The 71,854-nt window shown below is 44.4% G+C and overlaps 2 protein-coding genes and 1 long non-coding RNA gene across 3 annotated transcripts; 1 reads left to right on the forward strand and 2 right to left on the reverse strand.

Moving 5' to 3' along the window:
* The first annotated feature begins 29,585 nt into the window (after positions 1-29,585).
* gtf3ab (general transcription factor IIIA, b) lies at positions 29,586-45,608 on the forward strand. Its single transcript, XM_043685783.2, has 9 exons — positions 29,586-30,140; positions 34,380-34,480; positions 35,831-35,927; positions 38,161-38,249; positions 38,330-38,403; positions 41,180-41,263; positions 42,848-43,074; positions 43,688-43,741; positions 44,716-45,608. The coding sequence occupies exons 1-9, from the start codon at positions 29,586-29,588 to the stop codon at positions 44,884-44,886; spliced, it is 1,452 nt and encodes a 483-aa protein (XP_043541718.2). The 3' UTR covers positions 44,887-45,608.
* A 3,481-nt stretch (positions 45,609-49,089) lies between these two features.
* mtif3 (mitochondrial translational initiation factor 3) lies at positions 49,090-52,077 on the reverse strand. Its single transcript, XM_043685784.2, has 2 exons — positions 51,678-52,077; positions 49,090-49,265 (listed from the first exon to the last, which is right to left on the reverse strand). The coding sequence occupies exons 1-2, from the start codon at positions 52,075-52,077 to the stop codon at positions 49,090-49,092; spliced, it is 576 nt and encodes a 191-aa protein (XP_043541719.2).
* Positions 52,078-53,642: 1,565 nt separating this feature from the next.
* On the reverse strand, positions 53,643-57,297 carry LOC122551151 (uncharacterized). The gene is made up of 3 exons (XR_006312035.2): positions 56,949-57,297; positions 55,851-55,932; positions 53,643-53,818 (listed from the first exon to the last, which is right to left on the reverse strand). It is a non-coding gene; the product is annotated as an uncharacterized LOC122551151 (long non-coding RNA).
* Positions 57,298-71,854: the final 14,557 nt, after the last annotated feature.

A 71,854-nucleotide genomic window follows, 5' to 3' on the forward strand; every position in this document is an offset into this window, starting at 1 on the left:
GGGAGATACTCCTGCAGTACTCTTGGGAATCCTGTCTATTTCCGGATCCATAATACAATTAAAGTCTCCCCCTATAATTATATGACGGGCATCAAAAGCCATCAATTTTGAGAAGGCTTCTGTTATAAATTTAAAGGGGTGTGCCGGGGGGCAGTACAAATTTAAAATCCCATATTCCTCTACATTTATGAGAGCTTTAATCAAGATATATCGTCCAGATTCGTCTTTTATCTGCTTTAGGATTTTGAAAGGGAAATTCTTCCGAACAAGAATAACAACTCCCCTGCTTTTTGAGCTAAAAGAAGAAAAAAAGGCCTGATCAAATCCGCCCTGTCGTAATTTCAAGTGTTCTTTATCTGACAGATGCGTCTCCTGTAGGAGAGCTATATCAACTCTTTCCTTCTTAAGATTTGATAATATTTTCTTCCTTTTAAGTGGCGAATTACTCCCTTTGACATTCCAGGTGCACCACTTAACCGATTGATCAACCATAATCCTCTGGGCCAATCCGAGACCCCTCGGGAGGGGGAACCCTATCCAGAACATCCCGAGCATGGAACATGTAAAATTTACAAAAATAAACCCTCTTTAATACACCCACAACAATACAGTAAAAAACTATTTCTAAATAAAAAAAATATAAAACATATCTAAGTGGAGACTTTCCCCCTTGTTCCCAGGGGGCATCACTTCCTCTCCAAAAATCCCTCATATCCTCTCCCAACCAATGCCCCACCCTTGACCCAGGCACTCCTCAATAAAGTGAGGAAAATTCAAATATAATACAAAGCTAGAGTTAACAGTGAGCACCCCACCCCCACCCCTACCAACACCTGGGTATATTTGGTAATGTTAATACCATATATAAACATATAACTATAAAATTACCAGTTCAACAAATAATAATTAAATATGATAATACAAAATAACGAAGGGAAAAACAACCCCGCTCCTAAAGACAGAGGTAAAATCGAATAAGGTAACCACCTCCCCCCACCAACATTAACCAAATCCCCCAACTTATATATACATATATATACATACACATACACATATATATATATATATATATACATACATACACACACATATACATACACCCCTCATATATACATAAAATAATAACAGAAAACAACTCCAAGAGGGGGGGGGGGGAGAAAATCAAATCCCTCTCCCCACCCCCCATAATAATATTAAGCAATAAGGTAAGAAAAAAAAGGGAGGGGATATAAACCAAAACGGGGGGGGAAGGCAGACCAACATCCATTATGTCCTACAGTTTATCTAAGAGAGTCCAAGAATTCCTTAGCCTTTTCTGGTGATCCAAAGTTATATACAGATCCTTCATGGTTAAAGCGTAACATCGCTGGGTAGCGTAAGGAGTACTGTACATTTAAGTCCCTTAAACGCTTCTTCGCCTCGTCGAATGCTTTCCTCTTTCGAACCAGAGCCGGGGAAAAGTCCTGAAATAGCATGATCTTGGATCCTTTGTAGATCATAGCTTGGGGGTCTTTTCCGAGATTTCTAGAGGCTTCTAGGAGTATCTGCCTCTCCCTGTAGCTCTGCAGCCGGAACAGGGCGGCACGGTGGCCCAGTGGTTAGCACTGCTGCCTCACAGCGCCTGTAGACCCGGGTTCAATTCCCGACTCAGGCGACTGACTGTGTGGAGTTTGCACATTCTCCCCGTGTCTACGTGGGTTTCCTCCGGGTGCTCCGGTTTCCTCCCACAGTCCAAAGATGTGCGGGTCAGGTGAATTGGCCATGCTAAATTGCCCGTAGTGTTAGGTTAAAGGGGTAAAGGTAGGGGTATGGGTGGGTTGCGCTTCGGCGGGTCGGTGTGGACTTGTTGGGCCGAAGGGCCTGTTTCCACACTGTAAGTAATCTAATCTAATCTAATCTAAAGGACCGGGCGTGGGCGCTGGTTCGAGCCAGGCCCGCGTATTGCTACCCGGTAGGCCCATTCCACCCTTACCTGGCCTGATCCAGCTTGCAGATTTAAAAGTTGTGGCAGCCACTGCTCCAGGAATGCTGTAAGCTGGCCTTCCTCTTCCTGCTCGGGAAGGCCCAGCAAACGAATATTTTTTCGACGACCTCGATTATCGAGGTCGTCAATATGATTTTCCAAGGTCCGGACTCGCTGCTCGAGAGTCCGGACCTGATCCACGGCCGATTGAGCGGTTGTCTCCGAGGTCGCGGCCTTTAGCTCCGCCCCTCCGACTCGGCGTTGAATTTCTTCAATTTCACGGTCGTGCTTCTTCAGCGCGGCCGACAACGACTCCCAACGGTTCCTGGATTCGACGATAAAGGCATCGATCTTCGAGTCAAGCTTGGAAATCATTTCTGCAAGGCTTGTTACTGTAGGTAAGTCCCCCGGGGCGGCTGTGGACGCCTCTGCTGCAGCTGGAGAGTGTGGGGGAGGGGTTGCTGCTTGCTGAGAGCTGCGGGCTCCCTTCCCTTTAGTCATTTTAACTTAGGATAAAGTTGCTTAAATGTAGCTTAAATGTAATATTAAACCACTAATTCAGTTACTAAACTATTATAAATGATTTATAGATGATTTGGTGAGCTTGGTAGGGGGTAGGTGACCCACTGTGCCCAAGTCTTGGGAGGAGCACTATAGACTCAGTCTTACTGGGTCGCCGCCATCTTGGATCCCCCGCCAAAAACATTTTAAAGAGTGAAGTAATAGTAAAGCCAAAACCTTGTGAAAGGTCTAATCACCTGAAAAGCTGTCCATCCATTGAGGGCAGTAGAAACCCTACCAGTGCTCACTAGCCCCATACTGGGAGTAGCACAAACTCACTTATCTATGTTTCTTACCAAATGCTGCCAGCTTCTGGTACCTGATGAAGGACTGTTCAGCGGGAGTGTAAACAAGGCAATACAACAGCAAGAAATTGGTATAGCATTATTTTCCTCAAATTGGTATCTGTGGTATAGCAACATAAAAGTGGCAGCCTGGGACAGTGACACTTCTAAATGATAACATTGCACATGATCCAACTCAGTGTCAGAACCTGTAAAATGAAAATGGTTTTTTGTTACAGGTGCAGTCTGTGCTTGCTGCTGGAGGTGTCTTGTGAGCTCCAGCCCTGCTCCACAGCACCAACTGCATTCATACAGGATGCAGTACTGCTTATATGTCGAATAGGAGCTGAACTTGGCTACTGGAAGCAAATTTCGGTCATAGGACAACCAATCAGAAACTTACATGCAGTGAATGGATCCTAAATTTGCCATCCCCCTAGAGGAGTTGATTCAATGCAGACTTTGGATAGGACTTGGAACATTCTTGGCTTCCACAATTCAATTCCCACAGTGCGTTTAAACACTATTATCAGAGGATGCAGGTTCATACCCTGGCCTGTGCATATTGCAGACAAATGGTAGTCAGGACATCTTGTGGTTTGCTGGGTTGAGGGGAATGAATTGAGGAGAGATTGACCCATGAGTTTTGCTTTTTCTTACACCCACCTTCCAAGAGAGATGTGAAGACAGACATTGTGTACACTGCAGGATTAATGTAATGCCTACTTTCCCACGCACTTAAAATGCCTGCACATACTACCTAAGCTTATCAATGACGTCAGAAATTCAGATAACTGCTGATGGGTATGGAACTATATTTAAAGGCAGCATCTACTTTTATGCAGATGAGAAAACGAATGAAACGTAGAAACTAAGAAAAAGAGATTTAAATATGAAATACTTGAAAACAGAATAGAACATGTAATTCTCAATAACAGACTATGCTTTCTTGTTCTATTCTGGAAAGAACTATTGTTTTTATTCAAAACATGATCCAAGGATGTCCATTCTGCAGAATGTGTTGCAAATGAGTATTAATATTATAGAACATGTTTTAAAATGTTAATCAAGAGCATTGCATGACAGTATTATTATAAAACTAGATGTAACTAAGTATTCATAGAGTCAGAGAGTCATAGAGATGTACAGCACAGAAACAGACCCTTCGGTCCAACTCGTCCACGCCGACCAGATATCCCAACCCAATCTAGTCCCACTTGCCAGCACCTGGCCCATATTCATATACCCATCTAAATGCCTTTTAAATGTTGCAATTGTACTAGCCTCCACCACTTCCTCTGGCAGCTCATTCCATTCCCGTACCACCCTCTGCATGAAAAGGTTGCCCCTTAGGTCTCTTTTATATCTTTCCCCTCTCACCTTAAACCTATGCTCTCTACTTCTGAATTCAACCACCTCAGGGAAAAGAATTTGTTTGTTTATCCTATCCATACCCCTCATGATTTTATAAACTTCCATGAGGTCAGCCTCCGGTGCTCCAGGGAAAACAGCCCTAGCCTATTCAACCTCTCCCCATAGCTCAAATCCTCCAACCCTGGCAACATCCTTGTAAATCTTTTCCGAACCTTTTCAAGTTTCACAACATCTTTCCAATAGGAAGGAGACCAGAATTGCACGCAATATTCCAAAAGTGGCCTAACCAATGTCCTATACAGCCGTAACACGACCTCCCAATTTCTGTACTCAATACTCTGACGAATAAAGGAAAGAATACCTTCTTCCTTAAAGAGCAAAATTCCAGAGTACAGCTATCAATGAATAAGTAGCAAAGCGTATGTGTAAGTATAGACAACAGAATATTAAGAACAATAATCACTGAATTTTGATGAAGTATTGCATCAGAAGTGCTAAAGTTTCTCAGATACTGCATGATTTTCATTTTCGATTTTATTTTCAAATTCTAGTTTTAAAAATCTAAATGTAAGTTATTGTGAATCACTTGTTAAACATGGCTCAGATGGGAAGGAATTAGCAACATTGAACCAGGCATAGACCGTACTACAAGACTGTTCACCTGTTCGCTTAGAACATGTTTGATCTATATCTTACCTCTATTTACCCAACTTTGTTCCCTAAATCTTGATACTTTCAATTCACACTTATCCACCTTATACTTGAAGATTTTAATTGACCCAGAATGAACAACCACTTAAGAAAGTTTTTATATTTCCATTATGCATGGTGTAAAAAATTAATAAGTTGATTTCTTTGTAGCAAATGGAATATTGTATAATTTAGCAAGTGCAACAGTGTAAACACACCAAACCAGGTTGCCATTAACTTGAAGAGGTTATGGTCTCTAAGGGTTGCTAGAGTTGCGAGAGATAATAAAAGTTTCCACTGTTTTGGAGTTGCTTAAGAAGTTACTTTTATCACATGTTCCCACATGTAATGTAGTCACTGACTGATGACAGCACCAAAAGGTCCACATCCATACCCATCTACATGCCTGTAATCTTCCACTTATTCTATTTGTGTTCACAGCTAATAAATACAGAATTGGTTTATTGTAAGACTATGACTCTATAGTTAAACTGTACTTGCCATTAGTTCAACATAAAAAATGAAATTAGCCACACAGATCAGTATGAGAACTGCTGCAAAGTCTGTTTTTTTTTCAGACAGTTAAGTTAACTACATCAATTAAATCCACTAATAAAACAAGTTTTAACAGTCTTTTGTGTTGTCTTACTTTATGGGGTTTTAAAAGAAACATACAGGGGTGCAAAAAACAATTTTATGCATAAAAACTGCAATTAGGCTATTTAATGTTCTCAACTCACTATTATAAGTAACTTGTTAATAATGTTATAAATCACCCAAACCACTGAATCTACAACAAATCTTTGCTAATTCTGACCAGCAGATGGCTGTGTTTGTTAATTTTTCGAACATGTTATCTAGTAAAGGTAAGAGTATTATTTTGAACTGTATCCAAATCTCCATGGAACAGAGATGTCTGACAATCATTCTTAACTGGCAGAAACTATTTTGTGTTTGTTAACCACATGTCGATATTTAAAGAGTATCATAATCTTTTTGAAATCTTGTACTTTTGCTAATAATTTTAAAAATAATTTTTCATGTTTACTTAAGATCCTAGATTGAAATAGAAGCTAATTAATTGCCAGGATTGATGTATATTACAGGACATTTCTAAAAGGATTCTATCAGAAGCTGATCTAATAGATTTATAAAGATGCATTGATCTATAGATCACATCTTCAATTTTTAAAATGAAATTACAGAGAAGGTAATAGTGATTGGTGAAAACTGTACCATTTTATTGGACCAAACCTTCTAAAATATCGACTAACATGATTGATGTGCAAAGTGATCATCTCCTTTGCTGACATGCATGTCATTGCTCTGTATTTGTATGTGTTATGATTGCTCTATATTAGTCTGGACTTTTGCAAACTATATTATTTATACATAGGAACATGTGAATTAGGAATAGGAGTAGGCCTCTCAGTTCCTTGAGCCTGCTGCGGCGTTCAATAAGATCATGGCTAATCTGACTAGGCCATATTCTCCCCATCACCAATTATCTTTCACCCCTTTACTTATCAAGATTTTATCCATCTGTCCCATAAAAATATTCAAAGGCTCTGCTCCTACTTTGTTCTTCTCTGGTCCCAGATACATATTCCAGGTGAAGCAGTGATTGACCTGGACTTCACTGAATCTAGTGAACTGTACTTATTGCTCACAATACAGTCCCCTCTGCAGTGGGGAGACAAAAAACTGACTGGGTGACTGTTTTGCAGAACAGCTATGCCCTGTCTGTAATAATGACCCCAAGCTTCCAGCTGCCTGCTATTTCTACACACCACCATGTTCAACATGCCAACATTTCTGTCTCAGACCTTCTGCAGTGCTGCAGCAAGACTCAGCGCAGGCTGGAAGACTGACACCTCAGCTTCTGCCAAGGTACCTTACTACCTTCAGTCCTCAACATTGAGTCAGAATGTTAACACCCTCTTCCTTGTTTCTTACCTTCTCCCAAACGCCTTGGTCCTGTTGTGTATGGTCAAGAGTGTGGTGCCGATGAAGGGTTTTTGCCCGAAATGTCGATTTTCCTGCTCTTTGGATGCTGCCAGACCTGCTGTGCTTTTCCAACACCACATTCTTGACTCTAATCTCCTGCATCTGCAGTCCTCACTTTCGCCCTGTTGTGTATGGGCTGTTCCCAGCAAAGCCATCCCATTTTCCACAATTTCCACTTCTCATTCATCTTCCGAGCATTTATCTGTCTCTCAGCTTCTCATCAGCTATCTCTTTATTTGCCTATCCCTTTTCTCTCTGTCTCTCTCTGGCACTGTATCCATGTACTCTATTCTTCCCCCCTCACCCCCAAACCCCATCCCTGTCATCAACATAAAAGCCACCAATCTCCAGCTATTTTCAGTTTTGTCAAAGGGTCACTGTACCCAAATCATAAACTCTGCTTTTCTCTGTGCAGATGCTGCCAGACCTGCTGAGGTTCTCCAGTACATTTATTGTTTGTGTTTCAGATTCAAGTACCTGCAGTTTTTTGTTTTTATTAATCTAGTCAAGCTCCTCTGATTCTAACACATTCCCCTCTGACAGAAGTGAAGCTAACTGACCTGTAGTTTCCAGTCTTCTGCCCCCTCTCTTCTTGAAATGTGGTTAATATTGCTGCTTTCTAGTCTGTTCAAACATTCCCTGTATTGAGGAAATTTTGGAAAATGAATTTCAATATATCTACTATATCATTAGCCACTTCTTTTAAAACACTAAGGTGAAGCCCACCTGAGCATGAGGATTTGTCAGGCTGCAGCTCCATCTGTTTGTTCATTAACTCTTCCCTCATGATTGTAAAATCACTAAGTTCCTCTCTCCTTTTCACTTCCCAGTTTGCAACCATTACTGGAATGCTTTTTGTATCCAATGCAATGAGGACAAAAGCAAAATACTTGTTCATTTCATCCACCATTTCTTTATTTTCTACAGTAAACTCCCCATTCTCAGTCCAATAGATGACCAACTCGCTTTCCCTTTTCAAATATCTGTAAAATCCTTGCCATCTCTTTTTTTCTCATTCCTGACCAGCTTCCTGTCATTCTCTAATGTTTTCCTAATTATGGCATGCTTCATTGTAATAAGAGGCACTTTGAAGTAGAAGCTGACTCCACAGTTATGTTTTCAATGAATCACACCAACGTCTTTGTCAAAGTTTGTTGTAATTAACTCCATGGCCAAGATGATCTGGTGAACAGACCTCCTGAGGCAAGCGCAAGCCCATTGCAATTTCCAAAGTTAACACAATTGTTCAACACTAGGTGGCAGTATTGAAACACAAATTGGAACATTACAACACCGTGGACAAATGAAACAAATTCCATGTCTATTCTGACTTACATTTTGCAATCAGAATGAACAAACCCTTTACAACCACTTATTGCATGCATTGTGTCAATTTGACCCGCCTGATTATAACTGGTAATACAATACCTGCCTATCAGTTTCTCATAGTGTAATGATCATGTTCTCCCCTAGTATAATAAATCTTGGCTATAAATTTAAGTTGTGTGCAGACAATCTTCAACAGTTTCATTATAGTAAAACCTGGCAGTTCTTTGGTACTTTTTGAACCATGGAGCAGTACTGACTGGGAAAGAATGCATCCACAACATTGATGCCACCTGCCCTCATTCACCCTGCACACCAGGGCCCACCTTGTCACCAGGTAACCCCCATGTCCCTCACAGAGCCTCGATGTCTGCTGTTATCCCAACAGTCCATTTTGATCCATCATAACCTCCCTCACACACACCCATCAACATTCTTGTCCCCACTCCTATAAACGCCTCTGCAGTCTCTGTAAGGCCAACATGCTTCACCAACCCACCGCCACACCTCCGACGCCATTCATGTGTCTTTGAGATGGCATGGGCATTGATGAACCTTTGGCAGAATTGTTCCTAACAGTCTTAAGGGAAGTCCTAAAGGCCAGTCTGATTAAAAAGACTGCAGATGCTGGAATCCAAGGTAGAGAAGCAGAAGGCTGGAAGAACACAGCAAGAAGGATTACTCCTGAAATGTTGACTTCTCCACCTCCTGATGCTGCCTGGCTTGTTGTATTCTTCCAGCCTGCTGCTTGTCTACCCAGGCTGATTAGCTTATTGAGTAAACTCACAGCAGTGTCTATTTTCGCTCCCTTCGGCGGAGTTAAAGTTATAATCCATTCCATGGCCTTTTGCTTCTGAGTTTCATTTTTAGATCCATTCTTACGGAGTCTAATCAATCTCATAGGTTTTCCTCTCAGCTTCCAGCATTTTTATGAATGTGCCCCATTTTGTTACAACAGAAAGGCCTCAGTTTCAAAATTTCACTACCACTCCCAATACTTTCTCTTCTGATCTGATCTGTAATTTGATTCTTACTATTTGTTACCAGAAATTCCCCAAATGAAACAAGTGGATTTAATCCATTTGAAATAATATATGGTTATGAGATTAGAGATCCATTAAAATTGATTAGGGAGAGGTTCTTGAAGCAAAAAGATGAATCCTCAATGTTGGATTAAGTGTCTATGTTTTTGGCGAGAGACAGACATTGTCATTTGAAGTTACATGGGAACATTTAAAGGTTTTACAGGAAAAGATGAAAGAATGGACAGATAAATATTGAGCAGCAGTTGAAGCAGGAGATGACTTACTGGTATAATTGCCTTTACAAGGTCAACCTCTGAAAGCAAAATTCAATGGTTCATGCAAAGTAATTCGAACCGTTAGTAAAGTGACTTCTCTGACAAGTACTCCTGATTATATGAACAATCAGTTATGTCCCATGAATATGTTGAAAAGGTACTATTGCAGGGAAGAGGATAAGGATGAGCAAGTGTGTCAGGTGGTAAGACAAGTTGAAAATGATGGCGATAACGAGAGTGAGGTAGAAAGAGAGGTAGACGGTTCTCAAATTGAAACTCCTACCATTCAATGACTAACGCAGAAATACTGGAATAATGAGACACTGTATTCTCACATTCAGAGAAAGAACAATCAGAAGATCTTGTAAAACTCCTGAGAAAGTATGTGGTAATCTGTAGAGAGACACATGGATGTAATACATTAGGCAGACATGTCGTAAATGTAAGAGAGAGAATCAGGACTGGCAAAACCATATCCTTATCAGCTGAGCCCTGTCAACAAACTTAGGCAGAAAGAGTGATTCAATACCAATTAATTTATTCAAAGTCGACCTTTCATAAGTGAATCAGCCACCCTGTACCTCTTGCAAACCAGGGAAAAGCCTCCAGATAAGGAAAGCTGAGAAGCAATATATTGACCTGCGCAAAAATCTCAACAAATCTGCAAATAGGATCCATTGAACTGTCTCCCCACTCTTTCCCTTCATCCATAACACCCACATTTTTTCCATGTGTGAGCATGTGTGTGGAAGGGGAATTTATAAGGACATTAGAGTTTTAATTAATAGCTATATACCAACAGTTTATGCTTGTTTACCAGCATCTAGAACCTAATTACTCTTAATAAGTAGTATTTATTGTTAATTATAGAAACCTGCTCTGTACTTTCTGACAATCTGAATCTGAAATTTGGAATATTGGGGAATCTTTGTGTACATTTTAGGATATTTAACTTTTGTAATGACTCTGGGAATAGTAGGTCTTGATTTCCAGTGCACTACTCTGTGAAACATTATAAAAGGGGTGGCACGGTGGCTCAGTGGTTAGTGCTGCTGCCTCTCAGCTCCAGGGACCCAGGTTCAATTCTAGCCTTGGGCAACTGGGTGTGTGGAGTTTGCACATTCTCCCTGTGTTTATGCGGGTTTCCTCCGGGTGCTCCGGTTTCCTCCCACAGTCCAAAGATGTGCAGGTTAGGCGAATTGGCCATACTAAATTGCCCATAGTATTCAGGGATATGTAGATTAATTGCATATGTCAGGGGTAAATGTAGAGTATTAGGGTAGGGGAATGAGTCCAGGTGTGTTACTCTTTGGAGGGTTGGTGTGGACTTGGTGGGCCAAATGGCATGTTTCCACACTGTAGGGATTCTATGAAAAAGCTACAACTAATGTAAAGTTCTGAAACCATGGGCAACAGACAAAGAGAGGTGCAGTGGGGATGCACAAACAAATCCAGCTCCAAGGGGGTGAGACTGCAGTCCATTCTCTCATCAAGTGCGAGCCTCAGAATGCTTATTTTTTAAAAATAGGTTATCGCTGATAGCCTCCTGAAACAAATCATTTCTCAGTCAGACAAGTGGGTAAAAATGGCCATCAATGTGCTTATCACCTTGAGATGTTACAATTAGGATCTCTGCCTTTCTCTGAAGTTTGGTGCTGTCTTCTGCATGGAGAGAACTTATGGAGCTATGAGTGTCAGGGATGGTTTGCATAGATAAAAGAGAAGGACATGGTAAATGGAAAAGCCCTGGGGAAAATTGATGTACAGAAAGATCTAGGTGTTCAGGTCCATTGTACCCTGAAGGTGGCAATGCAGGTGGATAGAGTGGTCAAGAAAGCATACTGGGACTCGGCAAGATGGTGGCGCTTCTGTAGAACTGCCGTGGATGGCTCTGCCTAACAGCCAAGGCATATTGGTGTTAAACAGACAAAGTGCCCTCTTATTAACCTGTTGTTCATGGATAAGATGAGGACAGTTATGGACCACTGCCCCATTGTTATTGGTACAGTCATGGCATGGAAGGCAATATGTCAGAGTGAGGGGTTTCTTATCCGAGAATTCGCCTCTTACGCCTATAGTTGGTATGCCAGGGTTTGGACCGGGGTGATGGACTCAGAGTTCGAACTATGGCCAGTGAGAGGAGTTTCCTGTTTGGGAGACTTGTTTGAGGGGTAGATTATGATGTCTTTCAAGCAAGTGAGCTGCAAATACACGTTGCCCAGCAGAGATCTTTTCTATTATTTTTCAAGTTAGGGATTTCATCCAGAAGAAGACTACGCTTCTCACTAAGCCCTATAAGCTCGATACAGAGAGGATGTTGCTACATTCCCCAAGCACTCTTTCGGTTAGTGCCCTCTATCGCTTGCTGGGTGGCAGTGCCTGGCAGGATATTAACTGGTTATGTGCGGTCTGGGATCAAGATCTAGGAGTGGAGAGCTCTTCTGAAATATGGGAGAACATATGGGAGAACACGCGAAAGATCTCAATCTGTAATAGGACATGTGCTATGTAGTTAAAAGTTCTGCACAGGGTTCATCTGGCACCGGACCATCTGGCGAAGTTTAAAAAAGGGGTGTGTGTCCTAAATATAAAATAAGTGTAGGTACTTTTACCCATTACTTCTGGACATGCCACAGGCTCCGTGTTTATTGGAGCACTTTGGCGGGAGAGATAGGGAGGGTATTGAGGACTGAAGTTAACGTAGACCTGATATCGCTCCTCTTAGGTCTACCAAATTTATCATCATTAGATGGACATGGGAATAAACTATTTAATATTCTTGCATACTGTGCACGGAAGAATATTCTGATGAACTGGGTGTCTGAGAACCTGCCGGGCTTGCTGGGATGGCAGAAATTAATTATGGAGCACATTCCCTTGGACTTTTTTACAAACATGGTGCACCACACAACAGCCCATTTTTATAAGAAATGGCAGCCCTATTTGAGTTATTTGGATATAGATTTGTTGGCTATCTTAACTAGGGCATTTGTTTAATCAGGATGGTTAGGTTTGTTGAGCCCTGGGCTCTGGAGGGGAACACCTGAGTTAATACATGTATATATACAACGCTCCCATTCTTTTATTTGGGAGCTTTGTGCTGAGCATAGCTATTTTGTGTTTTTTTGTATTTTCTTTTGCTTTTCTTTCTTTTTTTGATTTATTAGTCACTTATTTATTGGTGTTGTTTTACACAGTATTAGGTTTTGTTTGTATTGTTGGGTAGGTTAGTAGTCAGTAGACAGTAGTTGTATTGTAATTGGTGGTTTTTTTCTCTTTATTATACTGGTATTTGTTAATTGTTGTATTTTCAATAATGTTACATTTTTGTAAAGTCAAAGAAGGCATACTGCATGCTTTTCCTTATCGGATGGGGTATTGAGTACAAGAGTTGGCAGGTCATGTTACAATTGTATAAGACTTTGGTTCAGCGACATTGGAATACTGCATTTAATTCTGGTTAGCACATTACCAAAGGATGTGGATGCTTTGGAGAAAGTGCAGAGGAGGTTCACCAGGATGTTGCCTGGTATGAAGGGTGCTAACTATGAAGAGAGTTTGAGTAAACTAGGATTATTTTTATTAGGAAGACGGAGGTTGAGGGGGGACCTGATTGAGGTCCACGAAATCATGAGAGGTATAGACAGGGTGGATAGCAAGAAGCTTTTTCCCCAGAATGGGTACTCAATTACTAGGGGTCACGAGTTCAGGGTGAGAGGGGAAAAGCTTAAGGGGAATATACATGGAAAGTTCTTTACGCAGAGGTAGTGGGTGTGTGGAATACATTGCCAGCAGAGGTGGTAGAGGCAGGCACGATAGTATCATTTAAGATGTATCTAGGCAGGGCAGGGAGCAAAGGGATACAGATCCTTAGAAAATACGTTACAGGTTTAGATAGAGGTTCTGGATCAGCGCAGGCTTGGAGGGCCAAAGGGCCTGTTCCTACGTTGTAATTTTCTTTGTTCTTTGTTTATTTGTTCTGACACTATTCATGGCGAGTGACTACAAGATATTGGTGTGAGTGAGCATTTCTTTTAGTTCACTCACAGAAGGTGAGTGTCACTGACTAGACCACCATTTATTAGTGTAAATGACGTTGCACTGAATGGCTTGCTCAGCCATTTCAGAGGACAGTTCAGAATCGACCAAATTGCTGTGGGTCTCAAGTCACACATAGACGTGATCAGGTGAGGATGGCAGATTTCTATTTCTAAAGGCAAGTAATGAACCAGGTTTAAAAACATATATATTCATGGTTACCATTAAGGTGAGCGTTTAATTCTGGATTTTCATTGAATTCCATCTGCTGTGATGGGATTGAAAACCATGCCCCCAGACATTGGCCTGGTGTTCAGAATTAATAGCCCAGTGGCATTAGCTGCATCATCAGCCCCCCAGTAGAAAGAAAAGTGATTGCTGTTGAGATGCTGATGTGAGGAAGTGACTGAAGAGATGGGAATGAGTGCAGATGCTTAGCGTGTTCATTTCCTCTGTAATCCTCATTGTACTGATGTCAAAATTCTTCTTCATAATCAATAAAAGTCCTGATATACAGAACAGTTGTCATCACGACACACTTGTAATGCAGTGAGTCCTGGGCTGTGTTTCTATTGGTGACACATAAAAGCACACAAGAAATTCCAGCAGCATATTGGACTCAATGGGAAGACTGTTCAACAATGATTAGTTTCCTTCCTGAAGCCAGCTCCACAAACATTCAGGCAGAAGGGTGGAAGAATACAGCAAGCCAGGCAGCATCAGGAGGTGGAGAAGTCAACATTCTGGGTCAACATCATACCCAAAATGTTGACTCCTCCACCTCCTGATGCAGCCTGGCTTGCTGTGTTCTTCCAGCCTTTTGCTTGTTTACTTTGGATTCCAGCATCTGCAGTTTTTTTGTCTCCCACAAACATTCAGGGGAAACTCCTGCAAAACTCGACTCCAATGGACTGGACATTGCGTACGGACAGTTGGAAAGCATCTCCACAAAACACCTCTAACAAGTTGCTAGCAAGAGAGTTAATAACACAGAATTAACTAGACATTTAATGGGACCAGATCATTTGCTGCCAGTTTTTGGCACTCAGACAATCTGAATGAAACTCTGCTCGGCATAACTTCAGGATTTTCTTCATATCTCTCTCAGCTGGGTCAATGTTGTGCTGTTTAAAATGACAAAAAAGGTTACTGAGAAAATTAAGATTGACTCAAATTTTCAGCAAAAAATTAAGCAGAATTTTAAGATCTGTAATCACTGGCTCTCCATTGATTTTGAGGATGATGTTTACTCAGAGTTGGGAGTTTCTACATGGATATTCATTTGACTTCAACAGACTGAGTCGCCACCAAATCCTGTTTTCTCAACTCGCAGATGGGTGGTGTTCTAGGAGAGGACAAAGAACATGCTACTGAGACATCTTGAAGCTTTCCTTGAAGTATGGCAGTGGGCATAAGTATGGCAATCAATGAGTGGAAGGAGCTTGCTGCCAAACATTCAAAATGGCGATAACCTGTCTATCATGCTTTGAGTTGAAATACCTTAATGATGAAGCAGAGATGGAAAGAAAAGGAAGTAAATGCTATGTTTCGAATCCTAATATCTTTTGGGACTTCTTGCCCATGTGCCTAAAGGTCAGAAAGTGGAGCATCAGTCTGTTCAATCAAATGAATATCTCTGGCAGGAAATCCTGTGCACTTGAGCTTAAATTTATTTTCAGTAATCTTTTCAGGATTTTTTCTCAAACATCTGGTCTGGAACTAACTCTAACTCTTTAAAGTAATTGAGTTTACTATATTGTTCCTTTCTCAGGAGCACTGGTCTATATAGCATCTTCAAAGACTTCACAGGACCATTTATAACCACAGTAATACTGAAAAAAAAACCTGTCTTTTCAATCTAAGCAATGGGTGCATTCCTTAAGCTTAAATAAAAGCCCTCGACTGACCTTAATAACTGGAGCTTGCTTATTTTGGTTTTACAACTAAAAACTCTATCACTGTACACACAGAACTATTGACTCCAAAGCTAGGCCTCAAAAACTGTTTTGAAAGAAATCACCAAGGCTACAGAAATAGGGTGGCACGGTGGCACAGTGGTTAGCACTGCTGCCTCACAGCGCCAGAGACCCGGGTTCAATTCCCGACTCAGGCGACTGACTGTGTGGAGTTTGCACATTCTCCCCGTGTCTGCGTGGGTTTCCTCCGGGTGCTCCGGTTTCCTCCCACAGTCCAAAGATGTGCGGGTCAGGTGAATTGGCCATGCTAAATTGCCCATAGTGTTAGGTTAAAGGGGTAAATGTAGGGGTATGGGTGGGTTGCGCTTCGGCGGGTCGGTGTGGACTTGTTGGGCCGAAGGGCCTGTTTCCACACTGTAAGTAATCTAATCTAATCTAATCTACTCACGATTATTAGCTTCAGACTCCCTGCTGTGTACCATGGTTTGGATACAACGCTTGAATATTTTTTGATTCAAAGCAGAAAAGCTATTATTAGCTTCAGATACACATAAAATCAACTTGTTAAGAACCAAAAAACTAAGAACCCAAACATGCAATAAATGATATTGAAATTATGCATATAAATTGAGCAGTCTCCATCACTCATTTTTTTTTACTATTTTGTAAACACAAAGTATCCCTGCTGGTGCACTCTGAGGTTTATAAATGAGAGCAGGCAAAAATTACTTGAGTTTTTCTGTTACCATTATCTTTATGTAACTAATATATATTTTATCAGAATAAATCATGCCTCATGGTGTTCTACAGAGATCTAAGATTGGAGCATTATCACCACTTAAATCTGATCATCACCAGATATGACTTTCTGAACTGCTTTCTCAACACACACAACTACCACTGTGCTGACTGTAATCTGGATCACTCCCTGCTGTGTACCATGGTTTGGATACAACGCTTGAATATTTTTTGATTCAAAGCAGAAAAGCTATTCTCGTATTAACACCAGCCTACCCAAATCAAAATTGACATTGTTTGACTTGATTGAAATATCGACCCTCCAGAATTCATGCAGAAGTGAAATGGTACATGCTTCAGGACATCATCCACATGACTGCCCTCTCAACATATGGGAAGCAAGGATAAAAACTGCTGTCTATTCAAACCTAACATCATTGATAGAACTTGTCATTGAAGCCAAGTGAGCTTTCTGATTAATTACAAGAGAGATCCCAATAATAAGTGTGAATGCAGTAAGAGCTGCTTGAAGTAAAATTCAACAGATTACTAAGTGGTACATCAGGAATTACTGGCTACAATTCTACCAGGTGGTGGTGTTTCCATGCTGCTTTTAACTTTCCAGGAAGTAAAAATCACAGGAAATGTTAACTAAGACAGTGGACAACAAAGAAGGTTATCTAAGATTACAACAGGATCTTGGCCAGATGTGTCAATGGGCTGAGAGTGGCAGATGGAGTTTAATTCAGATAAATGTGAGGTGCTGCATTTTGGCAAAGCAAATCTTAGCAGGACTTATGCACTTAATGGTAAGGTCCTAGGGAGTGTTGCTGAACAAAGAGACCTTGGAGTGCAGGTTCATAGCTCCTTGAAAGTAGAGTCGCAGGTAGATAGGATAGTGAAGAAGGCGTTTGGTATGCTTTCCTTTATCGGTCAGAGTATTGAGTACAGGAGTTGGGAGGTCATTTTGCGGCTGTACAGGACATTGGTTAGACCACTGTTGGAATATTGCATGCAATTCTGGTCTCCTTCCTATCAGAAAGATGTTGTGAAATTTGAAGGGGTTTAGAAAAGACTTACAAGGATGTTACCAGGGTTGGACGATTTGAGCTATAGGGAGAGGCTGAACAGGCTGGGGCTGTTTTCCCTGGAGCAGTGGAGGCTGAGGGGTGACCTTATAGAGGTTTACAAAATTATGAAGGGCATGGATAGGGTAAATAGACAAAGTCTTTTCCCTGGGGTCGGGGAGTCCAGAACTAGAGGGCATAAGTTTAGGGTGAGAAGGGAAATATATAAAAGAGACTTAAGAGGTAACTTTTTCACACAGAGGGTGGTACGTGTATGGAATGAGCTGCCAAAGGAAGTGGTGGAGGCTGGTACAATTGCAACATTTAAAAGGCATCTGGATGTGTATATGAAAAGGAAAGGTTTGGAGGGATATGGGCCGGGTGCTGGCAGGTGGGACTAGATTGCATTGGGATATCTGGTTGGCATGGACGAGTTGGACCGAAGGGTCTGTTTCTGTGCTGTACATCTCTATGACTCTAAGAAGGCAATTACAATCAGAAATGAAACACACAATGACCACAAGTGGTGAAGGGAGTGAATATTAAATATGGTAGATGGGGGCTCAAATAAGCAAGCTGCTTTATATTTAAGCATATTCCACAACCACCTGGTGAAAGAGCAGTGCTCCAAAAGCTAGTGCTTCCAAATAAACCTGTTGGACTATATCCTCATGTTGTGTGATTTTTAACTTTGTACACCCCAGTCCAACACTGGCACCTCCAAATTGTGCTTTATCTTTAACAATGTCAAGCTTCATGAATGTTGTTGGAGCTACGTTCCACAACATCTAGATAAGTGGAATGCATTCCACCACACTCTTGACTTTTGCCTTGAAGATGGTTAATGGGGAGTCTAGAGGTGAATAATTTGCCACACTTACCCAGTTTCTGACCTGTTGGCATAATATTTATATGACTGGATCAGTTTTTGTCAACAGCAACCTCAAGGTTTTTAAGGTAGGAAATTCAGATAAAGTATTTTTACCTGTCACTTATCATTTGAAACCTAAATGTTGTTCAGGTCTTGCTGTATATAAAAATTGACCATTTCATTTATCTGAGCAACCACAAATGGTCCCCACTCTGACTTTATGATTGAGAGAAAATCATTAATGAAAGAGCTGAAGATGTTTGGGCCTAGAATACAATCCTGAGGATCTCCTGCAGTGATGTTCTGGGGCTGGGATGATTGATCTTCAATGACCACAATGATTTTCCTTTGTACTAGGTACAACTCCAACTAGTGTAACTTTTTTTTCCTTGAATCCCATTGACTTCAGTTTTACTGCGCTCATTGACACCACATTTGATCAAATGTTATCTTTAGGCTAAGAGTTGTCAGTTTTACCTCATTGATGGAATTTAGCTTGGAGCAAGGCAATGAGAGTTGAAGTTCAATGATTCTGGCAAAGTGCAAATTGAACATCAGTGAGAAGGCTATTAGTGAATACTTGCTATTGGAAAGCATTATGAACAACACTTTCCACTTCGATGATTGAGAATAGTCTGAAAGGACATTAATTGGCTTACTCTTGCTTTTTGTCAACCAGGGCCATACCTGGAGAATGTCTATATTGCTGGTTTGATGCCAGTGTTGAAGCAATACTGAAACAAATTGGTTTGTGGAGTAGCTAGTTCTAAAGTGCACATCTTGAATATTACTACCAGAACGTTGTCAGCTTTTGTTGTATCCAATGCCCTCATCCATTTCTTTTATATCATGTGGAGTGAATTAACTTGGCTCAAGATGACCTTTTGTTCTGGTGGTGCCTACAGTAGGTGGCTCAGGTGGAGCCCCTTAGGTCCCTTTTAAATCTTGCCCCTCTCACCCTAAACCTATGCCCTTTAGTTCTGGACTCCCCCAACCTGGAGAAAAGACCTTGGTTAGTCACCTTATCCATGCCCCTCATGATTTTATAAATCTCTATAAGGGCACCCCTCAGCCTCTGACCCTTTACAGAAAATAGCCCCAGCTTATTCAGCCTCTCCATAAAGCTCAAACCTTCCAACCATGGCAACATCCTTGTAAATCTTTTCTGAACTCTTTCAAGTTTCACAACATCTTTCCGAAAGGAAGGAGACCAGAATTGTACACAGTATTCCATAAGTGGCTTCATTAATATCCAGTATGACCTCCCAACTCTGATACTCAATGCACTGACAAGTAAAGGTAAGCATACTAAATACCACCTTCACTATCCTATCTACTTGGGACTCCACTTTCAAGGAACCATGAACTTGTAATCCAAAGTCTCTTTGTTCTGCAACACTCCCCAGGACCTTACCAGTCGGTGCATATATCCTGCCCTGATTTGCCTTTCCAAAATGTAGTACTTCTCATTAATCTAAATTGAACTCCATCTGCCACTTCCTGTCCCATTGGCCCATCTAATTATGGTCCCATTGTACTCTGAGGTAACCTTCTTTGCTGTCCACTACACCTCCAATTTTGGGGTCATCTGCAAACTTACTAACCATACCTCCTATGTTCACATCCAAATCATTTGTATAAATGATGAAAAGTAGTGGACCCAGCACTGATCCTTGTGGCACACTGCTGGTCTCAGGCCTCCAATCTGAAAAGCAACCCTCCACCATCACCCTCTGCCTTCTACATTTGAGCCAGTTCTGTATCCAAATTGCTAGTTCTCCCCGTATTCCAAGTGATCTAATCTTGCTAACCAGTCTACCACGAGGAACCACGTCCTAGTTGAGATAACTGATAAATCTATATCCAAATAACTCAAGTAGGGCTGCCATGTCTTATAAAAATTGTCTGTTGTGTGGTGCACCATGTTTGTGAAAAAGTCCAAGGGAATGTGCTCCGTAATTAATTTCTGCCATCCCAGCAAGCCAGATGGGTTCTCAGACACCCAGTTCATCAGAATATTCTTCCGTGCACAGTGTGCAAGAATATTAAATAGTTTATTCCCATGCCCGCCTAAAGATGGTAAATTTGGTAGACCTAAGAGGAGAGATATCGGGTCTACTTTGACTTCAGTCCTCAATACCCTCCCTATCTCTCCCACCACAGCGCTCCAATAAACACAGAGCCTGTGGCATGTCCAGAAGCAATGGGTAAGAGTACCTACACTTATTTTACATTTGGGGCACACTGAAGATGCCACTTTTTTTAAACTTTGCCAGACGGTCTGGTGCCAGATGAGCCCTGTGCAGAACTTTTAACTGCATAGCACATGTCTAATTACAGATTGAGATCTTTCGAGTATTCTCCCATATGTTCTCCCATGTTTCAGAAGAAATCTCCACTCCCAGCTCTTGCTCGCAGACTTCACATAACCAGTTAATATCCTGCCAGGCCCTGCCATGCAGCAGGCGATAGAGGGCACTAACTGAAAGGGTGCTTGTGGACCGTAGCAACAACCTCTCTGTATCGGTCTTATAGGGCTTAGTGAGAAGCATAGTCTTCTTCTGGATGAAATTCCTAACCTGAAAAAAATGGAAAAGGTCTCTGCTGGGCAACCCGTATTTGCGGCTCAGTTGCTAAAAAGACATCATAACCTCCCCCTCAAACAAGTCTCCCAAACTAGAAACTCCTCTCGCTGCCCATAGTTTGAACCCTGAGTCCATCATCCCTGGTCGGAACCCTGGCACGCCAAATACAGGTGTGAGTGGTGAAGTCTTGGATAAACAACTCTCACTCTGACGCATCGCCCTCCATGCCTTGACTGTACTAATGACAATGGGGTTCCGGCAGTGGTCCATAACTGTCCTCATCTTATCCATGAACAACAGATTAATAAGAGGGCACTTTGCCTGGGAGGCCTCAATATCCAGCCATATTGAGTTTGGATCATTACCAACCCAATCACAGACAACGGACAGCAGGGAACTCAATTGATACCTCCTGATGTCTGGGAAATCAACTCCTCCCCTCCATGAGGCAACTGCAATTTAGTAAGTTTGATGAGGGGCCGCCCATGATGCCAGACAAAGGAACCAAACCACCCCATAAGCTTCCGCAGCGTTGACCTGGGAAACATTATAGGGAGCATACCCAGGGGATAAAGCAAACGAGGAAGAACATTCATCTTAATGAGAGATATTCGGCCCAGCCATGAAATTGGAAGAGCCTCCCATCTCTGGAGATCTCGCCTAATATTGTCGAGCAAATGAGCAAAGTTAGTCCGAAATAACAAATCAAACTTGGGTGTAATAAAAATGCCTAGGTACTGGAACCCTGCCCGTGACCACTTAAAAGGGAACTTAGAGCCACCTTCAACTTCTGGCACATCCTTAAGGTTCCCCAAAGACATAGCCTCCGATTTTGCAAAGTTAATCTTATATCCTGAAATAGCCCCAAATGAATTGATACATTGTATCAAATGGGGTACGGAGGTGATAGGGTTCGATAAAAATAGAAGGACATCATCCGCATACAATATAATCTTGTGTGCCCTCGATCCCACTTCCGGAGCGGTTATGTGGATGTACTGACGAATGACCTCTGCCAGCGGCTCTATCACCAACGTAAACAACAATGGTGAGAGGGGGCAGCCTTGCCAACTACCCCTACCAATTGTAAAATTCCCAGACTTCACCACGATGGTGGTGACCGTGGCCAGAGGGTGGCAATATAAAACCTCTACCCACCTAGCAAAGACCTCACCCAACCCAAACTGTTCTAAGACATAAAAAAGATACGGCCATTCCACCCGGTCAAATGCTTTCTCTGCATCTAAGGAAATCACCAACCCCTGAATCGATCGTTGCTGACAAACTTGGACCATATTCAGCAGCCTTCTAATATTATTAGAGGACCTACGGCCCCTTATAAAGCCTGTCTGGTCCTCTTTAATAATATGGGGCAACACCCTTTCCAATCTCAGCACCAGGATCTTGGACAGAATCTTGAAGTTTGAATTTAATAGAGAGATGGGCCTGTATGAGGCACAATCCTCAGGAACCTTCCCCTTCTTAAGAATGAAGGTAATATTAGCTTCTCTCAAAGGTGGTGGTAGGCATTCATGCATATAGGAGTGATTGTACATCTCCAACATCAGCCCTGACAGAATTCCTATAAACTCCTATAAAACTCACCCGGAAGACCATCAGGGCCAGGCGCCTTCCCACTGTGAAGTTGCCTAGCTGCCTCCTGTATTTCCTGAACTCAAGGGGGCATTAAGGAGAGAGGCCTGTTCCAAGGTTATCCCGGGAGGTCTGGGTTCTTAAAAAAGGTCTCCATTTTAGCACTCCTGTCTTCGCAACCTTAAGACCGATACAATTCAGACTAAAAGCTCCGAAAAGCCTTATCAATCTTTTTAGCATCATATGTAAGGACCCCAGCTCTGTCTCTGATTGCAGTAACGGATTGGGGAGCATGCTTTTTCCTCGTCAGGTATGCTAAATACTACCCTGGCCTATCCCCATATTCGAACAGCCTCTGTCTAGCAAAAACAAGTTATTTCTTTGCGTTTTGTGTCAGTATTGAATTCAAGGCAGCCCGAAGGGCTGTGATCCACTGTAGCTTAGTCACCGAAGGCCGCGCAAAATGTGCTGCCTCCGCGGCTTTCAACTGCGTCTCAAGTAGACGCTGCTGTTCCACCTTCTGTTGTTTCCAGCTAGCCGAATAGGAAATAGCTAATCCCCTAGCAAAGGCCTTAGCAGTCTCCCATAGTATGGACGGACTACTAGCCGTGCCTGAGTTGACAGTCAAGAATTCCTGAAACTCCTTCAAAAAATATTCCACAAATTTGGAATCCTTAAGGAGAAAGGGGTCCAAACGCCAGTGCCGCAAACCTAGCCCTTCGCTCTTGGCCTTAATCTCCAAATATACTGCCGCATGATCAGAGATGGCTATATTGGCCAGAAAGAGGCCAATCCTCGTGTGACATTTATGTGGGTTTGAAAAAAAGGTGAAGTCCTTCCCGGTAGGGTGAAGACATCTCCAAATATCCACCAGCCCCAACTACTCGCATAAGTCAACCACCTGCTTGGCCTGCAAAGAAATAGTTGGGGGCCCACAAGGCAACCTGTCCACTGTCGGATCCAAAAGACAATTAAAATCCCCCACTATAATAATGTATTGTGTTCCAAAAGCACTCAACTTAGAGAAAGCGCTAATCAAAAATTTGAGGGGATGCGCCGGAGGACAGTAGACGTTTAAAATGACATATTCCTCCCCATGTATCAGGGCTTTAAGTATCACAAACCATCGCTGCTCATCTTTCACTAGCTCTAATAATGTGAACGGAAGATTTTTCTGGATAAGTACCGCCACTCCCCTACTCTTAGTAGTAAAGGATGAAAAGAATACCCGGTCATAACCCCCTGTTGTAATTTCAGGTGCTCCCCATCATCAAGATGGGTTTCCTGCAACAAAGCGATATCAACCCTTTCCCTCTTAAGACTAGAAAGCACTTTTTTCCTTTTAACAGGCAAATGACTTCCCTTAATGTTCCAGGTGCACCATTTAATAAGACACTTAGCCATATCCCCTTTCAGACACTCTTGAACCCCTCGGAGGGAGAACCCTGCTTACAAAGCGCCGAGCATAAATAAATAAAGACTCATAGAATCGAAAAACTATATATACAAAAACTACTCTATCATAACTATAAACAACTATTACTACCAAAAAACTACAAAGAAAACCAACTATAAAACCTTGAATAGAAGACTCTTCCCCCTGCCCATAGGGGGCACTCACCCTACCCATCCCCTCCTTCACAGCTCCTTCAAACCTGGACTGTGCCCCAGCCTTAGGCCAGAAAAAAAACAAGGAGTTGATCCTTAAATCAAAAGACAAAGTCAGGACGAGCACTCCACCCATCCCTAGCTTCATGATATCCCTATTTGTGACTAAAAGAGAAGCAGAACAAACAAAAAAGGGAGAGAGACAACAAAGAACATCCACAAAATTTCCCATCAGAAAATCCAGTTATTAAAAAAATAGGAACAACTTATTCCAAAGTCTTTTCCCCCCTTTCCAAAAAGGAAATTAATAGGGAGAAAGAAAGGAATAAAAAAAAGGAAGGGAAAACATGGGGAAAAATAGAAAAGAGAACAAACATTAACCATACTCTTCAGGCCAATCCGTCTATTTTAAAGTGTCCACAAAGTTTTTAGCCTTATCCGCCGAGTCAAATGTATAAACTGAGTCCTTGTGGCTGAAACGAAGTACTGCAGCGTATCTCATAGAGTACTGGCTGCCCAGGTTCCTCAGCCTCTTTTTAACTTCATCGAAGGACTTCCTCTTTAACATTACAGCTGCTGAAAAATCCTGGAAAAACATGATTTTTTACCCCTTGTACAGCAGCAGGGATCTGGAAGCTACTATGACTTTTTGCTTGCCCTTATATGAGTGGGAGTGCAATAGGACCGAGCAGGGGTGCTGCACTGGGCCTGACCTGTGCACTGTAACCCGATACGCCCTTTCAATCTGAAGCCTGCTAGACTCTATGTAAAGGCCCAAAAACTTTGGTAGCCAGTTTTCAAAGAAACTGACTGGCTGCTCACCTTCAGGGAGCCCGAAAATTCAGAGATTTATCCTCTGACCTCGATTTTCGAGGTCGTCGATATAGTTTTGCAAGGCCCGCAGCTCTCGCTCCAGCACCTGGATCCGGACTGGATGAGGACTCCATTGCAGCTTCCGAGGCCTTAGTTTGACCCTCCACCTCCTCCAGCCTCTCCCTGAGGCCTTGTATCTCCTGCTCGTGCTTCTGCAGCATGGATGCAATAGGTTGCACCTGGACACGAATCTCCCCATGGATTTCCTCAATCGCAGCCGCAACTTTCAAGGTAAGTCTCTCCATCGCCGCAGCCAATTCCTGAGAGTCTGTCAGGTCCCCGGGGGGCTCAGGAGAGGCTGCTGCTGCTGCTGCTTCTGCAGTCTCTTTTGTGGTAGGTGCTGCAGGGAGTGTCCTCCCTACTGCTGTTTGCTCAATCCTTTTCCCTTTGGCATCTTTCCCACTCCCAAATATTAACAAATATGTGTTCTGTAAGGTTTTAAACTAATACTTCCACCACATAAGTTGGCCAGGGATGGCAAAAAACACCAGAATGCCTTGGCTGTTAGGCAGAGCTGTCCACAGTGGTTCTACAGAATCGCTGCAATCTTGCCGAGTCCATGTTTTCGGTTATTAAACAAACATTGGAGTTTGGTTTGTTTGTTGGACAGAGTCAGAGGCATCTCCTACTTGTGGAAGATTAAATTTACATGCATTGAGACACTGGAGGGTCCAATAACTGAATGGAGCCCCATTTAACTACAGTAGAAAGACCCCAGACAGTGGTCTTTTTCCAATGCACCATGGTGGCAGGTGTCCCGAGCTTTCGTGCATCCCTCAGCACATTAGTCTGAACCTTGGAATGTGCCAGTCTGCAACATTTGGTCAGGGTTACCTCCTTGTTCTGGAAGACCAACAAGTTTCAGGCAGAGCAAAGAGCATCTTTCACTGATTTGATGGTTCTCCAGGCGCAGTTGATGTTTGTCTCAGTGTGCGTCCTGGGGAACAGACTGTATAGCACAGAGTCCTGCGTCACGGAGCTCCTTGGAACTAATCTCGACAAAAACCTCTGCATCTTTTGCAGACTTCCCTTGCAAAGACACATTCCAGCAAGAGGTGTGTGACAGTCTCCACCCTGACCCCCGCTCAGCGTGCATTGGCCCAGACAGACCAGACATACAAGAAGGATCTCACAGATAGTGCCCTTCTCATCACCAGCCAAGCAATGTCTCGATGCTTGTAAAGAAGTTCTGGTAATGAGGCATACTGCCAAATTACTGACAGGGAACCATGCAACACTATCCACCCTCTCCTTTTCCTGCATGGTCTCAAAGATGCTACATGTTGACCACTTCCTGATGGACTTGTGGTCAAAAGTGTTTCTCTTTACAAATTTCTCCACAAAGGTCAGGTGCTACAGAACGGTCCAACTATAATGTGAGGGAGTGTGTTCCTAATGTGAAGATGGCACTCTTAACAGGATTGTTCAATTGTCACTCCGACCAACCTGTTAGATTATAACTTGGTATTGGCGCTGGAAAAGTACAGCCAGTCAGGCAGCATCCAAGGAGCAGGAGAATCGACATTTCAAGCATAAGCTCTTCATTGGGATTGAGGCTTCTGGGCCAAGCTGGATGAGATATAAATGGGGGGATGTTGATGGTTGGACTGGGGAGAAGGTAGCTGAGAATGCCATAGGTAGATGGAGGTGGGGGTGAAGATGATAGGTCGGAAAGGAGGGTGGAGTGGATAGGTGGGAAGGAAAATGGACAGGTAGGACAGATCGAGGGAGAGGTGCTGAGTTGGAAGTTGGATCTGGGATAAGGTGAGGGGAGAGGAAATGAGGAAAACTGATGAAATCCACATTGATCCCATGTGGTTGGAGGGTCCCAAGGCGGAAGATGAGGCATTCTTCCTCCAGGAGTCGGGTGGTAAGGGTTTGCCGATGGAGGAGGCTCAGGACCTGTATGTCCTCGGGGGAGTTAAAATGTTCAGCCACGAAATATAACCACCGCCCAGTGGCTGAACACTTTAGCTCCCTGTCCCACTGCCTCAAGGACATGCAGATCCTGCCTGACTGGCTGTGCTTTTCCAACACCACACTCTCGACTTTGATCTCCAGCATCTGCAGTCCTCACTTTCTCCCAGTTGATTATCACCTAGTATTGTATGACTTCTGACTTTGTCCACCACAGTCCAACACTAACATCTCCACATCAATGGGGCAGCATGGTGGCTCAGTGGTTAGCACTGCAGCCTCACAGCACCAGGAACCCGGGTTTGATTCCAGCCTCGGGCGACTGTCTGTGTGGAGTTTGCACATTTTCCCCATGTCTGCATGGGTTTCCTCCGGGTGCTCCAGTTTCCTTCCACAGTCCAAAGATATGCAGGTTAGGTGAATTGGCCATGCTAAATTGTTCGTAATGTTAGGTGCATTAGTCAGAGGGAAATGGGTCTGGGTGGGTTACTCTTCGGAGGATCGGTGTGTACTTGTTGGGCCGAAGGGCCTGTTTCCACACTGTAGGGAATCTAATCTAAGAAAAAATCTAATGCTTCCACAGACAATAAAAACTGAAAGAACTGCAAACGCTGTAAATCAGAAACATTGTCAGTCTGTCTGATAGTTAGGTTGTTGGGGATCAGGTCATGTAGGTTTTTTTCTGTTGTGTTGGTTTCTTCATGATCACCTGATTGCACACTGTGAATAGTCTGCATGGTCCATGGTAACTGTACAGGATTTATTGGGATCAATGAAGCAGACTAAGAGTATATTAGTGCAGATGCTGGAATTTGTACTGAAAACAACAAATGCTGCAGATCACAGAGGGCCAGACAGCATCTATGGAGAGAGAGCAAGCTAACATTTTGAGTTTAGATTACTCTTCATCAGAGCTGACATTAAGTGTGGAGGGGACAGCATTTATGCTATACAGAGGATTATCTGGCAATCGATTAACTGAATTTTGAATTATCCGAACAAGATTGCAAGGTCCTGACGCTTGGCTAACTATGTTTTCTGGCATTCAATTAACCGAGTGAAACACTCCCGGTCCGTGTCCTTCGGATAATCGAGGTTCCTCTGTAGTGAGGTTGGGAGGTGTGCAGGGGTGGCAGGGTATAAAGTGCTGGTGGAAATAAGATGTTGTTAGTTCAGATTAGTGTTTGGAATGTGAGAATGGAAGAACAATGGTGTTCCTGATGAGGGGCTCTTGCCCGAAATGTTGACTCTCCTGCTCCTCGGATGTTGCCTGACCTGATGTGCTTTTCCAGCACCACACTCTTGTCTCTGATCTCCAGCATCTGCAGTTCTCACTTTCTCCTAGAACAATAGTCAGTCTAACTGCCCGATTTGAAAGAGCTGACAGTGCCACTAAGGTGGGTGAGGGGGGGGGGGGGGAAGAGAATATGGTGACAAAGAATGTAACAAGCTAAAAAGAAAGGGTAGAAATCGGCGTTGGTTCACAATGTGAAGGTGTTGAACTCAATATTAAGTCCAGAAAGCTGTAAAGTGCTTAGTCTGAAGAGGAAATGTTGTTCCTCCAGTTTGTGCTGTGATTCACTGGAGCATTGCAGCATCGGAGGACAGACAAGTGGACATGTGAGCAGGATGCTGCACTAAAATGACTGGCTATGGGAAGGTCATAATCATGCTTGCGCACAGACCAGGGATGTCCAGCCCACTCATCTTCCCGTTTAACTGCAGAAGATGCAAGACCTACCTCTTAACCTCCTACCTGCTCACCATCCAAGTGCCCGAACAGTCTTTCCAGGTGATGCAGCATTTCACCTGTACCTCCTCCAATCTTGTGTATTGTCTTCGCTGCACCCAATGTGGCCTACTCTACATTGGAGAAACCACAGACTAGGTGCTCTTTTAAGTCTGGCAATTAGACACACTTCATTTCAGTTCTGTTGAGGAGTCACCTAGACTTGAAACATTAGCTTGCAAATTGAACAAGATCCCTTTGTAATTTTAGAAAATGTTCTTCACAGTCAACTATGCCACCAATTTTAGCGCCATCCACAAACTTACTGACCATGTCTCCTAAATTCTCACCCCGTGCATTGTTTATATAAATGACAAACAAAAGTGGACCCAGCATTGATCCCTGCTGGTCACTGGCCTCCAGGTGGAAAAACAATCCTCCACCACTCGACACCTACCTTTAAATCACTTCCATATCCAGTTGCAAGCTCTCCCTGAATCCCTTGTCATCTAACTTTATTAATTAGTCTACCTTGTGTAACTTTATCAAAGGCTTTACTAAAATTTGTTATACTTTTTGAACAGCATTCTGTTGCTCATGACTTCATACTGATAAAAACATAAACAAACACTACAGAAACTGTAGGGATATTAAATCGTCTCAAATTAAGCATTAATTTGCACAGGTCTCCACACTGTTAATCAGTTCCTCCTTCTCCTATGCTGATGACTTAATCTGAACTATGAACATTTTTTTCTCCACTCGCACTTCACCCCCTCCCCAACTACAGTATACAGTAAAGGCTACCCCCTCCACAGGCTCTCAGCGCTGCACATGGGGGACAGAGCCATGTGAGCCGGTTCCTGGGTACGAGATCGCCGCTATGTGATGTCATCGGGCTGGTCCAAGTGAATGCGGGGGAGATTTAAGGAAAAATAAAGAGATTTTTACAGACACACAGTTCCATAATGAGACAAATTTAGGATATTTTTAATTTTCTAAATAAATTTAATTTATACCCGAAGTACACTGTTAGATGTACTGTTGTATCTTGTATTTCATATGTATAAAGGTAAAACAAAACACCCAGTTACTCCAGGCAAGGTAGAAGATCTCCAGACCCTGTGCATTGTGACGGCAGGGAGATGGAACTTGGGCAGCGGCCGGAGCAGGGACCGTGCCCGGGGAGAGGGCAGCAGCCGGGGGAGAGCGCGGGCCCGGGGCGACAGGATCAGCCGGGGGAGAGCGCGGGCCCGGGGCGACAGGATCAGCCGGGGGAGAGCGCGGGCCCGGGGCGACAGGATCAGCCGGGGGAGAGCGCGGGCCCGGGGCGACAGGATCAGCCGGGGGAGAGCGCGGGCCCGGGGCGACAGGATCAGCCGGGGGAGAGCGCGGGCCCGGGGAGCGGGCAGCAGCCGGGGGAGAGCGCGGGCCCGGGGAGCGGGCAGCAGCCGGGGGAGAGCGCGGGCCCGGGGAGCGGGCAGCAGCCGGGGGAGAGAGCGGGCCCAAGGCGAGAGGATCAGCCGGGGGAGAGAGCGGGCCCGAGGCGAGAGGATCAGCCGGGGGAGAGAGCACTCGAGGAGCGAGTGTCGGAGCCGGACAGACTCTCCCGGAATCTCTTCATTTGCTCTTTCGGTTGTGGAGCGACCTTCTCTAAGAACTGGCGGCTACTCGCTCACCTGTGCAGGCACACGGGACAGGTAAGAGAGGCCGGAGCTCCGGCCTGAGGGGGCACTGCCAGGAACTGCTCCCGGGCATGTCCTACACGGAGTCACATCAAATCAAGCCTGAGTCCCACTGCCCTAACACTGAATCATTTAAAAATGTGAGCCAGAAGGAACTGATCGGAAGTGTGTATACTAATGTTTAATTTGAGGCGCTTTAATATTCTTACAACATCTGTAGTGTTTTGTTTTTGAATGATTGTGAACTTCAGCAACAGAATACTGTTTAAAAATTATCTTATTTTAACAAAACCTTTGATAAGATTACTCATGATAGACTAATTAATAAAGTTAGATCACATGGGAGAGCTTGCCAATTGGATATGGAATTGGCTTAAAGATAGTGATGGTGCGATTTTTCTACCTGGAGACCTGAGACCTGCAGTGATCAATGCTGGGGCTGCTTTGGTCATTTATACAAACACTTTGGATTAGAATTTAGGAGGCAATGTTAGTCAGTTTGTGGATGCTAAAATTGGTGGTATAGTTGGTTGTGTTCTTAAATAACCTTCTTCACTAAGGGATCTTGATCAGTTGGGCCAATGGGCTGAGAAGTGGCAGGTGGAGTTAATTTGAATAAATGAGGTATTGTATTTTGGTAAAACAAACAAGAGCAGGGCTTACCCAAGCTCCTACCATTAAATACCACAGTTAATGGATGTAGGTTTGCTCGCTGAGGTGGAAGTTTCATTTTCAGTCATATCGTCACCAAAGAAGGTAACATCTTCAGTGAGCCTCGGACGCAGCACTGCTAGTGTTTCCTGTTTTCTATTTATATATTTGGATTTCTTTGGGTTGGTGATGTCATTTCCTATGGTATCATTTCATGTTCTTTTTCTCAGGGGGTGGTAAATGGGATCCAAGTCAATGTGTTTGTTGATAGAGTTCCAGTTGGAATGTCCTGCTTCTAGGAATTCTCGTGCATGTCTCTTTAGCTTGTCCTAGGAATGGATGTGTTGTTCCAGTCGAAGTGGTGTTTGCAAATTAGTTTTTGCAAAGCAAAATGTCAAAACTAATGTCATTTACAAAATACTGTGCAAGAACTGTAACAAACACTACATTGGACAAACAGGCAGAAAACTAACCACCAGGATACATGAACATCACCTAGCCCCAAAACGACATGACCCTCTCTCACTAGAACCCTTACATACAGATAAGGAAGGACACCACTTTGACTGGGACAACACATCCATCCTAGGACAAGCCAAACAGACATGCACGAGAATTCCTAGAAGCATGGCATTCCAACCGGAACTCTATCAACAAACATATTGACTTGGATCCCATTTACCACCCTGTGAGGAAAAAGTACAGGAAATGACATCACCATAGAAAATGATGTCACCAACCCAAGGAAATCCAAACATCGAAAGCTTTGTCTGGAGGCTCACTGAAGATGTTACGTAGTATGGTGACAAAATGTCTGAAAATGAACCTTCCTTCCAGCTCAGCGAGCAAACCTACCTCCAGAACCTGAAGCCTGAGCTACAAATCTTCTCGTAACTTGCTACCGCATTTAACGGTAGGACCGTGGGTATTGTTGAACCAAGATGTAGGAGTTCAGGAACATAGCTCTTTAAATGTTATCACAGCTAGATAAGATGGTTAAATTGTTTAGCATGCTTGTCTTCAATTGTTCAGACCATTGAGTGTAGGACTAAGAAGGTCATGTTGTGTGGTTGTAGGAAAGTTGATGAGGCTGCATCTGGAGTATTGTTCAAGTTGCTATACTATAGGAAGGATAATATTAAATTGGAGAGGGTTCAGAAAGGATTTACCATGATGCTGGGACTGAAGGGTTTGAGTTATAAGGATTCGCTTTTCATTGGATTGTAGGAGATTGAGGGGTGACCGTAGAGATTTATACAATCAGTGGGGCATCGATAAGGTGAATAGCAAAGATCTTTTCTGTAGGATTGGGAAGTTCAAAACTATGGTACATATTTTTAAGATGAGATGGGAAAGATTTAAAAGGGACCTGAGGGGTAATATTTGCAGAGTGGTGTGTATATGGATTGAGCTGCCAGAGAAAGTGTTAGATGCAGGTACAGTTACAAAATTCAAAAGACATTTGGATAGGTATATGAACAGGAAAGGTTTGGAGGGATATGGATCAAACATAAGTGGGACTAGTTTATTTTGGGAAACTGTTAGCCTGAACAAGTTGTACCAAAGGTTCTGTTTCCATAACAACAAAGTAATTTTTGCAAGGTTTTTAGTGAGACTAGGAGTAAAACTTCTTGTTAATTCAGTGGTTGCCAAATAGCTTAAGTCCAGAGTAGGCAATCACAATGCTGTCCTGTACGGAAAATCACTAACAGAAGCTTCAGAATTTTCCTGATTAACTGTGTAGATTCCAGAGGTTGCAGTCATTTTAATAGTTGTGACAAAGCGGTACATTAAAAAATTTGTCATTTCTTCCAGTTTTTTGCAATATTGCAATGACTTTTACTTGTGTAAAGGGCATTTCAGGAAAGAAAGTATCCTCAAGAACACAACCAGACAAAAATGAAAAGTTCTCCATTCGAGTACTAGAGGAGATAATTTATAGGCAAAACATCAAGGCGGGATTGAAACACAAGGATCGAATTTTTAAATGAGCATTAGCTCCTGATCCATCAATGCAGCACAACACATTAGGATGATGAATGAATGGAACTTCAGGCAGTTTGGAATGCATGCAGTAAAGCCTTGGATGTGTTTAATTTTAAATGTGGAAGATGACATCAAACCATTAGATTGAAATAGTTGAGGTTAGAGAGAACAAAGGTATATGTTTCCATCAGTTGAAGAAAGTGGAAGTAGGGACAAAAAAAAACTGCAGATGCAGGAATCCAAAGTAGACAAGCAGGACGTAGGAAGAACACAGCGAGCCAGGCAGCATCAGGAGGTGGAGAAGTCAACATTTTGTTTATAAACCTTCTTAAGGAGTTGGGGTGAGGGGAGCTGCAGGTAAAGGGGGAGTGGGGGAGGGTTTTGTGTGGGGAGAGGGGCAGAGGGGTCAGGTAGTGGGTAAGGCCTCGCTGTTCGATGGATCTGGTTGGTGGTTGAAAGAAAGGGGGGAGGGGATGGGAAGGGAGGTTATTTGGAATTGGAGAACTCCACGTTGAGTCCTCTGGGCTGTAGGCTGCCCAGGTGGAAGGTAAGGTGGTGTTCCTCCAAATTGCGGTCTGATTCACTGACAAGTAGAAGTAGCCAGTTTTTTGTGATTGAGGAAATGGGGGAGGGGTCTCCAGTTCAGATAGGAAATCAAGATTGCAAACAACCTTTCTTGGCCTAGAAGGGTCCCCTGGTAGTTACTGAATGTGTAGTTTGTTAGACACTGAGATCAATAGTTTGGTCTTCCAAGAGTTTAACTGGAGGATGTTTTTCACTCTTATGCAATTGGGTAATAAGGGGAAATAGTGAGGAAGAGCTGTTACTGTCTAAACCATTCTAGAGTGTGACTTTTTAAATAATTTTAGATTGTTTGTTTTTTCCAAGGAACAATGAAGTAACAGTAAGGATAGGCTTTATCAAATATCTCCTAGTGATGTTTGAATGTGTGAATAAAACCAGTAAAACTGCAGCCCCATTTGAATTAATACAGGAGAGAGATGTTGGAGGGGGGTGGTGTGCTCAACCATGTCAAAGGTTGTAGTTAGGTTGGTAAGGGGATGAGGAGGGGTCATGCACCATGGTCAAATACATATATGATTTGTGCAGTTTAGTGTGGTTTGAATGGAGGTGGGACACAAGTTTGCACAGACAAAGGGTTCAAAGTTGGATGATGGACTCAGAGGGTACTGTTTCTTATGCCTAGTTTAGGGTTCAGAAAGGAAAGCTGGGTGGCCAGCTGTTTGGTTGAAGTGGAAGAGCAGAATATGGGTCTTGTTGCCAAGGTGAATGCATGAGATGGTATAATGGAAGGTGGAAGAGAAATCTGAGGAAGATGTAGGGTCAGATGTTGGCATTTGAAGCATGGAAGTTTAACTTGATGACCCAGAACAGTTAAGGGAGCCTCGGCTGCTGAATAGGTTAATGACAAGCTATGAATTTCTTGCACTTGGAAGAGGCCAGGAACAAGGGAGTTGTCAGATTTGACTGAGGATAGCAGACTCCATTAATGCCAGATGTGATCTGACTAGATCTAAAAATCGGGTAGATTGAGAAAATTACTGGCAGATAATGACTGTAAAGAAGAATCTTTACCAAATATGTTTTTTTTTCTAGAAACCATTTTCTTGTGAATATGAGGGATGTGGTAAAAGTTTCTCCAGGAAAGGTCATCTTACACGACACCTTCTGACTCATGAAAGCGAAAAAACATTCAGGTGAGTGTTCACCATGAGAAATTCTTAACTTCAGCAGCAGCTGTTTGTTTTCATATTCATTTAGGGTAACTAGAGTCAAGGTTCAACCAAATTAAAATACAAGTTTTCAAAGGAAATTATCAGATCACTTCAGTTATGGGCATATTATGCCTTAGTGGGGTAGTGTGCTGGAAATAAAGTCCCATTATTTCTGGAGGTTTTTTTTAAAAAAGCTAACTTTTTATAAAGTACGCAGAATTCCCACTTCCTGTCTTTCAGACCCAGGTTGTCAGTATGAACCAAGTTCTATACTTAAAGTCTATTCATTACAAATGTCATCCCAGAGAACCTTTTCTGAATTGCTTCCAATGAAGTGTCCTTCCATAAATAAGGGAACTAAAATTGCTGTCATACTCCACATACGTTCTCACAGCATGTTGTACGGTCGCAGTAAACTGTCTACTCTTACACTTAACCGCTTGAAACAAGGGCTAATGTTCCCTTAGCCTTCCTAATTACCTGCTGCACCTGTGTGCTAGCTTTTTGTGCCTTGTGCACAAGTACCCTGAAGTTCCTTGGTGTTGCAGCTTTCTGTAGTTTTTCCCTATTTAAATAATACTGCTCTTTTGTCCTCCCTTCCAAAATGAATATCTTCACATTTTCCCACACTATACTCGATTTGCTAAATTTTTGCTGACTGGTTACCTACCCTATCAATAAGGCTCTAAACTACATCCTTCTTGCAACTTGTCTTTCCACCTTTTTTTTTTGTCATTTGCAAATTTCGATACAGGTCATTTTCTTCCATGTCATTAATATATATATTGTTAAAATATATAAAAAGCAACATGGATAACTAATTTGTATTAATCAGAAACTAAAGTTTGCTGTCGTCCAATTCAGCATCCAGGAGCACCCATAACTTTTATCACCAATTCATTTACTGTTTAAAACCTAAATAACCTAAGCCACATGCCAAAAACTTAACAAATGGCTAGCTCCTTTTTTATTTGTATATCAATGACTAATCTGACAAGGTCCAATAAACTTCTCTCTTCTGGTTGTTGCAAGGTATTAACCTCACAAGGTCCTGTTAAAGAGAGAGGTCGATCATATTTTCTAAGGGAACAAGCTCTAGTTGGAGATAAATGAACAAGATGTGGCTAATAAAGACGATGACTGTTTTTAAGGTTCACTTCAGGGCTTATTAGGCATTACCCTGTGCTGAACAGAATTGCTTCAGAAACAGCTGGAAAGTTATTCCTTTATCAGTCATGAAAGCACCACAATATGAAGTAACGTTTAGATTTCTTGTAGTTTTGTTTACACTTTGAAGCAATGCCAATATTCTTTATTCTTAATGTGTTGCAGATGTACAGATGAAAGATGCAATAAGACTTTCACTACAAAGGACAATTTGAAAAAGCACATTTCAAGAAAGCATGACAATATAGAAAAACTTTACTTGGTAATGAATGTTTTTCTTTTGTCACAAATTGATGGGATGTGGATGCCATTGGCAAGGCCAATATTCATAGTTAAACCTTCATTTTTACATGTAGTTTGTAATGAGCCCCCTTCAACTGCTGCTTTTTATGGTGAAGGGTCTACCCCAGAGCTACTCATGATGTTCCAGAATTTTAACCCAGTGACTGAAGGAATAGTGTATTTCCAAATCAGGATGGTGTGACTGGGCAACTTGCAGCTAGCAGTTTTAACATCTAGCTTCTGGTCTTGTAGTTAAAAGTGGTAAGGATTGAAGGTTTAGGAGTTCTGTCAAATAGGTGTGCTGTGCATCTTTGTAAATGGTACAAGGGTGCGAATGATGTGCATTGTCTTAAATGTATCAAGTTCTCAAGAGTTGGTGCTTCACGATTGGGCAGTTGAAGAGTTTGCCCATCACACTCCTGACTTCTCTTATGAATATTGCAAATTGTTTAAGGAGTCAAGAGATTACTCAACTGCTGCAAAATTATTATCTTCTGACCTCTTGTAGCTAAGGTAATTAGCTAATTGGTCTAGTTAATCTACTGGTCAATAGTGACCACAGATATTGGTGGAAGGTGATTTCAATAATGTTAAATCCCTCCCCTGCACACTGTTCCCTTGACATTAACACATTTTCCTTCCTCTCTCTGTTTGAAGCTGTTTGGCATCTTTTTGATTGAGATGACCTTTCAACTGCACGGCTGCACCAGCAAGACTGCCTAATTTCACTTCCTAACATTATTTCTTTGCCCTTGCCTGCAGCTGAAATCCTTGTCTGTTCTTACATTTCTCAAGCTCCCTATTTGAATGTCCTCCTGGTCAATATACCATCCCATTCTCCATAAATGTGGACGTACCATAACTTGGCACCACGCCATGTTCAACCATGCTTGCAATCGACATTTGCTGCTTTTTTTTTTGCAGCATTTAGCTTTTGAAACTCGGTGGCCTCTCCCCAAACCCAACTTCCCTCAGATCCCTCGCTCTCCAATGTTGCCATCTTTTGGATTTCTGATTTTAATCCTTCTAATATTGGCCCTTTAATATATTAGAGTATTATCCCTCTAATACTGCCTGGGTTCTGGATTTTCGGATTCCCTCTCTCTATGCCTCTGAACCCCTCCATCTCCTCTTTCATGTGCTTGTAGGCATTTTTATTTGGTGACATGTCCTAATGACTGTTTAGGTATCCAGTTGTCAAATTTTGTTTGTTAAAGTAATTTTAACTTATTTTAAAGGATTATTTTGAGTTTTATTTCCAACACTCATTATTTTGGCTTAAAGTACAGATCTTGCAACCTGAGTTACTGGTTCAGTTCGCTTACAAGCAATTTCCAAAGTGAAAATTGGTTCTGTATGATGGTAAATAAAAGGATAACACAGCTGGCTGCATGCATTGAATTGATCTTGAATATTTAATCATATGGTGTTATATAACACTGCAAATGGTTTCAACTCATAACTATAAAATCTATTAATCACCTATAAAATTATTATGATTATTGTTTAATACTCAAACCTCTGCATTCCTGCCTCCACTAGCATATGTACAATATAACTCAAATTTACTGGTCTGCTGAATGAAACTAATATTTTAATTGATTAGTACAATATATCCTGAAGTGCTTGACATAAAATTGTGTTGAAGGATCGGATGGATGAGTAAATTTGACAATGAACTGGTTTTTCAAACACTTGCTTAAATAGCACACTTTTATTTTGAAGAGTATTTTTACAGAAACACTACTTTAAAAAAGTTGTATGATGGCAAAATGTTCCAAGTGATTCATATTTAATAGCTCATTTCAAAATGTAATGTATTAACATCACAATGTCATTTAAAAATAAGAATGAACTAAGTGTCTAGATGATCTGTTTTTGAAGATGTTATTAGGGATAAATCTTGTCTAGGACACTTCTTCATCATTTTCTACAAAAAAAAGCCATCACATCTCCAATGAAGCAGCACTGCATAAACTTGCTAGAGTGCGTTCACAATTCTAGAATGGCATTCTAATTCACAAAAATGTGATTCCTGCATCAAGACTGGCAAAAGTTAGTGAAACATTACACTTTCAGCAACTACTCATTTATTAGAAGTTACTGTTTGAATAAAAGTGCTGGCGGGCTGTAACCTTTACAAAATTTAATATAACTGACAATATTTTTGTATCAAATTTGATGTCATTGACAAATTTGCACTTTGCTTGCAGTGTGATTTTGAAGGATGCGGTAGATCATTTAAGAAGCATCAGCAACTCAAAGTGCATCAGTATGAACATACAAATGTACCACCATTTAAGTAGGTATCCAATGCTGCCTTAATGACTTTCAAGTCATGAGGAAACATTTCCGTCTTTTACATTTCAATTTTCTTGCTAGGTGCAATTATGAGGGCTGTGACAAACGTTTCTGTCTACCAAGCAAACTGAAACGTCATGAAAAGATTCATGCAGGTGTGTCTTATGTTTCTTTAAATAGATGTTGGATGAACTAATCCAAACATTTTGCCAGATTTGCTGATGTAAAATGTTCCAAATATTGGGGCTGATCAATCTGCAGGACAGTTTCAACTTTTTAGGTAATGTATGGAAAATTTAAGATTGAGATTGTAATGAGTCAGGAATCTTTTCTGCCACAGCCTTATGGTAAAGCTGTATGATGTGATTTCAGGTAGTTCTTCTCTAACATAATGGTTACATTCTTATGCAACCTTTCACTATAGAAAAATAGCACTTTAGAAACAATGCTTAATGTTGGCAGTGTAATTGCATTACAGCCAACACACGTTTTAAAAGTTCATGCTTTAGAAAGTATCTCCAATTAGTCCATTGTGTTCGTGAATTGGTATTAGTGAAATACTCATAGCAGAACAACCTGTACAGAAATTGTGCAACAATGTTGTTTAACACCAATCAAGGTTTTTTCCCTGTTATATTCTCTCCATTGCTACAAAACAATTTGGGAAGGATCACAAAGAAATCGAGCAGGCTCAAGTGGTCAAATTGCTAGTCATTCAATTATGTAGCTGTGATGTGGAAGTGCTGAAGGTGGACAGAAGTCACATGACATCAGGTTATGGTCAAATAGGTTTATTTGAAATCACAAGCTTTTGGAGCCCTGCACATATGTTGGGTGAAGTTAGCTGTCTAACTCTTCACAATGCTGAACACTTGAGACAGCTGCCACTTCACTTTATGTAAGGAGCAGCTTTCTGAAAAGTTTAATTTCATATGAACCTATTGGACCCTAACCTGGTGTCATGTGACTTCTGACTTCTTTCAATTGTGTGACATCAACTCTACGTTTCCTGCCTTCGACTCCCTCAGAGTCATGAATTGTATCATTGTTAGTCTTGTAGAATGCAAGGCCCTCATCAGATGAACTTAACTCCATCATATCTTCAATATTTATTTGTACAGTTTTGATGTCTTTTTTAAAATTTAGTCACCAACACATAAGCGGTTTCCTGCAGTCAAATCTTGATAAGGTTGCAAGATAGTTGTTTGTTCGCTTAAGGTTTGTTTGTGTATAGGTTTCCACAATTCTGGAAATGTTAGTGACATTGATATAAGAGAAATTTCAATTTGACTAGTAACTGTCCTATCTGAATATGTGGCTATAAAATACAATGTCCAATATGATACAGGTAATTTTCCCATAACTCAGTAGTTACTTTCTGGTGTAACTTTGCTATAGAAAATCACACAATAGAAATAATGAGGCCTATGGAAAACTGTTAGGGATGAACCACCACAAAATAGTAGTTAACTGCTATTGTGTGTTAGGCTAAGTAAAGTTTTCCTTCATATTTTAATACAAACAGTAAATGTTAACACTAACAGTATAAAATCACTGACTACAGCACTGTACCTTTCACAAAGCTCTTCACGAGAAAGTACGCCAGCTAACTGACCAAGTGATGCTGACGCGAAATCCAGTCCTCCGCTCACTGTGACACATAGTGCCAGAGATGGGAATCATAACAGCGAACGGGAGTTCACTTCATATTAAAAAGTCCGCAATTCACAAATTGCGTTCAACAAATGTGCAGTATAGAAAACTGCCTGTAAAGGAAAATAGTAATAATCCCTGGGCCAATCATAGCAAGTTACATAAAGTAAATTCATTGCATTTTTAATCAGCTTAAAATTCCTCAAAGAAAAGAAACTTTTAATAGTCTTACAACTAAACCACAATATTAAATCTAAGAAAGTAAGACTATTTAGAACCTATTTACATGTATTACTTTATTTTTATTTTACCTCCTCACGTGAGGTCTTTAATCTTGTAGCACTGGATTCCACGTCAGCATCACTTGGTCAGTTGACTGGCGTAGTTTCTCGTGAAGAGCTTTGTGAAAGGTACAGTTCTGTAGTCAGTGATTTTACACTGTTAGTGTTAACACTTACTGTTTTTATTAAAATATCACTGGACTGGGGAGCAGATTTGATAATGCACTGGAAATTCTTATTATCAAAACAACAAACAGGCATTGTTATGAATGCTCCTTTAAATAAGAAAACCAATACTTTAGCTACCTAACTCATAATGATCAACACTTAAGAGACAGCTGCCATTATACAAGCTAGACCTCCGATGGTAAGTATATAATTTAGAAGTAAATGACCTGACACTGCTAAAACAATAGCATTCGAGTACTTGCATAAACTCAATTTCCTGGCTGTCCTCACACCTCAGCAGATAGACTCTCCTTGCAAACCAATTTCCTCACCACCATCTTGCCACCCACCTCCCAAAAAAAATAGCCTTTTTCTTACTCTTCACCAACCCATCACCAAACTTATCACCAATTACCCAAATGACAGCAGACCTTTTTGTTGGTTTCTTAACAGATCTGCTGTTAAATGACTGATAATGTCAAACTGCTGTTAGATAAAAACAAGATGAAGTACTTCATCAAGAATTGTTTCCTTTGTACATATAATTGCACTGCTGTCTGGCTTGAGTACACTGTATATTTATACAGAAGGATATACTCTCTCCATGATTAGCTAACATTAAGAGTAAATTGAAATCTCTAATGGAAATGTTAGCTTAGATTTGGGGGCACAGGGAAAATCAGCTTTTCACATCAGATATGTAATCTCCTTGACCTTCAGACTTGACTTGTATTTTTTTCTCTTCTTTTGTGTTCCCGAGTGGCAGTCCTGTATACAAAATAAACAGTAATGTTTAACATCCTATAAGTGACATGTCGTTATTCTGCAGGTTATTTATGCAAAGTGGAATTCTGCTCATTTATTGGAAAAACCTGGACAGAGTTACTTAGTCACACACGGAAGCATCACCGAGGTAACTACAAACGAGAATTAGCTGTGAAGTAACTGAACAGTGTTGATGTCTCTGAAACAAACTCAAATGGTTAATTTAACATGTACTATGACTGCCACTTTTAATTCCACGTTTAAGTTTTACTAAAACTTCTCTGCATGTTCCTTCATTAGTTTTTCCACAGAGCTTATATATGCCAGCAATTAACCAAAAATGTGAAATCTTGAAATCCAATTTTAAAACTAAGATTATCTTCACTTTTGAAAGCTTGCTGTATGTACTTTTATCAACTGAGGATTCCTTTTCTCCAACTTACTTCCTATCATTTCTGCCCTCCCCTTCTGTCCCAGAATAACTACGGTTCTCTTTATCCTCACTTTCCACCCACCAGACTCTGCATTCAAAGGATCATCCTCTACAATTACTGTTACCTCCAGCAGGATGCTATGACTAAATACATCTTACCCTACATTGTCAGCATTCTACAGGGACTGTTCCCTCTGACACTCTTGTCTGCACATGGGGGTGTAATCACAGGTGTAACATTTGCCCTTTTTTACTTCATCCCTCCTCACTGTCCAAGGCCCCAAACATATCTTCCAGGTGAACCAACAGCTTACTTGTACATCCTTCAATTTAGTTCACTATATATGCTGCTCTCAATGTGGTTTATTTTACTCAGAGATCAAACACAGAATGGGGTGACCATTTGTAGAACACCTCTGCTATATCTGTAAGATTGACCATGACCTTCCAGTGATTTTTCTATTTTAATACATGCTAAACATCTGTCCTAGGTTTGTTGCAGTGTTTGAACAAAGTGGAACTCCATTTGGCAACACAGCACCTCACTTTCCACATTACAACCCTTACGACTCAATACTGAGTTCAACTTCATAGTCTGAATGCTGTCTTCTATTTTGATCGCTTAGTCCCCACAATGTCTTGAATGCATAGATTTGCTCTGAGCAAGACTGACTTAATTTCTACTATTGACACCTCACACTAGCATCTATATAATTCCTGTACTACATTAACACCTTTGTCTTCTGTTCTCGACACACACTCTCCATCTGTTGCCATTAACAGCACAAACACCAGCTTTCAATTCTGAAAGAGTGCTGTTGGATCCGTTAACTTTGTTTCTCTTTCACAGATGCTGCCAAACCTGAGCTTCGCTAGCATTTGTTTTGATTTCAGATCTCCAACATCTGCAATACTTCAATGTTATAAGATTATCAAATTCTTTAAGATAGAGGGAAAATAATTTTTGCAGTTTCGGAACTCTAATTGAACTATCACTGGTCCTCACTAAATCTGCTGAAAACTGGATCGAAGTTTGCTCGCTAAGCTGGAAGGTTCATTTTCAGATGTTTAGCCACCATACTGAGTAACATCATCAGTGAGCCTCTGGTGAAGCAAGCAAACTTACATCAAGAACTTTAACCCGAGTTACAAATCTCAAAACTCGCTGAAAACGGTTGTGGACTTCTTATCAACTTTGTTTGCTGTTAACATATTTCATTTTGTTCAATAATGGCAATTCAATGTGTTTTAAAAATTGGAGCTATGATTGGGAAAATAATATTTTGAATTTTTATTTAGACTTTGTTTGTAACCAATGCAATAAGAAATTCAAACGCAAGGCCTTTTTACAAGCGCACCTTAAGACTCACGCTCAAGTGAGGGAAGTCTTCAGATGTCCCAGGAAAGACTGTGAGAGAACTTACACAACGTCATTTAATTTACATGGCCATATTCTATCATTTCATGAGCGACAACGAAATTTTGTTTGTGGATACCCTGGCTGTGGGAAAGACTTTTCTATGAAAGTAAGCTTTATTTTGTTCTAAATTATACAGATGAGTTTTAGCAAGAAGCCTTTTATTGAGAACAAAGTAACTTAATTTCTGTCTAGATTTTTTTTAATGAACGGGGCGACATGGTGACTCAGTGGTGAGCACAACTGCCAGAGACCAGGGTTCAATTCCAGCCTCTGATGATTGTGTGTGGAGTTTGCACACTCTCCCAGTGTCTGTGTGGATTTCCTCCGGGTGCTCCGGTTTCCCCCCCACAGTCCAAAAGATGTGCAGATCAAGTGAATTGGCCGTGCTAAATTGCCCATAGTGTTAGGTACGTTAGTCAGGTAAATGTGGGGAGATGGGTCTGGGTGGATTACTCTTAGGAGGCTCGGTGTGGACTTGTTGAGCCGAAGGGCCTGTTTCCACAATCTAATATTACTTTTCATTATAGAAAATGAATTGAATTTAAGACCCAGTTTCCTACATCTGCAAAATTAGTGTTTGGCGACATAAAATTTATTTTTGGTAAATCTCTAGCTGAATACATTATCAATATTGATTTTTGTTTTAAATGGATAAGTGAACTAAATGTGCTTTAGAGACCAACAGATGTTTAAAATATTACCTTCTATTTGTGTTGCAGCAAAGTTTGGAACGTCACTCTGTTGTCCATGATCCTAAAAGACAGAAATTAAAGGTATCTTATCAAATATTGAGTTTTGAGATTATATTATAAATCAGTGTAAATAATTCAATAGAATTACGCTTAGTGATAATCTCTACCTTATAACATGAAATTTTATCATTCCTGCAGAAGTTAGGAGGAGGAATTTACAACTCTTATTGACGGCTCTTTCATAACAGTGCAAAGTTCAAATCATTTGAAGATTTCAGTTCTCAACCTTTTAAACAATTCAGGGGACCTCTGTTCTTGGTGCACGTACGTGCTAATGATTGGGTTTTTTTTTAGCCTTACACTTAGTGTTTACAGTAGTTTTCTAATTCTCTAATCTTGACACAGATACTTGGTAATACTATTTTTCATGGATAACTTATCAAAATTAAAGCTGTGTGGCAATGGAAGGCAGGTCAACATTTAAATATAAAAACAAATTGCTGGAAATATTGTCATATCACATCTGTGAAGAAAGTTGAAGTTGATGTTTTTGATTTTAAAATAATTAACCAGTACAGTATTGCAAACCTTGTTTTTGTCCCCACAATATGCCAGAATTTTGTCACTACTGTTAGTTTTTGAACATTTGCACCATTTGCTTTTAACATTTAAAATTATGGCCTTCATCACAAGGGTTCCATTTGCAAAGTTAACCAATCTTTCTTTACTAATCTAACTAGATATGGTTGTTTAAATACTTTAGCTTCCATTAATATCCTAATGTGCAAGTTAATTAGCCCAGTTAAACTTGTTCAATTTACTTTGGGTGTTAAATCTAAAAGTTTGGCAAAAGGAATGAATTGGCCAAGATTTAAGTGGATAACTGGTGAAATGACCTTGGAGCTGTAAAGTTCTATTACATTCTTACTGTTCTGGGGATTTCAATTAAACATAAATTGACTTTTTCTATTTGGCCCACAGGGCTCTATAGTAAGTAACACTGAGAAAAAATAAATCTTGATTCTGTTATACATGTTGCATCATCATTCCTACAGGGAAAACGACCTCGTCCTAAGCGTGGTCTTGCATCTCGTCTTGCTGGATATATCCCTTCCAAGAACCAGTCAGCTGCTGTCTCATGTACTTTAACTGAAATGCTTGAGAAGGCTAAAATGTCTGTATTAGAAGAAAAAGATAAGCTAACTCAACCAGTGGGAGCCAATTAATGCTATTTAAGGTATTAATAAGGCTAAAATGTGGACTCTGAACTAATGCTTCAATCCAGACTCTCCAAAATATATAGATTTTCTAATGTTGCACACTTCCACCCCGTTTAAACTTAAGGTGAATGTCTCACTGTATAATTATTAATATAGTAAAGGTACACAATCCTTTATCCGAAATCCACTGGGGCCAGCTGGTTTTGGGAATTTGAAATATTTCAGAATGTGATTTTTAAAATAAAAACTTAGCAAACAGCACACGCACCTGTGAGGACCACAAGTCCTGAGACAGAGTTGACGCCTGCCAGTACTGGGCCATGCTGCCAAGTCACATCTGAGTGACATGGGTCGAATGGGTGTGGAATTGGGTTAACTGTTTGCATGCCAAATAACCTTTTTATGGAGAAAAAAACTTCTGATTTTGAATTAAGAATTGTGTACCTGTAGGAAGTGGAGTGACTCCTCAGATTTATTTTCTTACTTAAAATACTGTTACACAAAAGTTTATTACTGCCATTGTTGTATAGTAAAACAAGCTTTTGACCATGCTGCTGTAATTTACCTCTACCTTAATTCACATTTAAGTCTGACTGATCCTTTGTCTGTCAACTACGCCCATTTAAGACATGGGCAGTTGTGATTACTCCAAGTTTACATGTCAGACTCATGATCAAAGAATGCTATGTCTGTAACTTGTTAAATAAATGAAGAATTTAGGAAATGTTTTCAATTTGTTGTTAAATCTAATAGTACATTTCAGTTATTTGTGATTAAAGTTTTCATTCTGTTTTGGAAACAATGTTTACACATTGTGGTTCCACTTACCTTTTTGTGCTCTCTCATTTCTTTGTCAGAGAGATGCCGTAGAATGCACATCGCTGCTTTACCTTCTTTAATGACCTTTGGCCTGAATACGTAGGTAGCTTTGTCAGGCATGGATTGAACAATTTGATCCAGCAATATCTCCTTCAATGAGATGAATAAATTAGAAGGATGTTTAAAGCTGTTTCATATAACTTAATTCAAATAATTAAGTCAAACTTTATATTCTGACTAAATTAAGTAATACCACAACTGTCAAACATGAAGTTACAGATCAACCTGAATTTCAAAAATTTAAGACTTTCCTTTCCCTGTTGTGTTTTGAGTAACTCGCCCATCAGTTAAATTTTGAACAATGCAAAAACAGCCAAAACTTAGGTCAATAATATCTACTTTAACAAGGTTCTACATGCTCAGCAAGCTATATTTAAGGGAGATATAATAACATTGGCAAAACTTCTCCTGCAAAAAAAACTAGTGAAGTGACTTAATTGCATTTGCTACGGTGGCTCCATGGTTAACACAGCTGGCTTTCAGTGCCAGGAACCTAGGCTTGATTACAGCCTTCGATAACTGTCTGAATAGGTTTCCTCCCACAGTCCAATGTGCAGTGCCCTGATAAATTGTCTCCTCCTCCACAAATGTGTGAGTAAGGGTAGGTCTCCTTGGAGGGTTAATATAGACTAGATGGGCCGAATAGCCTCTGCCTGCACTGTAGGGATTTTATAAATTAAGAAAAAGCACAGTCCATCCATACTTTTAGATTGCATTGTGTAGATAACCCCTGTTGGAGAGAACTACCACAATCAGCTGTGACCTTTACAGAATGTTAGAGATCAAACGGCTGAACTGTCCACCTTCTAATTTGTATGTTTGTGTTCAAATAAAACATTTAATCCTCAGTAATGGGAATTTCCTTACTTCTATAGTCCAGTGCCCTGAGTGAGGAAGGTTAGGGTGCCAAAAGTCATCTTCACTGCCCTGTTGACTCCACGTTGAGAACCATTCACCTGAACTCCAAGATCCCTCTCTTCCATTACACTCTTATGCCGTACCATTCACCATGAAACTCCTACCTTGATCTAACTTTACAAAATGCAAGACCTCACACTATCTATATTAAACTCCATTTGCCATTTCTCAGCCCACTTCCCCAGCTGATCAAGGTTCTGCTGCAATCTGATAGCCTTCACTGTTCACGATACTAGCTATTTTAGTGTCATCAGCAAACTTACTACTCATGCCTTGTACATTCTCATCAAAATCATGGATTATAGATGACAAACTGTAATGAGTCCATCACCAACCCCTAGTCACAGTCTGACAAGCATCCTTCCACTCTTTCCCTCTGCTTCCTGCTATCAAGCCAAATTTGCCAGCTTACCCTGGATCCATGCGATCTAACCTTCCAGAGCAGTCTGCCGTGTGGGATTTTATCAAAAGCCTTACCAAAATCCATACAGACTATGTCTACTGCCCTGCCCTTGTCAACCTTCCTAGTCACTTCAAAGAACTCTTAACAAACTTGTGAGGAATGATCTCCCACTCACAAAGCCATGCTAACTACTCTTAATCAAACCCTGTCTTTCCAAATGTATGTATATCTTATCTCAATCTTCAAGTAACCTACCCACCACAGATGTTAAGCCAAATTTAAAAAAACATGGGTAATATGACTTAATGGCCAAATGTTGGCACAAGCATTCATAAAACTTCATGCATCATAGAAGAAAGTGTACACCAGGCCACATAACTGGTTGAATTATATGTTTGGAAGCATGGGCACTGAGTTCATTTAATCATGAGAAACACTCTGCCTACATCAATCTTCTTTGTCACCTCAAAAAGAAACAGTGGTAGACATCTAAATGGACTTCAAAGTATTTGATAACGTTCTATATGGTAGACTGATTAGTAAGGTTAAATCATATGAAATGCAAGAAGAGCTAGCCAATTGGATTGAAGGTAGAAGAGGTGGGTGGTAGTGGTGGAGGGTGCTTTTCGGACTGGAAGCCTGTGACCAGCAGTGTGTCACAAGGATCAGTGCTGGACCCACTGCTTTTTGTCATTTATATAAATTATTTGGATATGAATCTTGGTGGTATGGTAAGTTTACAGATAGCACCAAAATGGATGGTGTGGTGGACAGTGAAAAGAATTCTGAATACAAAGTACCTTGATCAGACAGGCCAAGGAGTAGAAGATGGAGTTTAAGTTAAATGAATAGAAGATGTTGGATTTTGGTAAGACAAACCTGGGTAGGACTTATACAGTTAATGGTGGGGCCCTGGGGAGTGTTGCCAAACAGTGACCTGGGAGAGCAGGTGCATAATTCCTTGAAGGTGAAGAAAGCATTGGTCATAACATTGAGTATAGCAGTTGGGATGTGATGCTGCAGCTGTACAGGACATTGGTGAGGCCACTTTTGGAATGCTGCGTACAGTTCTGGTCACCTTTCTATAGGAAGAATGTTGCTAAACTTGAAAGGATTCAGAAAAGATTGGAGGGTTTGAGCTATAGGGAGAGGCTGAATAGGCTGGGACTCTTTCCTGGAGGGGTGACCTTAGAGATTTATAAAATCACCAGGGGGCATGAATAGGGTCAATAGTCAAGATATTTTTTCCTAGGTGGGGAGTCTAAAACTAGAGGGCATGGGTTTACAGTGAGGGGAAAGATTTAAACAGGACCTGAGGGGTAACATTTTCATGTAGATGGTGGTGTGTGTATGAAACAAACTGCCAGGTGAAATGGTGGAAGTTGGTACAATTACAACATTTAAAAAGGGATCTGAATGGGTACATGAATTGGAAGGGTTTAGCAGGATATGGACTAAATGTTGGTAAACGGGACTATATCAGATTGAGATAACTTTTCGGCAAGGATGATTTGGACTCACATGTCTGTTTCTGTGCTGTATGACTCAGTCCCCCAGTGGCAGTAAAATATATTGGAATGTAGAAAGAGCTGTCATGAAATTTCTGCGCTTTGGAGGCAGTCTGTTGTTTACTGTCACTAATGAGCCAGTTTACATTATCATAAACCACGAACGATTTTTATTATGGCTCAAGATAAAATGAGAACTGCATAACTGTCCCAAATGGACTGGTTGGACTGGAGGGCCTTTTTCCACACTGTAGGGAATCTAATAATCAATCTCCTGAAGGCTGCCCAACAAGCTGTCCTTTTTTTTTGTCCAATTGTAGGCAGAAGGTCCAAACAGGCATTACCATGTCAAAATATTTTTAAATGGTCATGTTTACACAAGTTTCTGACACTAGGTTTATGGTAATAAATGAAGGTACTTCCATCTGAATGCCTTTAAGACTATATTCAATCATCTATGTATTATTAACAGCATAAAAACAGAGATTGGTAAATCAATGTTTAGTCTTTGTAAGGTCTGACCATCTTATCTGCTTTGTCCATTGCAGCTCCTTTTCTAACAGTAATCCGAACATGGTGCTTCTTGTCAATCCATTGCTGGATCTGCTTTATTTTTGTTTGCAGGTCGTGCTTTGCAATGTCTGCTGAGAACGTCTGTTCCTTGATTTGACAAGGTCCTGCATTCAAAAGGAACAATTTAAAAATAAGTTTTGGTTTGCTTTCAGCATGAGGCTAGACCTCACATTCAAAATCGGACTCTTAACGCCTCAGCCTCTCCAACTTCTCTCTTTCATCAAACCTACATTATCTACTCCCTTGCCTTTGTTTTCAATTTTTGATTACACAACTATTTTATATTACAAATGCTATGTAAATAGATTTATCCATTCACATTCTCCATTATATCTGAACACCTTAATTATCTGAATATCTGCTCCGTTAGAATGGAACATTCTGATGAGAAAGTGCTTCAGCCTGTGAAAGCTCAACTCTGTAAAGTCACTATCGTCCCAGAAGACTTCTTTCTTACTAGGGAGACATGATTGGTGGTGAGTTTAATCTAAGGGTCACCACAACTCAGGCAAAGGGCAAGGATGAGAAGGCGGGACCTTCATGGTAACCGCAGCCAGTGCGGGAGTTGAACCCATGATATGGCATCACTGCACTGCTTTAATCATAGGAGACAGTAGTGGTGGCAGGATGCTTATCAGAATGGAGGGTTGTGACTAGTAGTGTTCCACCGTGATCAGCGCTGGACCTCTGCTGTTCATGGTCTACATAAATGATTTGGAGGAGAACATAGCTGGTCTAATTAGTAAGCTTTGGCAGAGTTGCAAATAGGGAGGAGGATTGTCAGAGGATAGAGCAGGATATAAATCAGTTGGAGGCATGGGCAGAGAAATGGCAGATGGAGTTTAATCTGGACAAATGTGAAGTGGTGTATTTTGGAAGGACATGAACAGGTGAAATTTGTTCAGTGAATAGCAGAACCATTAGGAGTACTGATATGGAGAGATCTGGGTGTGCAGGTTCACAGATCACTGAAGGTGGAAGCTCAGGCAGATAAGGTAATAAAGGCCGAAAGAATGGTTGTGTTTATTGGAAGGGGCACTGAGTATAAGGATAAGCAAGTTATGCTGTAGCTTTACAGAACTTTAGTTAGGCTGCACTGGAATATTGTGTACAGTTCTGGTCACCATGCTACCAGAAGGATGTGGATGCTTTGCAGAGGGTACAGAAAAGATTTACCTTGATGTTGCCCCGTATGGGGGATTTTCTTTAGCTATGAAGCAAGGTTGGACAGACTAGGTTTGTTTTCACTGGAACGCAGGAGGTTGAGGATTGTCTTGACAGGAGTTTAAAGGATTGTGAATGACATGGATAGAGTGGAAAGTATGGGCTTTTTCCCAGAATGAAAAGTTCAATTACTAGGGGACTCTGGTTCAAGGTGCAGGGTGGTTTAAAAGAAGTGCAAGGCAAGTCTTTTACACTAAGGGTTAGGAGTACCTGGAATGTGCTGCGAGGTGGTGCTGGTAGCAGACACAATAGCAGTATTCAAGAAATACCTGGACGAATCCATGAATAGAAAGGGAATCTGTAAGTGATGACAGTTTTAGTACAGAAGGGCAAAATGTGTCGGCACAGGCTTAGAGGGCCAAAGGGCCTTCCTGTGCTGTCTTGTCCTTTGTCCTAAAACAGTCAACTGAGCTAACCAATCTCCAACTCTAATTCATTAACTCCTACTGTAGCACACAACTTTTTTGGACATTGATTTCTCCAGTGATGTTTTATTTAGAAGATGGTTTTGAATAGTTCTCACTTGGTAATGGAGTTTTTCATTAAACATTCTTAAATTTGCTTTTCATTAATTTCTATTGCTGTCCTCTAGCTTTTTGTTTACAATGAAGTAATACTTTAGATTTGTTTAATCACCCATGTTTTCAAAGTTGTATATTCTCTCTATTCAAAAAGATCTGCCAGTAGTTGGCATAAGATATTCAAAACATGGAGATGCCGGTATTGGACTGGGGTGGACAAAGTTAAAAATCACAACTCCAAATAAACCTGTTTGACGATAACCTGGTGTTATGTGATTTATTTTAACTAAGATATTCAATGTTTTCCAAATTTGATGGTATCTGCATTATTATTTTTGACAGGATTTTTTCATTTGTGTTAGAACCTGGGATGTTGCCGTCTAAGCTCTGGTCACTGAGGGTCTTATCCAAGGCCATAAGGACACAATTGTGTTGTGGAGCTGAATTGCTCAGCCTCTGCTTGCTAAGCACATGGGCAGGGGGAATCTGGCCATTAATTTATAAACCACTTTTCCACATAATTTGGCAGTCTTAAAAGCCAAAAGAAAATGGATATATAGTACATATTCTTATAATGCTTTGATTACTAATTGTGCTAAAATATAACTCCCCCACCCCATGCCAACCTCAGCTCAACATCGTTATGCAGCTGTATAAACTGAATTAATTTTTATTTTATTCTTGTCAGATGGAGAGAGAAGGAAGGTTTTATTAAAATATGCCAAATTTGAGAACTGTTTCACCCAAGGACAAACTTATCCCTCCACTCACCAGTGTTAGGCTCATTCTTTCGTTTTTCCCTGAGTTTCATTTGTTCATCGTGAATCTGTTTTCCTGTCATTAGTTTGTACACTGGAGGGTCTGCATTTTCCCTGAGAGGTACAGCCTTGACTCCACGCTCATCCATTATTTGAATAACATCAGCTCTGTGCAAATTTCCCAGGTTCTCTCCATTTTCATCTATCACGTGAATGATGCGGTGGTGAATCTTTCTTCCAATGCTCCCTATTGTTTTTCGTGCTTTTGGATCCTTTTTTTCCCTGCGTTGTGCTTTCTCAGGCTCTCCTTCACCTTCATTAACTGTTATAAAAGCTTTTACAGGTTTAATTTGGTGGCCTAGTTTCCAGTAAGGTGTATTGCGTCTGGATTGAGATGTCATTTCTTTTGCCATAGTTTGTATCAACAATGTGTTAAAATACCTTGAACTTTCATTACAAACATACCAACTTGCATAACCTGTTGTAGTTTGGAGAGCAAGTTTCTTTATGCAATGTGCAGCCATCTGAAAGAAAATAAAAGGCAACTAATTATTGCTATATTTGTGGATTTTACGCTACTTTGGTTGTGTGATGACTTTCAGCATCATCATCGATGCATAACTTGACTAAAGTGACTAAAGCTTCAATTTAACAGCTGAAGTAAGCTAGTTACTGTTTGATTGAGACCAGGTCAGAATGGTAAAATGTTATCTGCATTGGTGTGAAGAATAACTTTATTTTCTATGTTATTCAAATGCATAGCAGATGAAGTATAGCATGGTTAAATGACAGGTTATATACCTTGGTAAGCAGGAAGGCAGATTATTATCTGAATGGCGACAGAACGGGAAAGGGATAGGTTCAATGAGACTTCAGTGTCCTTGTACACCAGTTGCTCAGCGCAAGTATGTTGGTGCAACAGGCAAATGGTACGTTGGCCCTCATAGCAAGAGGATTTGAGTACAGGAGCAGGGACATCTAGGTGCAATTGTATAGGGCCTTCAAAAGGGTCAGTGTGGACTCAGTGGGCTGAATGGCCTGCTTCCATACTCTGGGGATTCAATGATTCTAACCTTTTCCTTATTGCAATATAGTCAGCCTTACAAGATGCATTACTACTTCAAGATGGCACTGACATCCTAGTGTTATGTTGATCATGTAGTGATATCGTATAGTCTCAGGGTTGAAAAACATTCAGATTTTTTAAGAGTGAAATACAGGCATCTTATTTTCTGTTCAGCATTTGGGATTTTTGAGGAAGATGCACCCATAATCTCATTGTTTCTATTATCTACAAAACCATTTAAAATTAATGTTTATTAATTTTAATAAAATTATTAATAAAATTAATGTTTATTAAAATCTCTCAATATTTTAGAATTCTAACAGTTGCTAAGCAGAGTTCCACGCCTGCACTGAATGGGTCGATGTTATCTACACTGTCAGCCTTCATGTGGCTATATAATTATGGTTGCCTAGTAATAATGCTCTGAAACTCATTTTGCTTCAAGCCTTTTGGTGTCCTTTAGCCACTTCTTAAATGAACTGCAACTATAGCAAAGGTTTCTAGGCAATCTATTCACGAATACCTCAGCTCCTAAAACAAGACACTGATAGAATAACCAGATTGTTCACATTCATTCATAAAAGCTTTCCCATCACTAGATATCAAAGTCTTCTTATACACCTCAGTTTTAAAATACCATTGTGTGCAAGTTTTTGTCCCTTACTATATCTGTAACTTCCTCCCACTCTACACCTGCAGGATTCTGCACACACCCAATAAGTAAAATTGAAGCAAAAACCTCTCCCTTTGAGCTTAAGCCTTAATAAAACTCTCAATGCAAAAATTTCTAATAGTAATATTGAGGTCCAATTGTCAATCTTACTAGGTTGAAAAATCTTAAAATTGCAAATAAAAACCCATGAGATTGCTAAAGTATCGCTTACAAATCGCTTACAAAATGGCTACAGAAACACACAAGTTAGCTTACCTTAGAATTACAGTGACCTTCCAATCAAAGTACATCACCTCACACTACTCTGTATTGAGGTTCATCTTGCCTCCTATCCACCCATTCCACGAATGTCCTTTTGGAGTTCCAGTCTATCCTCACAGTTTACATTTTTTCTATGTTTAGTGTCACCTACACACTAAAATGCAGATCATATATAAATGACTTTAAATAAATTTAAACTTATTTTCTTAATAAAGTTCTGATCAATAAAGTTATAAAACTAGATCCTCAATTTTAAGAATGAATCATCTATGGAATACCTCTCCTACTCTAACATTCCATCTTAGAATGGACCGATAAAAAGAAATTCTTGCACAAATATATCAACTGACCCACAATAACAACATATACTGACATCTACAGTAACTAAGTTGTCTTTGAAGCCTCCAAAAAGATGGGAGGTGGGGGAGATCACTTAATATGTTGAGTATAAAATGTGAATGTCTGGTTTGGGTGTGGATGGTCACCTTTTCGATAAGTAAAGAAAAAATTATACACAGATGACTTTAACCAAATAAAAGTGTTTTAAAGCCTGTAGAATATACTGTCTTCAGCATCTGATACAAAAAATGTTCACTTTATTTATTCTGAGTCACTTTGGCAATGGCATCATCTTAAAGATTCTATTCTGGACCAGATGTTTCAGAATCATCCCTCCACAACATAACACTATACTATAAATCATTCAATTGATTATTCCGCATTTTTTAAAGGATTTAGTGACAGTTTGTATACTGATAGCATCCCACAATTTGATAAAACTGCAAAAGATATCAATGGAGCAACACAGATATTTTCATTTTGATCAAGGCATTTCTCTCCAACAACTGTCCACCTAATCGGCCAGAGTTCAAAGCCATTCAGTTCTTGGGGTGGAAAGCAGTTAATGGAGTTTAGTAAGAATATTGGCCTCGTACTTGAGGTTGTAGAGAATCAGGATTTGGGGCGGCACGGTGGCTCAGCGGCTAACACTGCTACCTCACAGCACCAAGGACCCAGGTTCGATTCCAGCCTCAGGCAACAGTGTGTATGGGTTTCCTCCCACAGTCCAAAGATGTGCAGGTCAGGTGATTGGCCATATTATACTGCCCATAGTGTTTGCTGCATTAGTCAGAGGGAAACGGGTCTGGGTGGGTGGGTTACTCTTCGAAGGGTCGGTGTGGACTTGTCGGGACAAAACGTCTGTTTCCACACTGTAGGGAATCTAATCTATACCATTTCATTCCATTTGGCATACCCATGATCCTTGAATGGTTTGTTGAGGCATGCATCCAAAGGTTGGACTGTGGATGTTAAGACCTTCTTATGATTCAATCGGGTGTTATTTCTTTGCCTCTTGACCTCAGTTATGGAATTTACACATGAACCACATCAATGAACTGCATTCTTTACATAGGTCACTGGCTTGCCTATTCCATCCGTTATCAATCTATAACTTCACTCAATTCTCAACCATCCAACTGCAATCGTAGACATACAAAATCTCATGCAAGGAACCTTTGGCATGGTTTTACATTTGAAAATCAAAGGCTTTGACACTGGGCATTTTCTTCAGCACAGATTCTTTCTTCGATTCTTGCACCAGTTCATCGCCAACACCAACTGCAATATTATTGAGTTAGCAAATGTTGCAACTTCCAGCTTGAAACCAGCTTCATACTTTATCCATTTTATTGGAACTCATTTAGCATTTTCATTTGCCTGTGGGCATGTCTGAAACATTTGTACATCTTTGCAATAAATATTTTCTGCTTGATTCCTTGTAGACAGTTATAAGGTAAGTGATTACAAGACATTTATGGGTTTGAAAATTGAGGTTAATTATGAATGACAGTGTATCATATGAAAAGGGGAGGGTGGGACTTGACATATGCACTATGTTTATGCAAAAAAATGGAAGAATGTGTTTGTTTGCCTTTCTACTGGATTGACGTACTCAGTGATCTATGGTATAAAATGGCTTAACGTATCTCACTCAGGGTCCTGAGGAAGGGTTACACCCAAAACATTGACATCTCCACCTCTTGATGCTGCCTGGCTTGTTGTGTTCTTCCAGCCTCCTGGTTGTTTACCTTGGATTCCAGCATCTGCAATTTTGTCTTAACATATCTGAGCACAGCACTCACAGAGATAATAAGGAAAAAGTACATTTTTTTTAGAAAGCTCACCTGAAATGCTGCTTCCGTTGTACTACCACGAGTAGGATGCACACTTGTATTCGTACAATAAGGTCAACACACTAGAAAAGAACTGAAAATAAACCCGTTATAACATGTCATAACGATTTTACAGCCTGAAGTTGTATGACTTCCTTAAATCACTTTAATTGCAGTCAGTACCGAAAAGTATTCGGTAAACCGTTTGTAGATTAGCAGATGTGTGTGCAAGTCAACAAGGGGTACATTTGTGGGTGGCACAGTGGTTCAATTCCCACCTCAGGCTGTCTGTGTGGAGTTTGCACATTCTCCCCGTGTCTGCATGGGTTTACTCCGCGTGCTCTGGTTTCCTCCCACAGTCCAAAAGATATGCAGGTTAGGTGAATTGGCCATGCTAAATTGCCCGTAGAGTTAGGTGAAGGGATAAACGTAGGGGAGTGGGTCTGGGTGGGTTGCTCTTCGGAGGGTCGGTGTAGACTTGTTGGGCCGAAGGGCCTGTTTCCACATTAAGTAATCTAATTTTGTGACAAAATGGCAATTGGAAAAATATAATTTTTGGTACGACTTTTTTTTGTACACTGTCAGCATTAAATCAAATGATGGAGTAGGTTTGTGAGTCCTCCACAGAGAATAACCTCCAGGAGCAGCCTACCACATCTGGATGTGTCCTGACTTTTGGAAGAAGTTTTTGAATTGCTGTCTATTTAATACAGTTCTGTTAAAACTGATTCATTCATAGTTCACTTTGCATTGGTTTAACAGATTTTAAGGACGTCTTTGGGAATTTTTAAAAATCAAACATAATGTATCAAAACATGTCCTTCAAACTGATGTTAATAAACTTAGGCGCTGTTACAAGGTATGGTTCAAATAAGAAACATTTAAAATCCATATGTGAACGGGACTGAGCCGCCACCGTCATCGAAAACAGCACCAGGCCCAGGCTCCAAGCTCTGGCTCCAAACCCCGGCCCCAGGCTCCGGCTCCAAACCCCGGCCTCAGGCTCCGGCTCCATAACCCCGGGTCCGCCTCAAACCCCGGACCCAGGTCCGGGTGCAAATCCCGGGCCCGAAGCCGACTTCTCCGCGGGTCTGTCCAGGTCACACTCACCAGGTTCGGGCCGCACTCACATCCGGAGAAAACCAGGCAGATGCAGCTTCTGAGGCGATCAGTCACCGTCAGACAGAGGATCTCAGAGAGAGAGTGGATCACGGGGGAGGGGCAGTGAGAGAGACTGAGGATCTCAGAGAGAGCGAGTGGATCACTGGGGTAGGGGGCAGTGAGAGAGACTCAGGATCTCAGAGTGGATCAGCGGGGGGAGGTGGCAGTGAGAGAGACTGAGGACCTCAGAGAGAGAGTGGATCACGGGTGGGAAGGCAGACTGAGGATCTCAGAGAGAGCGAGTGGATCACTGGGGTAGAGGGCAGTGAGAGAGACTCAGGATCTCAGAGAGAGTGGATCAGCGGGATTAGGTGGCAGTGAGAGAGACTAAGGATCTCAGAGAGCGCGAATGGATCACCGGGGGAGGGGGCAGTGAGAGAGAGTGAGAGTCTCAGAGAGAGTGGATCACTGGGGGGTGGAGGGCAGTGAGAGACTGAGGATCTCAGTCAGAGCGAGTGGTTCAATGGGGGAAGGGACAGTGAGAGAGATTGAGGATCTCAGGGAGCACCGGGGGAGGGGGCAGTGAGAGACGGAAGATCTCGGAGAGGGCGAGTGGATCACCGGGGGTGTGGGGGCACTGAGAGAGAGTGAGGATCTCGGAGAGCGATTGGATCACTGGGGGATGTGAAATGAGAGAGACCGAGGAACTCAGAGACCAAGTGGTTCACGGTGTGGAGGCCAGTGAAAGAGTCTGAGGATCTCAGAGAGCAAGTGGATCACCAGGGGTGGGGGCAGTGAGAGAGACTGAGGATCTCAGAGAGAGTGAGTGGATCACCGGGGGGAGGGGGCAGTGAGAGAGACTGAGGATCTCAGAGAGAGCGAGTGGATCACTGGGGAGGGAGCAGTGAGAGAGACTCAGGAACTCAGAGAGAGTGGATCACCGAGGGGAGGTGGCAGTGAGAGAGACTGAGGATATTAAAAGGCGGCACAGTGGTTAGCATTGCTGCCTCACAGCGCCAGCGACCCGGGATCAATTCCTGCCTCAGGCGACTGACTGTGTGGAGTTTGCACATACTCCCCGTGTCTGCGTGGGTTTCCTCCGGGTGCTCTGGTTTTCTCCCACAGTCCAAATATGTGCAGGTCAGGTGAATTGGCCATGCTAAATTGCCCGTAGTATTAAGTAAGGGGTAAATGTGGGGGTATGGGTGGGTTGCGCTTCGGCGGGTCGGTGTGGACTTGTTGGGCCGAAGAGCCTGTTTCCATACTGTAAGTAATCTAATCTAATCTAATATCAGAGACTTAGTGGATCACAGGGGAGGGCACTGAGAGAGACTGAGAATCACAGAGTGCGAGTGGATCATGGGGGAAGGGGCAGTGAAAGAGGCTGAGGATCTCAGAGAGCGAGTGTATCATGGGGGGGCAGTGAGAGAGGCTGAGGATCTCAGAGAGAGTGGATCACAAGGGGGAGGTGGCAGTGAGAGAGACTGAGGATCTCAGAAAGAGCGAGTGGATCACTGGGGGAGGGGGCAGTGAGAGAGAGAGGATCTCAGAGAGAGAGTGGATCACGGGGGAGGAGGTCAGTGAGAGACTGAGGATCTCAGTCAGAGCGAGTGGTTCATGGGAGGAAGGGGCAGTGCGAGAGACTGAGGATCTCAGACAGAGCGAGTGGATCACGGGGGAGAGGGCAGTGAGAGAGACTGAGGATCTCAGAGAAAGAGTGGATCACGGGGGGAGGGGGCAGTGCGAGAGACTGAGGATTTCACAGAGAGTGGATCACGGGGGGAGGGGGCAGTGAGAGAGACAGAAGATCTCAGAGAGTGTGTGTGTGGATCACGGGGAGGGGGCAGTGAGAGAGAATGAGGATCTCAGAGAGTGCGGGTGGATCAGGGGGAGGGGGCAGTGAGAGAGACTGAGGATCTCAGAGAGTGGATCATGGGGGAGGCGGCAGTGAGAGAGACTGAGGATCTCAGACAGAGCGAGTGGATCACGGGGGAGAGGGCAGTGAGAGAGACTGAGGATCTCAGAGAGAGTGGATCATGGGGGAGGGAGCAGTGAGAGAGACTGAGGATCTCAGACAGAGCGAGTGGATCACGGGGGAGAGGGCAGTGAGAGAGACTGAGGATCTCAGAGAGAGTGGATCAAGGGGGAGGGGGCAGTGAGAGAGACTGAGGATCTCAGACAGAGCGAGCGGATCACGGGGAGGGCAATGCGAGAGACTGAGGATCTCAGAGAGCAAATGGATCACAGGGGAGGGGGCAGTGAGAGACACTGAGGATCTCAGAGAGAGCGAGTGGATCACGGGGGACGGCAGTGAGAGAGACTGAGGATCTCAGAGAAAGAGTGGATAACGGGGGGAGGGGGCAGTGCGAGAGACTGAGGATTTCACAGAAAGTGGATCACGGGGGGAGGAGGCAGTGAGAGAGACAGAGGATCTCAGAGAGTGTGTGTGTGGATCACGGGGAGGGGGCAGTGAGAGAGAATGAGGGTCTCAGAGAGTGCGGGTGGATCACGGGGAGGGAGCAGTGAGAGAGAATGAGGATCTCAGAGAGAGCGAGTGGATCACGGGGGAGGGGGCAGTGAGAGAGAATGAGGATCTCAGAGCGAGAGTGGGTCACGAGGGAGGGGGCAGTGAGAGAGACTGAGGATCTCAGAAAGAGCGAGTGGATCACTGGGGGAGGGGGCAGTGAGAGAGAGAGGATCTCAGAGAGAGAGTGGATCACAGGGGAGGAGGTCAGTGAGAGACTGAGGATCTCAGTCAGAGCGAGTGGTTCATGGGGGGAAGGGGCAGTGAGAGAGACTGAGGATCTCAGACAGAGCGAGTGGATCACGGGGGAGAGGGCAGTGAGAGAGACTGAGGATCTCAGAGAAAGAGTGGATCACGGGGGGAGGGGGCAGTGCGAGAGTCTGAGGATTTCACAGAGAGTGGATCACGGGGGGAGGGGGCAGTGAGAGAGACAGAAGATCTCAGAGAGTGTGTGTATGGATCACGGGGAGGGGGCAATGAGAGAGAATGAGGATCTCAGAGAGTGCGGGTGGATCAGGGGGAGGGGGCAGTGAGAGAGACTGAAGATCTCAGAGAGTGGATCATGGGGGAGGCGGCAGTGAGAGAGACTGAGGATCTCAGACAGAGCGAGTGGATCACGGGGGAGAGGGCAGTGAGAGAGACTGAGGATCTCAGAGCGAGTGGATCATGGGGGAGGGGGCAGTGAGAGAGACTGAGGATCTCAGACAGAGCGAGTGGATCACGGGGGAGAGGGCAGTGAGAGAGACTGAGGATCTCAGAGAGAGTGGATCAAGGGGGAGGGGGCAGTGAGAGAGACTGAGGATCTCAGACAGAGCGAGTGGATCACGGGGAGGGCAATGCGAGAGACTGAGGATCTCAGAGAGCAAATGGATCACAGGGGAGGGGGCAGTGAGAGACACTGAGGATCTCAGAGAGAGCGAGTGGATCACGGGGGACGGCAGTGAGAGAGACTGAGGATCTCAGAGAAAGAGTGGATAACGGGGGGAGGGGGCAGTGCGAGAGACTGAGGATTTCACAGAAAGTGGATCACGGGGGGAGGGGGCAGTGAGAGAGACAGGATCTCAGAGAGAGAGTGGATCACGGGGGAGGGGGCAGTGAGACAGACTGAGGATCTCAGAGTGAGCGAGTGGATCACGGGGGAGGGGGCAGTGAGACAGACTGAGGATCTCAGAGAGAGCGAGTGGATCACTGGGGTAGGGAGCAGTGAGAGAGACCTCAGGATCTCACAGAGAGTGGATCAGCGGGGGGAGGTGGCATGAGAGAGACTGAGGATCTCAGAGAGAGCGAGTGGATCACCGGGGGAGGGGGCAGTAAGAGAGAGTGAGGATCTCAGAGAGAGAGTGATGACGGGGAGTGGAAGTCAGTGAGAAACTCAGGATCTCAGTCAGAGCGAGTGGTCCATGGGGGGAAGGGGCAGTGAGAGAGAGTGAGGATCTCAGAGAGAGAGTGATGACGGGGGGAGGTCAGTGAGAAACTCAGGATCTCAGTCAGAGCGAGTGGTCCATGGGGGGAAGGGGCAGTGAGAGAGAGTGAGGATCTCAGAGAGAAAGTGATGACGGGGGGGGGAGGTCAGTGAGAGACTCAGGATCTCAGTGAGAGACTGAGGATCTCAGTCAGAGCGAGTGGTCCATGGGGGGAAGGGGCAGTGAGAGAGACTGAGGATCTCAGAGAGAGAGTGGATCACAGGGGAGGGCAGTGAGAGACACTGAGGATCTCAGAGACTTAGTGGATCACAGGGGAGGGCAGTGAGAGTGAGAATCACAGAGTGCGAGTGAAACATGGGGGAGGGGGCAGTGAGAGAGACTGAGGATCTCAGACCGAATGGATCACGGGGAGAGAGACTGAGGATCTCAGATAGCGAGTGGATCATGGGGGGGCAGTGAGAGAGACTGAGGATCTCAGAGCGAGTGGATCACCGGGGGAGGGGGCAGTGAGAGAGACTGAGGATCTCAGAGAGCGAGTGGATCACCGGGGAGGGGGCAGTGAGAGACTGAGGATCACCGAGAGAGCAAGTGGATCACCGGTGTGAGGGGACAGTGAGAGACACTGAGGATCTCAGAGAGAGCGAGTGGATCACGGGGGACGGCAGTGAGAGAGACTGAGGATCTCAGAGAGAGCGAGTGGTTACGGTGGGGACGGCAGTGAGAGAGACTGAGGATCTCAGAGAGGGAGTGGATCACAGGGGGGAGGGGGCAGTGCGAGAGACTGAGGATTTCACAGAGAGTGGATCATGGGGGAGGGGGCAGTGAGAGAGACTGAGCACCTCAGAGACAGCGAATGGATCACGGGGGAGGGGGCAGTGAGAGAGACTGAGGATCTCAGAGAGTGCGGGAGGATTACGGGGGAGGGGGCAGTGAGAGACTGAGGATCTCAGAGAGTGTGGGTGGATTACGGAGGAGGGGGCAGTGAGAGACTGAGGACCTCGGAGAGTGCGGGTGGATTACGGGGGAGGGGGCAGTGAGAGAGACTGAGGATCTCAGAGACAGTGTGTGTGGATCACGGGGAGGGCGCAGTGAGAGAGAATGAGGATCTCAGAGAGAGCGAGTGGATCACGGGGGAAGGGACAGTGAGATTGACTGAGGATCTCAGAAAGCGAGTGCATTTACCTGGGTAGGGCAGTGAGACAGACTGAGGATCTCAGAGCGAGAGTGGATCACGGGGGAGGGGGCAGTGAGAGAGACTGAGGATCTCAGAGAGAGCAAGTGGATCACCGGGGGGAGGAGACAGTGAGACAGACTGAGGATCTCAGAGAAAGCGAGTGGATCACAGGGGAGGGGGCAGTGAGTTAGACTGACGATCTCAGATAGCGAGTGGATCACGGGAACGCAGTGAGAGGAGGATCTCAGAGAGCGCGAGTGGCTCACCGGGAGAGGGGAGAGTGAGAGAGGCTGAGGATCTCAGAGAGAGCGAGTGGATCACTGGGGGGAGGGGGCAGTGAGAGAGACTGAGGATCTCAGAGACAGCGAGTGGATCATGGGGGTGGGGGCAGTGAGAGACACTGAGGATCTCAGAGACTTAGTGGATCACAGGGGAGGGCAGTGAGAGAGAGAGTGAGAATCACAGAGTGTGAGTGAAACATGGGGGAGGGGGCAGTGAGAGAGACTGAGGATCTCAGACCGAATGGATCACGGGGAGAGAGACTGAGGATCTCAGATAGCGAGTGGATCATGGGGGTCAGTGAGAGAGACTGAGGATCTTAGAGAGAGCGGGTGGATCACGAAGGGCAGTGAGACAGACTGAGGATCCAAAGAGAAAGTTGATCACCGGGGAAGGGGGCAGTGAGACAGACTGAGGATCTCAAAGAGAGAGTGGATCACCGGTGGAGGGGGCAATGAGAGAGACTGAGGATCTCGGAGTGTGAGTGGATCACTGGGGAGGGGCAGTGAGAAAGACTGAGGATCTCAGAGAGAGCGAGTGGTTACGGTGGGGAGGGCAGTGAAAGACTGAGGATCTCAGAGAGAGAGTGGATAACGGGGGAGGGCAGTGAGGGAGAGACTGAGGATCTCAGAGAGCGAGTGGATCACCGGGGTGGGTGCAGTGAAAGACTGAGGATCTCAGAGAGAGCGAGTGAATCATGGTGGGGAGGGCAGTGAGAGAGTCTGAGGATCTCAGAGAGCAATGGATCACCGGGGTGGGTGCAGTGAAAGACTGAGGATCTCAGAGAGTGCGAGTGGATCACTGGGGGGAGAGGGCAGTGAGAGAGACTGAGGATCTCAGAGAGAGCGAGTGGATCACGGCGGAGGGCAGTGAGAGAGACTGAGGATCTCAGAGAGAGAGAGTGGATCATGGCGGGGAGGGCAGTGAGAGAGTCTGAGGATCTCAGAGAGCAAGTGGATCACTGGGATGGGTGCAGTGAAAGACTGAGGATCTCAGGGAGAGCGAGTGGATTACTGGGGGGAGGGGGCAGTGAGAGAGTCTGATCGCAGAGCGAGTGGATCACGGGGTAGGTGCAGTGAGAGAGACTGAGGATCTCAAAGAGAGAGTTGATCACCGGGGGATGGGGGCAATGAGAAAGACTGAGGATCTCAGAGAGAGAGTGTGGATCACCAGGGGAGGGGACAATGAGAGAGACTGAGGATCTCGGATTGCAAGTGGATCACTGGGGGAGGGGCAGTGGGAGAGACTGAGGATCTCAGAGAGAGCGAGTGGTTCACGGTGGGGAGGTGCAGTGAAAGAGACAGGATCTCAGAGAGAGTGGATCACCAGGGGAGGGGGCAGTGAGAGAGACTGAGGATCTCAGAGAGAGAGTGGGTCACCAGGGGAGGGGGCAGTGAGAGAGACTGAAGATCTCAGAGAGTGAGTGGATCACGGAGGGGAGGGCAGTGAGAGAGACTGAGGATCTCAGAGAGAGAGAGCGAGTGGATCACGGGGGAGGTCAGTGAGAGAGATAGGATCTCAGAGAGTGAGTGGATCACGGCAGGGAGGGCAGTGAGAGAGACTGAGGATTTCAGAGAGAGTGAGTGGATCACGGTGGGGGAGGGCAGTGAGAGACTGAGGATCACAGAGAGAGTGGATAATGGGGGAGGGCAGTGAGGTAGAGACTGAGGATCTCAGAGCGAGTGGATCACTGGGGGAAGGGCAGTGACGGAGACTGAGGATCTCAGAGAGAGAGAGAGTGGATCATGGTGGGAGAGGGCAGTGAGAGAATCTGAGGATCTCAGAGAGCGTGGATCACCGGGGGAGGGGCAGTGAGAGAGACTGAGGATCTCAGAGAGCGCGAGTGGTCACGGTGGGGAGGGCAGTGAAAGAGACTGAGCATCTCAGAGAGAGAGTGGATCACCAGGGGAGGTGGCAGAGAGAGATTGAGGATCTCAGAGACAGCGAGTGGATCATGGGGGTGGGGGCAGTGAGAGACACTGAGGATCTCAGAGACTTAGTGGATCACAGGGGAGGGCAGTGAGAGAGAGTGAGAATCACAGAGTGTGAGTGAAACATGGGGGAGGGGGCAGTGAGAGAGACTGAAGATCTCAGACCGAATGGATCACGGGGAGAGAGACTGAGGATCTCAGATAGCGAGTGGATCATGGGGGGGCAGTGAGAGAGACTGAGGATCTTAGAGAGAGCGGGTGGATCACGAAGGGCAGTGAGACAGACTGAGGATCCAAAGAGAAAGTTGATCACCGGGGAAGGGGGCAGTGAGACAGACTGAGGATCTCAAAGAGAGAGTGGATCACCGGTGGAGGGGGCAATGAGAGAGACTGAGGATCTCGGAGTGTGAGTGGATCACTGGGGAGGGGCAGTGAGAAAGACTGAGGATCTCAGAGAGAGCGAGTGGTTACGGTGGGGAGGGCAGTGAAAGACTGAGGATCTCAGAGAGAGAGTGGATAACGGGGGAGGGCAGTGAAGGAGAGACTGAGGATCTCAGAGAGCGAGTGGATCACCGGGGTGGGTGCAGTGAAAGACTGAGGATCTCAGAGAGAGCGAGTGAATCATGGTGGGGAGGGCAGTGAGAGAGTCTGAGGATCTCAGAGAGCAATGGATCACCGGGGTGGGTGCAGTGAAAGACTGAGGATCTCAGAGAGTGCGAGTGGATCACTGGGGGGAGAGGGCAGTGAGAGAGACTGAGGATCTCAGAGAGAGCGAGTGGATCACGGCGGAGGGCAGTGAGAGAGACTGAGGATCTCAGAGAGAGAGAGTGGATCATGGCGGGGAGGGCAGTGAGAGAGTCTGAGGATCTCAGAGAGCAAGTGGATCACTGGGGTGGGTGCAGTGAAAGACTGAGGATCTCAGGGAGAGCGAGTGGATTACTGGGGGGAGGGGGCAGTGAGAGAGTCTGAGGATCGCAGAGCGAGTGGATCACGGGGTAGGTGCAGTGAGAGAGACTGAGGATCTCAAAGAGAGAGTTGATCACCGGGGGATGGGGGCAATGAGAAAGACTGAGGATCTCAGAGAGAGAGTGTGGATCACCAGGGGAGGGGACAATGAGAGAGACTGAGGATCTCGGATTGCAAGTGGATCACTGGGGGAGGGGCAGTGGGAGAGACTGAGGATCTCAGAGAGCGAGTGGTTCACGGTGGGGAGGTGCAGTGAAAGAGACAGGATCTCAGAGAGAGTGGATCACCAGGGGAGGGGGCAGTGAGAGAGACTGAGGATCTCAGAGAGAGAGTGGGTCACCAGGGGAGGGGGCAGTGAGAGAGACTGAAGATCTCAGAGAGTGAGTGGATCACGGAGGGGAGGGCAGTGAGAGAGACTGAGGATCTCAGAGAGAGAGAGCGAGTGGATCACGGGGGAGGTCAGTGAGAGAGATAGGATCTCAGAGAGTGAGTGGATCACGGCAGGGAGGGCAGTGAGAGAGACTGAGGATTTCAGAGAGAGTGAGTGGATCACGGTGGGGGAGGGCAGTGAGAGACTGAGGATCACAGAGAGAGTGGATAATGGGGGAGGGCAGTGAGGTAGAGACTGAGGATCTCAGAGCGAGTGGATCACTGGGGGAAGGGCAGTGACGGAGACTGAGGATCTCCGAGAGAGAGAGTGGATCATGGTGGGAGAGGGCAGTGAGAGAATCTGAGGATCTCAGAGAGCGTGGATCACCGGGGGAGGGGCAGTGAGAGAGACTGAGGATCTCAGAGAGCGCGAGTGGTCACGGTGGGGAGGGCAGTGAAAGAGACTGAGCATCTCAGAGAGAGAGTGGATCACCAGGGGAGGTGGCAGAGAGAGATTGAGGATCTCAGTGAGTGAGTGGATAACGGTGGGGGAGGGCAGTGAGAGAGATTGAGGATCTCAGAGAGCGAGTGGATCACGGGGAAGGCAGTGAGAGAGACTGAGGATCTCAGAGAGAGCGAGTGGATCATGGGGGAGGGGACAGTGAAAGACTGAGGATCTCAGAGAGAGCGAGTGGATTACTGGGAGGAGGGGGCAGTGGGAGAGACTGAGGATCTCAGAGAGAGCGAGTGGATCATGGGGGGGGCAGTGAGAGAGACTGAGGATCTCAGACAGAGAGAGTGGATCACGGGAAGGGCAGTGAGACAGACTGAGGATCTCAAAGAGAGAGTTGATCACCAGGGGAGGGGGCAATGAGAGAGACTGAGGATCTCAGAGAGAGAGACCTGATCACCAGGGGAGGGGGCAATGAGAGACTGAGGATCTCGGAGTGCGAGTGGATCACTGGGGGAGGGACAGTGAGGGAGACTGAGGATCTCAGAGAGAGAGTGGATCATGGGGGAGGGCAGTGAGAGAGACTGAGGATCTCAGACAGAGCGAGTGGATCATGGGGGAGGGGCAGTGAGAGACACTGAGGATCTCAGAGAGAGCGAGTGGATCACGGAAGAGGGCAGTGAGAGAGACTGACGATCTCAGAGAGAGAGTGGATCATGGTGGGGGAGGGCAGTGAGAGAGTCTGAGGATCTCAGAGAGAGCGAGTGGATCACGGCGGAGGGCAGTGAGAGAGACTGAGGATCTCAGAGAGAGAGAGTGGATCATGGCGGGGAGGGCAGTGAGAGAGTCTGAGGATCTCAGAGAGCAAGTGGATCACTGGGGTGGGTGCAGTGAAAGACTGAGGATCTCAGGGAGAGCGAGTGGATTACTGGGGGGAGGGGGCAGTGAGAGAGTCTGAGGATCGCAGAGCGAGTGGATCACGGGGGAGGTGCAGTGAGAGAGACTGAGGATCTCAAAGAGAGAGTTGATCACCGGGGGATGGGGGCAATGAGAAAGACTGAGGATCTCAGAGAGAGAGTGTGGATCACCAGGGGAGGGGACAATGAGAGAGACTGAGGATCTCGGATTGCAAGTGGATCACTGGGGGAGGGGCAGTGGGAGAGACTGAGGATCTCAGAGAGAGCGAGTGGTTCACGGTGGGGAGGTGCAGTGAAAGACACAGGATCTCAGAGAGTGGGTCACGACAGAGAGCAGTGAGAGAGACTGAGGATCTCAGTGAGTGAGTGGATCACAGGGGAGGGCGCAGTGAGAGACACTGAGGATCTCAGAGAGAGACCCTCGCTCTATCTGAGATCCTCAGTCTCTTTCACTGCCCCTCCGGTGATCCACCCGCTCTCTCTGAGATCCTCAGTCTCTCTCTCTCACTGCCCCCACACCCCGGGGATCCACTCGCTCTCTCTGAGATCCTCAGTCTCTCACTGCCCTCCCCTGCCATGATCCACTTACTCTCTGAGATCCTCACTCTCTCTCACTGCCCTCCCCCGTGATCCACTCGCTCTCTCTGAGATCCTCAGTCTCTCTCACTGCCCTCCCCGCCATGATCCACTCACTCTCTCTCTGAGTTCCCCAGTCTCTCTCACTGCCCCCTCCCCCCAGTGATCCACTCGCTCTCTCTGAGATCCTCAGTCTTTCACTGCACCCACCCCGGTGATCCACTTGCTCTGAGATCCTCAGACTCTCTCACTGCCCTCCCCCACCATGATCCACTCTCTCTCTGAGTTCCTCAGTCTCTCTCACTGCCCTCCTCCGTGATCCACTCGCTCTCTCTGAGATCCTCAGTGTCTCTCACTGCCCTCCCCTGTGATCCACTCTCTCTCTGAGATCCTCAGTCTCTCTCACTGTCCCTCCCCCAGTGATCTACTCGCACTCCGAGATCCTCAGTCTTTCTCATTGCCCCCTCCCCTGGTGATCAACTCTCTCACTGAGATCCTCAGTCTCTCTCATTGCCCCCTTCCCCCAGTGGTCAACTCTCTCTTTGAGATCCTCAGTCTGTCTCACTGCCCTTCCTGTTATCCACTCGCTCTCTCTGAGGTCCTCAGTCTCTCTCACTGCCCCTCCCCCAGTGATCCACTCTCTCTCTGAGATTCTCAGTCTCTCTCTGCCACCTGCCCTGGTGATCCACTCGCAATCCGAGATCCTCAGTCTTTCTCACGGCCCTCACCTCCCCCGGTGATCCACTCACTCTCTCCGAGATCTTCAGTCCCTCACTGCCCCCTCCCCCGGTGATCCACTTGCTCTCTGAGATCCTCAGACTCTCTCACTGCCCTCCGCCACTATGATCCACTCTCTCTCTGAGATCCTCAGTCTCTCTCACTGCCCCCTCCCCCCAGTAATCCACTCGCCCTCCCTGAGATCCTCAGTCTTTCACTGCACCCACCCCGGTGATCCACTTGCTCTCTGAGATCCTCAGACTCTCTCACTGCCCTCCCCGCCATGTTCCACTCTCTCTCTCTGAGATCCTCAGTCTCTCTCACTGCCCTCCGCCGTGATCCAATCGCTCTCTCTGAGATCCTCAGTCTCTCTCACTGCCCCCTCCCCCGGTGATCCACTCGCTCTCTCCGAGATCCTCAGTCTCTCACTGCCCTCCAACCCTTGATCCACACTCTGAGATCCTCAGTCTCTCTCACTGCCCCCTCCCCCGTGATCCACTCTCGCTCTGAGATCCTCAGTCTCTCTCACTGCCCCCTCCCCCGTGATCCACTTGCTCTGTCTGAGATCCTCAGTCTCTCACTGCCCCCTCCCCCGTGATCCACTCTCGCTCTGAGATCCTCATTCTCTCTCACTGCCCCCTCCCCGTGATCCACTCGCACTCTCTGAGATCCTCATTCTCTCTCACTGCCCCCTCCACGTGATCCACCCGCACTCTCTGAGATCCTCATTCTCTCTCACTGCCCCCTCCCCATGACCCACACACACACTCTCTGAGATCCTCAGTCTGTCTCACTGCCCCCTCCCCCGTGATCCACTCGCTCTCTGAGATCCTCAGTCTGTCTCACTGCCCCCTCCCCCATGATCCACTCTCTCTCTGAGATCCTCAGTCTGTCTCACTGCCCTCTCCCCCGTGATCCACTCTCTCTCTGAGATCCTCAGTCTGTCTCACTGCCCCCTCCCCCGTGATCCACTCTCGCTCTGAGATCCTCAGTCTGTCTCACTGCCCCCTCTCCCGTGATCCACTCGCTCTCTGAGATCCTCAGTCTCTCTCACTGCCCCCTCCCCCGTGATCCACTCTCTCTCTGAGATCCTCAGTCTGTCTCACTGCCCCCTCCCCTGTGATCCACTCTCTCTCTGAGATCCTCAGTCTCTCTCACTGCCCCCTCCCCTGTGATCCACTCTCTCTCTGAGATCCTCAGTCTCTCTCACTGCCCCCTCCCCCGTGATCCACTCTCGCTCTGAGATCCTCAGTCTGTCTCACTGCCCTACCCAGGTAAATGCACTCGCTTTCTGAGATCCTCAGTCAATCTCACTGTCCCTTCCCCCCTGATCCACTCGCTCTCTCTGAGATCCTCATTCTCTCTCACTGCCCCTTCCCCGTGATCCACCCGCACTCTCTGAGATCCTCAGTCTCTCGCACTGCCCCCTCCCCCCGTGATCCACTCTTTCTCTGAGATCCTCAGTCTCTCTCACTGCCGTCCCCCGTGATCCACTTGCTCTCTCTGCGATCCTCAGTCTCTCTCACTGCCCCCTCCCCCGTGATCCACTCTCTCTGAGATCCTCAGTCTCTCTCACTGCCCCGTCCCCACGGTGATCCACTCACCCTCCGAGATCTTCTGTCTCTCACTGCCCCCTCCCCCGGTGATCCACTTGCTCCCTGAGATTCTCAGTCTCTCTCACTGCCCCTTCCCCCAATGAACCACTCGCTCTGACTGAGATCCTCAATCTCCCTCACTGCCCTCCCCCACCGTGATCCACTCGCTCTCTCTGAGATCCTCAGTCACTCTCAGTCCCCTCCCCCTTGTGATCCACTCACACTCTCTGAGATCCTCAATCTCTCTCACTGCCGCCACCCCTGAGGATCCACTTGATTTCTGAGATCCTCAGAACTCTCACTGCCTTCCCCACCGTGATCCACTCTCTCTCTGAGATCCTCGGTCTCTTTCACTGCCCCTCCCCCAGTGATCCACTCACTCTCTGAGATCCTCAGTCTCTCTCACTGCCCCCTCCCCTGGTGATCCACTCTCTCTCTGAGATCCTCAGTCTCTCTCACTGCCCCCTTAGTCTCTTTCACTGATCAGTGAGAGAGACTGAGGATCTCAGAGAGAGAGTGGATGACGGGGGAGGGCAGTGAGAGAGAGACTAAGGATCTCAGAGCGAGTGGATCACTGGGGGAGGGACAGTTAGGGAGACTGAGGATCTCAGAGAGTGGATTATGGTTGGGGAGGGCAATGAGAGAGTCTGAGGATCTCAGAGAGCAAGTGGATCACCAGGGGTGGGTGCAGTGAAAGACTGAGGAAATCAGAGAGAGCGAGTGGATCACTGGGGGAGGGGGCAGTGAGAGAGACTGAGGATCTCAGTGAGTGAGTGGATCACGGGTGAAGGGCAGTGAGAGAGACTGAGGATCTCAGATCGAGTGGATCATGGAGGAGGGGGCAGTGAGAGAGAGACTGAAGATGTCAGAGAGAGAGTGGATCACGGGGAGGGGGCATTGACATAGACTGAGGATTTCACAGAGTGGATCACCGGTGTGGGAGCAGTGAGAGAGACTGAGGATTTCAGAGACAGAGTGGATCACGGTGGAGGGGACATTGAGAGAGACTGAGGATCACAGAGAGAGTGGGTCACGGGGGGGGGGGCAGTGAGAGACTGGGGGATCTCAGAGAGAGCAAGTGGATCACAGGGGAGGTGGCAGTGAGAGCGACTGAGGATCTCAAAGAGAGAGTGGATCACGGGTGAGGGCAATGAGAGACTGAGGATCTCAGTGAGCAAGTGCATCACCGGGGTGGGGGGGCAGTGAGAGATCGAGTGGATCACCAGGAGGGGGGGGGCAGTGAGATACACTGAGGATCTCAGAGAGAGAGTGAGTGGATCATAGCGGGGAGGGCAGTGAGAGAGACTGAGGATCTCAGAGAGAGCGAGTGGATCACGGGGGAGGGCAGTGAGAGAGAGTGAGGATCTCAGAGAGTAAGTGGATCATGGCAGGGGAGGGCAGTGAGAGACTGAGGATCTCAGAGAGAGCGAGTGGATCACCGGGGTGTGGGGGCAGTGAGAGAGAGAGACTGAGGATCTCAGAGAGAGCGGGTGGATCACCGGAGGAGGGGCAGTGAAAGAGACTGAGGATCTCAGATAGAGCGAGGGTCTCTCTCTGAGATCCTCAGTGTCTCTCACTGCACCCTCCCCTGTGATCCACTCACTCACTGAGGATCCTCAGTCTCTCTCACTGCTCTCTGTCGTGACCCACCCGCCCTCTCTGAGTTCCCCAGTCTCTCTCACTGCCCCCTCCCCCCAGTGATCCACTCGCTCTCTCTGAGATCCTCAGTCTTTCACTGCACCCACCCCGGTGATCCACTTGCTCTGAGATCCTCAGACTCTCTCACTGCCCTCCCCCACCATGATCCACTCTCTCTCTGAGATCCTCAGTCTCTCTCACTGCCCTCCTCCGTGATCCACTCGCTCTCTCTGAGATCCTCAGTGTCTCTCACTGCCCCTCCCCCATGATCCACTCGTTCTGTCTGAGATCCTCAGTCTCTCTGACTGTCCCTCCCCCAGTGATCTACTCGCACTCCGAGATCCTCAGTCTTTC

The sequence above is a fragment of the Chiloscyllium plagiosum genome, unplaced genomic scaffold (assembly GCF_037043375.1).
Source record: "Chiloscyllium plagiosum isolate Xiang-an unplaced genomic scaffold, Cpla_swu_hap1 HiC_scaffold_6, whole genome shotgun sequence".
In the NCBI taxonomy this organism is placed as follows: domain Eukaryota; kingdom Metazoa; phylum Chordata; class Chondrichthyes; order Orectolobiformes; family Hemiscylliidae; genus Chiloscyllium; species Chiloscyllium plagiosum.

Bases quoted from the DNA above. Each gene is read 5' to 3' on its own strand.
- gtf3ab (XM_043685783.2), top strand. From the start codon at position 29,586: ATGGAACTTGGGCAGCGGCCGGAGCAGGGACCGTGCCCGGGGAGAGGG. The intron at 38,250-38,329 runs GTAGGTATCCAA...TTTTCTTGCTAG, and splicing joins ACAAATGTACCACCATTTAA to GTGCAATTATGAGGGCTGTG. The intron at 38,404-41,179 runs GTGTGTCTTATG...GTTATTCTGCAG, and splicing joins TCATGAAAAGATTCATGCAG to GTTATTTATGCAAAGTGGAA.
- mtif3 (XM_043685784.2), bottom strand. From the start codon at position 52,077: ATGGCAAAAGAAATGACATCTCAATCCAGACGCAATACACCTTACTGG. The intron at 49,266-51,677 runs GTGAGTGGAGGG...TTTTGAATGCAG, and splicing joins AAAGAATGAGCCTAACACTG to GACCTTGTCAAATCAAGGAA.